The sequence below is a fragment of the Phyllostomus hastatus genome, unplaced genomic scaffold (genome assembly GCF_019186645.2).
Source record: "Phyllostomus hastatus isolate PE091 unplaced genomic scaffold, TTU_PhHast_1.1 phas_contig_29, whole genome shotgun sequence".
NCBI lineage: Eukaryota > Metazoa > Chordata > Mammalia > Chiroptera > Phyllostomidae > Phyllostomus > Phyllostomus hastatus.
In genome coordinates, this window is record NW_025333835.1 from 20,005,122 (window position 1) to 20,077,210 (window position 72,089).

The following is a 72,089-nucleotide window of genomic DNA, read 5'->3' on the forward strand; positions in this document are numbered from 1 at the left end:
GTTATATTTGTCATGATTGAAAACAAAGCAATATGAACATTCTCATGTTTATGTAACTCTAAAAATATTTAAATAAATAATTGTATCATGGATGATCAGAAAAATCTTTATTTTAAAAAATGATGAATGATTCTAATCTACCAATACTATAGATTAGCAATTGCAAGTAACAATAAGAAGGAAAATAACCTTAATAAGTAAATAAATAATCTCATTGTTTTTAAGTAATCAGTAACTTTAATTTAAAAAAATAATCAGGTCATAAACCTAGTCATACTATAGTTTGCTATATAATCTTGATTTATAATAATAGGAAGAAAGTAGAAATATAAATAATCTCAAGATATAATTGTGACATTTATGCTAACTGTATTAATGAAAATTAATATTAGTAATATTTATGTCATTTTCTAGTTTAATAAATATAATATTTATCCACCTTAATAAATGACTGTCTATGCAGGGGAACTAAGTGTTGCAGCAAAAAGGTCTACGGTAATTGTATCTCCATGATTATTTTCAACTTCAGAGCAATGATGTTGACAGATTAGAGGACTAAATTCTTATAGTAGAGTGTCAGTGTCCCAATAAAATCTAATCAACTAAGGTAAAGTGACACCCTATCTATGGAAGAAAGACAAGACACTTAAAGCAGTATTTTTATTAAAGTTAAATTACTTTCAGGATGATTTTGTGTTTATATTTTTCAGCATATTGTTGGGAACCACCCTGACTGGTATCAGAAGCTGAAACCCCCGCCTAGGCTAAGGCTAAGAGAACACCCTTGGAACCGTAAGCCAGCAAGGAGAAAAAAGCTTATCTCCCTGGCAGGAATGCTGCTTCTGCTGCTTTATTCATAACTGAACCCCAAAAAGCTTGGTCTTTTAGCCAAACACGGGTAAGATTCCCCAAGGGGGGAACGACCTAAGACAGGCACGATCACTTTGGGAGGCACCCCAAAAGAAGGACTTGGGGGAACTGCAGCAAAAGGGGGTAATGGACCCTCGCTCCTCGGCTTTGACATAACCTGAGTTCTCATCATCTGGGAGAAAATCTCTTTATCTCTTGGTTGCCTTAGTTCCCTTGCTCCACCTAAGCCTGAAACAATGACAGGGTGGTGCAGCTCTGTGCTGAAAAGGGCGGATTCCCTGGGTGATCAGGCCTAAGAAAGAATATGTAAATTACTGTGAAACCTTCTTTGTTTAGAATGCTCTCAGTTGAATGAGAGAGGTCCAAGGAGGAAGTTAGTTTGTTCCTCAAAGTCTTACAGCTCTTTGACCCCAACTCAAAATAGACCGGCAGAGTTCTTTGTTTTCTATAGTTCCTTACGTCCCCTAATGAGTACTGTACTTTACCTGAATTATTATGCAAAATGAGCCCAATAAAAGCAGGTATGGATGGTAAATCAGGGCGCTCCCCACTAGGGGGGGTAGCCATTTCGTCCCTACTTCCCCACAGAAACTGGTTTGTCTCTGTGCATGTTTTTTCTCGCTTGTTTATCATCGAGCCATCCACAGCGTTCCGTGGTCACTGCTGGCTGGTGACCCACACATCAGCATATCACTGTACTTACAGGAAATAAAACTTGTTCTCAATAATGGGGACAGAAGCCTGGGGTGATTAGTAATATTTACACCACATTTGCCTGCAAATTATGGATCTTTGAAAACATAGACTTGCAAACAATGAATTGATTTTCATGTTTTTTTTTTTTTTGCATCCTTTGGTAAATTGTGTTTTCTATTGATATGTGACTTTGTCAATTAAATTCTTCAGTTTTAAGTAATTTTTTTGAAGGAGAAGAAAATGAGCACATGCTTGAATTAAACATCAACATTGTCTGTTTCTGCAATTCTTTACTTTTGTCACAACTGGGCCCCTCCTAGTATAGCAGATAGCAAAATAATACATTCTGAACTTATAAATATAGATATAAGTGAAGGAGTTTAATTTAGAGGTATTTCTTAATTGGCTGTTAAGATATTCAGAGGAAAAAATCATCTTATAGTAGAGGTAGATAAATAGAAGATAGCTATGGATAGGGACAGATAAATATATCTAAAAAGACAATTTACAGTAGCTTAAATTATTTCAATATATTCTGCTACATATATATTTACATTTAATTGTGGGAGAATTTCAGGTTGAGAGGAGAGATGAGGCTAAATAAAAATAAGAGCAAAGATTTAAAAGCACTAAACCACTGGTCATTTGTTTTTGAAATGGGAACACAGTGAATGTGGAAGCCAGGTCAAGGTGCTCTGCCTACTTTCATCAGTGGTAGAGTTACACTGTGTAATCCTGTATGAAGAAAATGGTATGTGCATATGTTATTTTTTCCTATTAGCCATGCCAAGTAATAAATATTAGGAAAGGTTAGAGAATATTTTTTAAGTGTTTATTCTGCACTTTGTTTCTCTGCCTTTGGGAGGTAGGTCCCTTGGGGGATGAGAGTTAACAGTAAATGCCTACCAGACTTTGGCTAATTATCAGATGATTGCAGAGTTGACTACATCATCTCCATAAACCCTGGGCATTTTCTGATCCTTTGCTTTTCGGTCAATAACAATGGTTCACCCTGCTCATAAATACACTCAAGTAGTGGTTGTGTAGTAATGAGAGCACACAAGAAATCTCAAGACAGTGCTTTGGCTGGGTCAAGTGACAGTGGTTTCAAATGAGCACCTTGAAGCGCCTTCATTCCACTTCATAGTGTGTGTTCAATTCATAAGTACTTGACTTGCACGCTCTCTATGTTGTCAGCATTCTCTTCCTTTGGGAGATAAATTGATATCTTGCTTAGAAATGAGCAAATAGAGTGTCATCTGTTACAGTGAAGAGCTACTTCAAGGACAACTTTTATTGAGTATGGGTCGGAATTTTCATTGTAGTAGCAAAATTGAAAAACATTATTAGTAGGCCCAAGGAATTGCATTTTTCTCTCTAAACTTATTGTTCTTAATTTTTATAGGCTCTACCTTCAAAAATGGTTGCAAATTACATTAACACAATTTTTTGCATATTAAATTGGCATAAAATTATTGTAAAGCAAAGTAGAAGAAAGGTTATATAAACAGACACTCCCAGAAATCAAACAACTGATATTTTTACTATTAAATAATGATATTTAGGACACTTAAAATGAAGCTCTGTATGAAATTAACAGGACTTGATTTTTTTTTAATTTCCTTGTTTATCTCATTGATATTCATGCTTACATTTGGTGTTTTTGTGGCACTATCTTTACAGTGCATTATCATTTTATAAAATGCAAATATATTTTTGGAAAAAAACAAATTAAAAGATGTGCACTAATAATACTAATCTAATAAGCACTATCTTAGGGTTAAGTTTTGTTCAAACTTGCTTAAGCATTTTAAATAAATATTGTAATAACACCTTTGTATACTACATATGAAGAATCCCATATGTAACTTTACCTAATCCAAAAAGACATATGTGAAGGAGAATGATATTAGCTCTACTCAATTTCTTTAATAAGAATATGTATACCACTTTAAAATAAATAAATAAGAACAGAGGTTTTTAAATTATGTCCCAGATCCTACTTTTTCAAGACTTGTTCTGTAGGATCTTGGGTTAGAGGTTCTGGCCTAGATATTATTTGTTATATCACTATTATGATACTGCACTGAACCCAGTCTCAGGAACCACCCTATATAAAGAGTAAAAGAAAATAAACAGAATGTAAAATAAATATGAATATGTTTGATGAAATCATTGGGCATCTTTTATAATTCAGTCCTGCTTAATATAACCCAAAGCTATAATGTGATCCAAGGATATTTAGATTAGCACAGTTGTATGAGCTAAAATGTGCTTTTCTGTGAGAATTTTACTTATTTTCTTTTGCTAGGAATTACATCTTTGTCAGCATATCTTTTGTTTTACAAGGCCCATCAAGAAAGTATCCAGCCATACAATATAAAAAATAGAGACATTTATTGAAGATAAAAGGTACAAGAAACATTGTACATAGGACAATGACACCTGAGTCTCCTTCAAAGGAGGCACCTTGGGACCTCACACAGTTCTCCATGGAGAGGCGTACTCAGATGGACAACACCTTCCCAAACAAAAAACACAGTTACCATGGTCTTGATCTTGCTGAGTTGTTGTCACACCTTCTTTGGGCATGGAGAACCAACCAGGCAACTTCCATTTGGACAACTAGGCCTTCATTTCCAGATCATGGCCATAGACCCATGATTCGTCTCTAGTTATGACCCTCTTGAGGAAGTGTGGTTCATTGGTAGCAGTTTGGTTTAAGTCATTAGCAACAGCAGCAAAATATTCCTTCTGCTCTAGTAGGAGAAGCTGCAGAACAAATTTTTCTATGACAGGTTTCATGCCAAGATTGTGCATCAAAATCTTGGACACAATAGTTTTTGGAATCCCAAGATCAGCTTCCAGTTCTCACACTGTCAGTTGCTGATCTTTGCTGATTGCAGTCCATACACATTCAACATTCTCAGGTGTTGTGCTTGTTGCAGGCCTTCCAGAACATGAATCACTTTCAATAGATTCTCGACCGTCTTTGAAGTGTTTGTGCCATACTTTATTTGCACTATACTTACTGTATCATTTCCAATAGCCATCTGAATCATCCGAACAGTTTCTGTGGAGGAATATCAAAGCTTAATGCAAAATTTGATGCTGATTCATTGCTCTACTCACTTAGTTATTTTGAATGAGATGGCCACACAGTACACATCAAGGGCATGTACCACCCTCACTAGTACATGTACTACTAGTACAGTGAAGTTGTCATTGTTCATGCATGCACATTCCAGTCCACTCTCCTTGGCTGCCAGGTTACATCCATGTTGCACAAACCATTTTCGTTACACTAACAATGGCTGGACTTTTCCTGGACAGATCTTAAACATTGTGTGTTTTTACATTGAACATATCAGAAAGAAAGCAAATTTTTAATTGAAGGAAATTTATGTGCTTCATGCTAAGGGGGTAAGAAAAAAATGGAAAAGGCATTATTTCTCTTTGCAGGCAGGTTTATTTTGTTATTTTAACCCAAGAATTCAGAACAATTGATGGGTAAAGAACACAAATGATTTAAACTAAGATTTGAGAACATTTTTGAAAAAGTTTTGAGAACTTTTAGTTTTGAAGTTGAGAATTATGTCCTAAATATGATGGGGGATTTTTTTTTAAGCCAAACTAACTTTGCATTTCTGGAGGAAATGAGGAATAAGTATTCAGCGAGGTACAGGAAAACTGAAGGGAATTGACAAGGAAGTAACATGATAACCTCTGAAAGTTTGAGGCATTCCGAATGGGAAAGAAGGTGCCCAAAGACAAAACCTGTCAAAGAGAAGCACTCCTGCTGGCCATTGCAGCACATCCCAGCAGGGACACAAGTGTGGGAGAAGGCAGGCCCGCAGTGCTAATAAGCTTAAAAACAGATTGAAATAGATCCCCTTTAGGTTATCTGATGTTTTCTTATATCCTATTCTCTCCCTTGTGTTTAAGGTCACTGGGTTTTAATCAATTTACTTTAAAATGTTCTGAATCCAGATTAGAATTTAGCATGGAAACTACAGAAGGAGAGAGAAGGGGACTTTTCCGAGTAGAGTGCATTCCCAGTAACTCACCACAGTTAGGGCGATGAGGACTTCTGAAGGGCACAGGGAAGTGGGGGAAACTCATGCACTTAACAGAAGAGGAGCTGAGTAGCCAGAGTTAGTGAGAGGGAAGGTGCTTGGATAAAAGGCTGGCAACAACTCTCTCAGGAATTGCACTCTAAAGGTTTGATACAAGCTTCTTTCATTAGTCTAAGTGTTTCTGCACAAATAACTTGTCATTACAATTTGGTTTAATCTTAGGAATTGGAGGGGCAGCAGACCTGTTAGGTCATAGTGCTTGTCACTCCAGGACAAAATAGAAACATTGGCTTTCACATATAGGATTGTACAAATTGACATAAAAATGGAAAACATGGAACTATTTTTTTTTCTATAACAAGATTTAGGAGACACAATGTTTTTTTTTTAAGATTTTTTTTTAAACTGACATATTAGGACATAGGGATCTTCCATAAGGAATGAGACTGAGCTTTGGGACAAGATAGTGGGATTAGTAAATGGCATCATGGTTAAGGACCCTTGGAGAAGAGGCTAATTTGCTTACATGTAACTTTGATAATGATGCTTAATCCTCTGTCAGAGTTGCAATTTAAAATAGCAGTAGGATACTCTCTCAGATCATTGCTGTGGAGAACATCAAACTAAACTGTATTTTAAACTACTCTGTAAGTTTATTCCGTTCAGAGAAATCCAGTTTATTCTGTTCAGATGGCATAATTTATTTTCCTTCACATACAGTGAAAAACAATTGATGTAACTGATAAGAAAACATGATTGATTGATAGGTGTATTCAGATATGCTGATCCAAAAATGTTCTAATCTTACCAGAGCTTTTGTTTGTTGTTTTGCAGTCAGAGAAAAGAAAAAAAAAAAGCAAGAGTGTTAAATCACTAACAACAAAACCTCTCAGCTCCCAAACTGCATAAATATTACAGAAGAGTGAAGATATAAATTATCTGAAAATTGTTTCTATGCTTTGGATGGTAAAACAATGTAGCATTCATAAATAATTTTACCCTCAGCATTGTTCTGCCTTTGAAAATTTAAGCTATAGAATCTCTGTTCACCTCTAATTTCAGATATCATTTATTTCACTTACCTATTCATTTAGCTGACAGTGATAATATGCCTGTAAAATATCATTTTTTGATCACGTCTGTTTGACAGACGGGTTTTTGTTTCCTTTTCCCATTTCTCTAGGCTAGCTCTCTGTCTAGTGATGTACTCCTGCTGGTGATGTCAGTCATCAGGCACTCCAGCAAATGATGAAAGATCAAAGGAAGGAGGAGATGGTTTAAGTGATCAATCAATTTACTGTGTAGGTTGTTGAGGCATGGAAACATTTCAACCAACTTCAGCATTCCTGGCCAGATTTGAATGTATGTATTGCATGCGTACGAACTTAACTGGGAAATATGAGTGATGATTTATATATTACAGTGTTTTCTTTTCATGGCAGCTTAATTCAGCTACTATCCTACTGAGATTTCTGAAGGTTTCCTGTGGGAGATGTAGTGATGGTCCCATAATCTACTCTTTACATGGTCTGCTAAAGAGAATAAGAAAGCTGAAAGTTTTCATTTGTTAGTCTAGAAAATGTTTTATGGTGACAATTGTTTCCTTTTTAACAAAAAATGTATACAAATCTCAAAAGAATAGCCATTCAATACCTCAGCAAATGAATAATATGAATTTCAGAAACAAGACTACAAAGAAAACCATACAAGAAAAGTATTCACAAGACCTTATGTTACATACTCATAGAAGGGGTGCAGGTGCTGGGGGATTTTAACTTTAGAAAAATTATAACAATTGCTGAGATAAGTAAGGTAAAGCACTATAATCACAAATGGAATAAGAGTTTTTCATCAAAGTTTGAGGATAATTGTGAGTTTAAGTGATTAGGGTCTGCAAACAGCAACTCTAGTTGCATATCAAGGAACAAGTGTAAACTATGCTTAGCCTGAGATGGGCTGTTAGTAAATTATTAGGTTTCTTTTTCAATCCTCACAGATATAATGAACTCTGTCTTAAATATTATCTTTGGATTTGAATAGCTGCAAAGTATGAAATAGGTGTGTATATTTAAAATTAACCCATAACAATTGTTTAATTTAAATGATTTTTTTTGGTTGATCTCAAGCCACTTCCTTAATCTACTAAGATGTCTATCTGAAAAGATTTTTATACTTTTTTATTATTTGCATGAGGTTCTTTGTGTGGAGTGCTTTGCAGTCTCATCCAGATACTACCTGTCTTTACTTGCCTTCTCCTTTTAAGAATCACTGTGCATCAGAGCACTCACACATGAGGCTTGAGTGGACAAGTAAAGCCTTAATGCTTTCTGTGCAAAACTGTGGAATTCTCTGGATGTGCTCATGAGACATTCTGCCTTTTACAGATGAGTGAGCTTGGAGCAGCTTCAGTAGAAATTTTCTCCTCTCTACCATGTCAACAATTAATTTGAATCCAGATCGGCAGATTCACCAGATTCATTCCACATATACCATGAGATATACTTACACTAAAAATATAACACATCTAATAATTCAAACTTATCTGGGAATTTCATATTTTATCTGATAGCTGTAAGGTCAAATACAAATTACAAGTAAGAGGTTTATTTTTTTTTCTGTTAGAAATAAGGGAGAGATATTTCTTCCCTCCTTTATCTTCACATATTTTCCTTACATTTCCTTCTAATGTAAGCAGTTTTACATCTCTTTAAAATGAATATAATTTAGTTTGAAGACTACAAGGGTCCTTTCTCCACTGGTGTTTTGTTACTTTTGTGACCCTAGAATGCACTTTTCAAGAAGGCAGGAGCCTTTTCTTTGAAAAGTAAATGTCAAGGGAGCTAGGACCCTCATCCTCCAGTTTATGTAGGAAGGTAAGAGCATAACTTCGGTGGACCCCTTGCTCCACATTGTAAAACTGCATCCTGCCCTGGCTGGTGTGACTCAGTGGATTGAGTGCAAGCCTGTGAACCAAAGGATGGGTCCCTAGTTTGATTCCCAGAAAGGGCACATGCCTGGGTTATGGACCAGGTCCCCAGTAGGGGGTGCAGGAGAAGCAACCAGACATTGATGTTTTTCTCCCTTTCTTTCTCCTTCCCTTCTCATCTCCCTAAAAACAAATAAATAAAATCTTTTAGAAAAACTCGTCTTCTATCATAACGATATGAAAATTTTGTTTTTCCAGTGGATGAAGCCATTAAGTTAATACAGGTGGTCATCTCAATTGTCAGGTGAGTCTATGATGAATTATGGTATTGTCAAGTTCCCTTACTTGAGGACTAGTTAAAGGAGATACCAGGTCAAAAACTAATCTAGAACTAGAATCGCCAGATTTACCAAATTTGCCCCATATATGGCATGGTACATAATCATACTAAAATTTTATAATTTTTTTAAGAAAAAATATTTTTCCTCAGAAAATTGTAGTACTTGTTCAGAATTACATGTTGAGATTAAACTATGTACAGGTGGGTAATTGTAGTTTATTCTTTTCATTGTCAGATAGTGAAATTAATTGAATGAGTAAACCTCAATTTTTTATATCCTCTATTAATGATAAAGAGTTGAGGTGTTGGTCTAACTTATCAAATAATTTATTTATATTTTGAATATTTTAATATTAATGAAAACACATATGATGCTTATAAATAAGGTAATTATACATTATTAGGTATCAGTTCTCCTAATATTGATTCATAGATTCAATTCAACTTCAATAAAATTCCCAAAAGGATTATTGATTGTACTCAACAAACTAATTCTAAACATTCTTTGGAAGTGTTAGCATCAAAAATAATCAAGATAATCCCAGAAAAGAAATAAAATCCAGGAAACTTGTCCCTTCCTTCACATAACATGATTTGTCATAAGGTCATAAGGGCTTTATAAAATGTGCTTGCATTAATATGTGAATAATGTGAAATTAAAGTATTAATGTAGAAATATAAAAAAAGAAATAAAGCTGTTGAATAGAATAGGGTATCCAGATCAGATCCACACTCACATGAATATATGATATACAACCAATTTACTTTGCAGAACATTGGAGGAATGCCTATTCACTAAATTATGTTAGGAGAGAAATTAATGTTGGGACACAATGCTCCATGAACACTTTCACATTTCAGCACACTCTAGGCTTTATCATGGAATGACACACATGCTTTGGAAATTAGTAGTAGTCAGTTGCTCAGGAGAGATTTAAAGACTCAATTTCCTTGGATCCATTTTCACAATTTCCAAAGGTAATAGACCTAGAAATATTTCCCCCTTTCCAAAAATGATTTGTTTATATTCTCTAGCAAAGTTCTCTGTTTTTTTTTTCAGAGAAGTAAATGGACAGATCTGACAGCTGCTCTATATAAGACCTGAGCCTCATTAATTTTAAGGTTCCTCTCCTGTAGAGCAAACCCCACACGGCATGTATAGTAAGTGCGTCTGAACCTTATTACATCACCTCGTGGGGCACTTGGTGTGACAAACAAGTATTGCTAATATGCAATGTGAGTAAATAGTGTGATCTGCTTGTGTGTGTATATTTAACTGTAGAAGGATAACTGTTAATTTACAAGTAGGATAATTTCTCAGACCCTTCATAATTTGGGGCTTAATGTTTATCTTTAAGTTTAAATAATAGTAAAACTCTAGCTTATTTTGCTTACAAAAATAAATTTAAGATTAATTATGACTTAAATGTAAAAGGAAAATCTCTAATACTCTATTATATATGAGTTTTATTATCATGTCATTAAAGAATTTCCTTAAGCTATTCTACCACTGATAATACAGCAGTGAAAAAAAGTTATATTTCTGTTTTCCAGGACTTAAGTTTAATATGTAAAGATAGATAATCAATAATAAAAATTAACTATACTGAGTTGAAAGTAAAACTACAATTCTAAAATGGTCAATCAAATAATGGCATATTAGCATGTTATTTAATCTCATTGATGAAACTAGCAAGTAATTTAAAAAACACAAGGGAAAAGAGGGGACTGGGAGGAATTGGAGATACATATAACTACTTTTTATTTTGAGTATATATATAGTATTAAATTTTTAAGGAAAATAGAATAAGTGATTCAGCAAAAGGTGGCAAAAAACATTGAGAAAGATAATGAGCATAGAATAATGGAAGTAAAGGTGGAAGAATTCTTTCTAGACTAAGAAATTATTTTCTGCCTAATTCTACAAGAATAATAGCCTTCTTTGAAAAACATTCTTGCCTGTATTTATGGCTCCAAGGCATCCCTGCTGTAGGAATGCCAAGAATCGGTCAGATTACAAAGCTTTATGAATCAAAAGTATCTCTAATCTAAATTTACTTTCATATTTCCTAGGCTATAATTAATTTTTCACTTGGACTAAGTTATTTCAGTGCACCAATTTTTCTTCTTTCATAGATATAATGATTAAATATCTCATTAATTCTCTCATTTCAGGATTTTGAGTTTTGCTGTAAGGTGCATGTATACTTACTAATTCTAACAGATAAATATTATAACAACTGAAAATCACATAATACCAAATTTTAAAATGAAAATTAACATAATTTATCTGATGATAACTAATTTTGAAATCTTTGAATATTTTAGTATGAGGAGTAATTACAATATATTCAACTGTTGAATGTGAGTAAAACCATAAAAAAGTCTCCAAGACATAGATATAAATAACAATAACTCTCATTTATCAAAAGCTTACATAAATGTGCCAGGTGCTGATATAAACAATTTACATATGTAAAACTCCACTCTAAAACCCCATGAATTATTAAATAGTATCTTGATACCCAGTTTACAGATGACAATACTAAAGTATGAAAGGGTTGTTTATCTTGCAGAAGTCATAAAACTACTAAACGGAAGAACCAGGTTCTAAACCAGAGTCATCATCTTGAAACAAGAAACCACTACATAAACCATCTCTGAGGTGATTCACCCTGTAGCGTCCACCTAAAGACAGATGCTCTAGAGCTGCACTTCAAAATGTTGAATACCCATGTGAATTCCCTTGTGTCTGCGTAAAATTTTGGTTCTGAATCAGTAGGTGTGAGGTAGACCTTGAGATTTTGTTTCTAACAAGCTATCAGGGGTTACTTATGTCGCTCTTGTTGATCCTGCTCCAGCCTTTCTCTCTCAGGCTTCCTCAGGAGGATGAAAAACTGCTGAGGTGATTTTAGTGACTATTTTCTTCATTTCTGGAGAATGGCATGTAGCAAGTATCTTCCAGCTACATAGAAGTTTATTCATTATATGGGGTGGAGCAACAGTGGGTTTACAGTTCATGTGGAAAATAATACAATAAATAATAAATGATAATGTAAGAATAAATTCTGTGTTTGCATACGTACAATTGTAAAGCTATTTTTGCCCTGCCCTGTACACAATGGGGACTTTAGGGAACCATGACTGTGAGGACCTTCATTAGTAATTCTATTGCAACACAATTTTAATAGTGCTCTAAACACACAAAGTTTAAATGGTTAAATAAGAATGGAAAATGGGTTGATATAAGTGGCCTAAGATTTTGATAGTACTTAGTTATGACTGTGTGGAGGAAATGCATACCATTAACCATCTATAGGTAGGATCATGGATAAGGGAAAATTCAGCTTTGATAATTTCCTGCCTAGAAGAATTATTTATATTTGGTTTTCAAAAAAACATATAAACAAATAAAATAGTAGCTAACGTGTACAGAGCATGACATCATATGCTGATAACTATTGTAAGAGCTTTAACTATATTAATCTATAAAACCTTTTCAACCATAGGTGAGGAACATCATCTGAAATAAGAAAGATTATCAAGTACTCTTTCAGTGCAGTGCTGAAATAGACTATTTGTTGGAGTATTTTACAGCATTTCAATGGCTGTTTATCTTGATCATTTTCTTCTGGTAGAAAATCAAAGTTACGATTTCTATTCCATTTGAATATTAACCAGTTTTGCATCCAACCAAGCAATTTTACTTTTCTATATCTATAGATATAGATATAGATATCTTCTTTTCTATATCTAACTTCTCAAATGCTATTTGAAGTAGTCACAGTAAGTTATCCATTAATTTATAAATTAAAGAGTATCTTTGACACATGTTCATTCCATGTTGGTAGGAGAGTTATGTTTTTTTAAAACCTTTGAAACTTATGCTTTATAAGTTTTGGAGATCATCTGGGAGGACAAAAAAAGTAGTGCTGTAATAAATTATAAATTCCTAACTGGGCAGGTCATGGTGGATAATCACAATTCAGACCTATAACTTTTTTTTTTAAGATTTTATTTATTTATTTTTAGAGAGGAAAGGGAGGGAGATAGAGAGACAGAGAAATATCAATGTGCAGTTGCTGGGGGTCATGGCCTGCAACCCAGGTATGTACCCTGACTGGGAATGGAACCGGCGACATTTTGGTTTGCAGCCCGTGCTCAATCCACTGAGCTACGCCAGCCAGGGCGAGACCTGTAACTTTTCTTAGTGAAAGGTTCTGATGTTTTTTCTGATTTTTGAGAGAGAAACACTCAATCTGTTGTTGCACCCATTTATGCATTCATTGGGTTGCCTCTTACATGTACTCTGACCGGGGCTGGAACCTGCAGTGTTGGTGTATGTGATGATGCACTAACCAACTGAGCTACCCAGCCAGGACTTAAAATAAGCCCTCTCAATTGGCCTCCTGCTCCTAGGTTAACATAACTTTGAAATGCCTGAAATAATAATACTCCTTAAGAGAGCACATATTCTTATAATTCAGTCTCCTTGCTTTTTCCCACCCTTATGTGATCTTCCTTAAGTTCCCTCCTTGATTTCAAATGCATGAAAAACCCACAAAACTATTATTCTTCAAATTTGTATAGCTTGCTTCCTGGCAACTATAATCAGTTTAGACTCACATAAATTCTTATAAAACTTCTCTACAGGTTTGGGCATTTCTTATGCTGACATCTATGAAGATGCACAAATAGACTTAGAATTCAGAAACTGAGTAGTTAACAAATGCTGCTGTCAAGAATTGTGGAAGTGTGACATGTTACCCTACGAAGTAACAAGTTACTCAGTTTGCCTTGGTTTCATAGTTGCTGGGAGAAGATAGGAGATTCCTGGGTCAGCTGAAAGGACTTTATTACAGCACTGCATGCGGCATCAAGTTCATGTTCGCCTAGGTTCCCCTCTCATCTCCAAGGCCTTGGGACAATGCAGAGATGTAGCCAGCTGAATTTCACACACAGCATGTTTGTATCACAGCTGAGGAAACACAATTTTAGGTAATTGTAGACTGTATAGTAGCTCCTAGAAAATCTGTCTAATCTTTGTTCTGAAGAGAGGTATAACCTATCTTATTTATCCACAAGGATAAAGAACAAATCTGTTCCTTGACCTGGACTGAGGAAGACACTCTCTGCCAAGGTCATTGTTTCCACAAAAGTCCCGAAGTGTTAGTCCAGAGGACAGACTGCTGCTTTTGCTGAAGAACTTTGAGATTCACAAAGGGAATGGTTTCCCAACTCGCACCTCATGCGGCTGTTTAGTGAAGGCAGATTCGTTCATTTGTTTTTCTTTCTTGGCTCCCAGAGAGCCAGAGAGGATTTCAGAACATTTCAAGAAGAAATAAAAACAGCACTTTGCCCTGTTCTGTTCCCTGATTTTCTTGTTTGTTTGTTTTGTTTTTTGTTTTAAGTCACACTCTGTTAATAACTTACTTCTCATTGATGGTAACAATGACTGGGGTTTGGTTTTAGGATCTCATCATTTGGTGAACTCCGTAGGACAAACAATTGAGAACAATGCTTTGTTGAGTAACAGATGGCAAAGAATCCAGTTGTTAGTCTTTTTGTCTATTTATGAGATCAGATCAATTAACTATTTTTTATCCACTAGCAAAAAAACCAGCCCTTGAGATAGAGACAGTTATTGCATTTCAATGTCATCTGCAGATAATATCGTAGAACTGAAAGTGTGGACTGTGTGTCTGGGACTTTGCATGTTTGTAACTGAGAAAAGATTTGCTTTTTTGTGTGTGAAATGCTTTCCTACTTAAATGAAAGGAGCACTATTTTATGCATTTATAGATACTAATAATTGTTTAAGTAAATAAAATATTCTCGTATTCCCATAGAATAAAGAAACCAAATCTTAGTACTGTAAATATGCAGAATTTTTTTTGTGAAAAACAGTCCTTAGAGAAACTGCTAGTTTAGAAACATTTTCAGAATCTATATTCATAGTTAAGGTAAATCTTAAGACTGTTATAATAATTTTGTATGAAATTTTTTCTTCTTTTTTCTTCCAGGGGAGAGCGCAAACACAGTCCCCCACTACCACAAATTGTTCAGTTGTATTTCCCACATTTGGGGAAATTGCAGGGGTCAGCACACCCATAATGCAATGGGTGAGCCTTGCCCCAGGAAAACCACTGTCACAATTGTGCTATCTCCTCTTCCAGCTAAGCATAAAATTTTGTGTGTTTTAAAAAATACTTAATAGCTGCAGGTCTTTTTCTTGAGGCTAATTACATGTACATTTTATTTACTTACAAAAAATTGGTGTTTGTTTCAAATGAAAAGAGTAATTATAATATAATACTTTAATGTTTATAGTAAAAACTTTTATATCACCAATTTATTTGTCGGTGTAAACTATTTCCAAGATCTTTAGGTAACTTAAAATTTTGGGTTATTAAATTGAGTTAATTAATAATAATGTTGGATATTTGAATACTTCCTTAGAAAATTTGAATAATAAAACATTGATTATGAAGCATATATTTCAGTTTACATATGTCCTTATCTCATTTTTATATTCTATAGAGTGACTTTTTTAGTCATGTTAATGAGTCTGCTCATTTTTTCCATTTAAAAAAAGATGTAAGGGAGTTATGTGTGGCTATAAAAAGTTGTATTAAAGTACATTTTTAAGCTTTGCTACTCTGCTAAAATATTTGATTATGACACAATTTTGAGCTTTCTACCCCCCATTTTCTCTGTGAATTAGAAGAAGATATTTTGATTGAAAATTATTCATATAGGTATATGAATACATTCAGAGCAACAGTGACAGAAAAATAGAACCCTGCATGCAAGGTGAAGGAAATAATTTTACTTTTTTTTTCATGGTAGAATGAATAGTTCTGTCCTAAAGGGTAAACACAGGCTGTCTCAGAATATAAAAGAATGTAATGAAAGACCAACTTAAGGAAATACAGCAAATTATAAAAGGCATGACAGGAGAGTATGCCTTGAGAATATTATATGCCTTGATCCATAAGATTTATATTAAATTTTTATTACTGCTATAACAAATTATCACAAATTTAGTGGTGTAAAACACCCCAAATTGATTATTTTACAATATTGGATGTCAGAAGTCCAACCTGGGTCTCAGTGACTTAAATAAAGACGTCAGCACAACAGCATGCTTCTGGGGGTCTCCAAAGGTCTCTGGGGGAACTTGTACCTCTCAGCCTCTGAATGCTATGACCATTTTTGGCCCATGGGTTCCTTGCATCAAGTGATCATATCACTCTGACCTCTCCATCTGTAGATGTGCCTTTGCATCCTGGAGAGTTGCTTGCATCAGCCATAGCTAGAGCATTCATAGGGTTCATCCTGTTTGTTTTCCTTGCTCCAAGACCAATGCCTTGAGCTGACAGTTGAAAAAATTCTAAAACTAGTTTTGAAAATATGTTGTTTGTATAAAATTGCAGAGAACACTGGAAAGAGTGTTTCATGTGGGAGGGTAAATCCAGGTTCTCATTTTCTGTTTGTTCAGAAGTGAACCTCACAAAATACTATGGACAGTATTTTTAATGTTCTATTTTACATGGTATATGAAAAAGCTCCTTTTTATTTTAAGATAGCTCTAGTCCACAATTTAGTAGATTATACTCTTTAAAGATGAAATGAGCCATTCTGAGTTCATATCTGATTCTCACTATCCTCTCAAAAACCAAACACAAATATTTTTGCTGTTTTCTTACTTACAATGGCAATCAATTACTTGTACAGATGCAATATGACTCTGCCCTCTGTGTTACCAGGATATAATTGGGCGAAGTCAATAGTGCAATCAAGGCTAAACTTGGAGTATTACACTTGAAAAAAATGCATTCAATCAGGTATGACAAATGCATATTAAGGAATAAGGGTAAATAATATTTGGAGAAAAATTCTGTAACATCTTACCAAGAAATCTGACTTATCTGGATCATACAGTTTTAGTCTCTCAGTTTTAGAATTCAAAAAATGATTGCTAGTAATTTAGGGACCTTAACAAATCATAAAAAAATCTCAATTTAAGAGAAATTTACTCAAATATATAAATTAACAGTTAAAATCTAATAGACAATGTGTCTTGGGCTTGGATCCTCAACCTCAGAAAAAAAGAATAAATCATATAATTTTCAGAGGCAATCAATGATACCTTTGAAACTTTATACACAGAAGTTAATGATTTGACATTATTAGTTGTCAAAACTGTTCAAGCCTGACTTACAGACAAATTCAAGAAGGCTTATTGAGTTAAGTAACACTCTCATGGAATCTATATGAATAATGAGGCCAAATCTAACAAGAACAGTTTTTATCGTGATCAAGTATAATCTTTGGAGATTCTGATCACAACAGGAGAAACTGTTGTAATAAAAGTACCCACAACTCGGATATAAGTAAAAGAGATTAATGGATATTTTTAATGCAGTATTGGATTTATTTACTGATTTTAAACCCTCTAGAAGCAGAGGAAAAATTGTTGAATTTTGCCTTAAGAGATGTAAATAATATCCATCAAGTAGAGGACATAATCCTAAATATTATGGTTATGGGTTTTAAACATTAGTCAGTTTTGCATTTTACCCAGCAATCTATCAAATTTCATCTCTATCTCTATATCTATTGCCATATATATACTTAAATGTTCTCTAGACTGTTCATGACATGTTGCTGCTTCCATTAATAAATAGTGAGTTAAACATCAACTTTGACAAATGTTTATTTTATATTGGTGAGTATGAGATTCAGTCATGCTCTTTTAAACTTTTGAAAGTTATACATTAAAAATCCTATTTGAAAGTTTTTATTATTACACCAAATTTCAAGATGAATATATTGATATATTGTAGGGTTTTTTAATTTTTTAAAGATTATTTATCTATTTTTAGGCATAGGGGAAGGGAGGGAGAAGGAGAGGGAGAGAAATATCAATGTGTGGTTGCCTCCTATGCACCTCCAACTACGGACCTGGTCCACAACCTAAGCATGTGCCCTGACTGGGAATTGAACTAGTGACCCTTTGGTTTTTAGGCCAACACTCAGCCCACTGAGCGACACCAGCCAGAGCTAAGGCTTTTTAAAATATTTCAAGATCACATATTTAGGATTAGATAGAATAAAGTTTAAATACAGGATTCTGGTTTTTTAGAATATATTTATTTGTGTGTTTTTGTGTATGTGTGTTTATAAATTAGTTTTTTTCTTAATCCCTTTACCTTGTTAACCCAGTAGTTCTATAGGGAGAAAAATTCTGTATGAAAAATATCACCATAACCAATGCTCAATTCATAATACCAACTTAAGGGAAAAAATAGAATTCTAAGAAAACATGTTTAAAAAGATTTCTCCCATCCAAATGATTAGAATATTAGACTCTCAATAGAATGGGTTGAGCTTAGCTTCTAATGTGATTCTAAAAGGTATTTTCAAAAGAGATTATTAAAGTATAAATCTGATTGAACACAGTCTGGCACTTGACCTCACACGATACTCTAAGTATATTTGATTGTAAAATCCTTGTTAAAAAATATTTTGGATTAAACACATGTTTTTCTGCTACAACCAACAGGATTTGAGTATTTTTACTATTTTAGATCAACATGCATTTATGTAGATAACTCATGTTAATTATAACAAAATTTTATATTTGGCATTACATTGAGTGAGGACTCAAACTTCATTTATCAAATAAATAAACCATTCACCAACTGAAGATACATTATGCCTTAAAATTATCTTAGTGGCCCCATAAAATATATATTAATATATTTAAAATCAGACGTTATAAAATTTGTCAAAGGAAAACTCCATTAATTAATAACACATTCCCTTTAATAAAATTAATATTTATTAAGCTATTTCTATGTTGTATTTTCCATTAAATGTAGCATACAACACTGATATTTAAAAGTAAGTTCAACCCTGGCTGGTGTAGCTCAGTGGATTGAGTGTGGGCTTCAAACCAAACGGTCTCCAGTTATATCCCTGGTCAGGGCACATGCCTGGGTTGTAGGCCAGGTCCCCAGTGGGAGGTGTGTGAGAGGCAACCACACATCGATGTTTCTCTCCCTCTCTTTCTCCTTCCTTTCCCCTCTCTCTAAAAAATAAATAAATAAAATCTTTTTAAAAAATGGCAATGAAGCCCTGGCTGGCGTAGCTCAGTGGATTGAGTGCGGGCTGGGAACCAAAGTGCCCCAGGTTCGATTCCCAGCCAGGGTACATTCCTGGGTTGCAGGCCATAACCCCCAGCAACCGCACATTGATGTTTCTCTCTCTCTCTCTCTCTCTCTCTCTCTCTCTCTCTCTCTCTCTACCCCCCTTCTCTTCCCTCCCTAAAAATAAATAAATAAAATCTTTAAAAAAAAAGGCAATGAAATATTTGGAGTGTTTCTTTTAAAAATAAAAAAAATAAAAGTAAGTTCAATAACAAAGCTATATAAAATTCCAATAAATGTACTTATGCATTCTTCTCTGTTTAATATCCTATGCATGAGACTACAACTGTGAGTTCACAATTTAACGTTTATTAAAAAAAAAAAACACCTCAAACTGTCGCCTCTTCTAGATGAATTGGTGGATTTTAGGAACTCTGACAGCCCACATTGCCAGAAGAGTGAATGCATATTACACTGATTTGCTGAATATACTATGAAGTAACAGTAACTTCTGAATGGCCTCTGCAGTGTATTTTCATATTTGAAGTGAATGGGATATAGACTGTTCTTGTACTACATCACAAGAATGACTTTCTTGGGATTAGCATAATGCAATTCTCTGAATCCTCCTTTCGATTTTACTGTTTCTATGTGCCTGTTTGTTTATAAGAAAGCACTATCATTCACTCCAATTCATTAAAGAAATGCCTAAGCAGCATAGTTCTGTATAATTTTGAGCATCATTTTAAAAATTGTGCATGATAAAACTGGATTCGTGCAATTTTTTATTCAGCTTTAACACTTTCCATTGAGATATATACTAGATTTATTTCAGGCTGATTATGCCAAAATATGATCAAACTGCTATAAAAGTATGTAAAAGAAGCTACACTTTTTTTCTTTAATGGGTTCATTTTGATATGAATATTGTTTGTTATTGGCTAACAGGGAAGATGTTTTGCTATTTTTATTATGGAAAAAATTATATTCAACTGCTATGTAGCATTTCACTACAAAATATAGCTCAAAAATAGCAAAATACAGTACCAACTAGAGTGCACACCATGTCTTACCTTAATATTATGATTAATTGTCGACAATGTAGACAAAATGCAATATATTGTTTTAAATATTCAGAAGATCAGTATTCATTAGGCAATTATCTGGATTAATTTTGAATACTGTTTTATGCTGTTTACCTTTTCTTAATTTTCAATTATAATTCATATACAATATTATATTGGTTTCAGGTGTACAATATATGATTAGACATTTATATGCCTTATAAAGTGATAACACTAATGAATCTCGTACCCTTCTGGAACCATACATAGCCATTACAACACTATTGACTATATTCACTATGTTGTTCTTTACATCCTTGTGACTATTTTTATAAACAGGCAATTTGTTTAGAGTTTATCTTTGATCAAGTATTTGTCATTTAATTAGCTTTATTGTTAACTATGTTTCCTGTACCTAATATAATTTTGTAGAAAACTATCTAAATCATATCTTCAAAGAGTCCAAATGTTTGTATACTCGTGTCTGAAGCTGCACACATTTTCTGATAAAAGGCTCTTTAAATTCAGTTGATAGAGTGCCAGTGGACTCATGGTAGCTACTTCAAAGTAGTGGAGAATTTGAAAATAATATATGAAATCAGGTTCAAAATAGGATAACATTACAATGTTACTTGTTAGCCTTTTGTTCCAATAGACTATTAATTGCTAAACAAGAGTCAACTAAAGTCATCTAGCTTTAAACCAAAGATGATGACTTTTTCCCCTCCTTACCTATAGTTTTAGATAGTCTGTGTGGATTTGTTAATATTTCTTGTATGAACTTCTGCTAACCTTGTGTGACTAATTCCAACATTAGCTTACCTGTGTCACAGGTTGATTACAAGTATGTCTGCCTTCATGTTAGGCAGGCATATTTATTATATGCATTGTATGAAAAAAACCCTGCCCTTTATATAAATTGTGTTTGTGATATAAACACACAAACACAATTACAAAGAACACAACTACAACAGGTTATAATATGCTTGGTAAATTAATCTACTCCAAAAATATTAATAACTATTCTGTAGCAGGCATTGTTTTAAGAACAGGAGCTCAGAAGATAAGCAATTATGAAAACACAGTAAAGGTATTTACTCTGAGTTAGGGAAATGTATAGCGGTATTATTTGGTAACTGACATTTCAATTTATTTCAGAAAGTAGAGCAAAATTTTTCTCAGAAACTCAAATGATAAGAGCAAGGTTCTACCAAGAGGATGAAAAGATGTAGGAAAAAACGAAAAGAAAAGGTGTAGTAACCTGGATTTTCATAGATTATAGGGCTGATAAGTAAGAATTATAAATGAATGGTGCCATTATTGAAAGAACAGTGTTTTAAAAATGAGAACTAGAAAGCCAGCAGAATTTGAACCCCCCTTTCTGAACCTTTAACACATGAATAACAGAATGGAAGTTTGGGTACTAGAGAAAGATTTAACTAGAGAGAGGAAATAGAGAATTTATTTTAAGGGTTATAAATGTTAATAGTTCATGAAGGGCTAAATATTTTTTAATTTTTTAAGTTTTTGAGGGGCTAAATCAAGGAATAGACCTGGATGTTCAAAAACTGTGGAGAGCTCATGTATTTTTGAAAAAAAAATATAAATTTTCTATAAATAAGGAGGACTAAAAATTCAAAGAGAATGAAAATTATATGTTGGACACTATGAGTAAATGCAAATTAAATAATAGGATATTAGTACGTTTGTAGGGCAAGTGGAGGCAGTCTGGCTTCCTCCCCCAGGTGTCTGGGTAGCTAAGGGGAGCAGTGTTCCCATAGCCTTGGAAGGGCCTGATAACTAGTGTTCTCATAGCCTAATAAACTGTTCCCATAATGTGAAGTGGGCTCACATGCGCAGAATTGCATTATGTTATACAATGTTCTGTCAGTTTTCCGGCTTTGTTCCCCTCTAGTACTTAAACAGGCAGGGACTCCCTGCTGGGAGCGATGATGATGAGAGACACGCAAGGGGGCAGGTGCCATGATGGGTACCAAGCTGGGGAGCAAGGGCCACGACATGAGACTTGGAGATATATGCACAGCTTGCAGTGTGCGTGGCTTGCCCACCCATGAATAAAGGCTGCCAGACACCTCAACAGCTCCGTGAATATTTTTGTGTCTGCACGAATAACATGAACCTGCCTTGAAGGGTGGCAATGCAACGTTTAACATATAAGTAAATTTAGAGTGAATATTGAAATATTACTTTATCATTCAACTTTAAAAATTTGAGACAATTTGAATATATTAAAATGTAGTGAAATAATGCTCTAATGCTTCTTTTTCAGAAGGCAAATCAGAAATAAATATTTTAGGATGTTCATATTCATTAAGCTAGTTGTTCTAACTACATGAAAATAGCTTTAAAAGATAATCTAATTCAACCAAATATTTATGTACTGATTATTATTATTATTTACTTTACTAGGAAATTAGGAAACAAAAACCAAATATCCTAAATGCATTAAAATATTTACTGCAGTTAAATATGGTATAACCATATATGGAATTGTTATATAAAATAGGAAATTATACAAAAATTAAAACTATGTTTAAAATAACTTTATCATATATATGATAATACATGAGAGATAAATAGCAGGACTCAAAACTTTAAACACAGCATTATATCAAGTATATAAATATTACATATATGTGATACAGTCACATACCCATTTATTGGTAATAAGATTTTTTGTAATCTTCGCATTTTTTTAGTTTGATATACTTCCTTAATTTTCTACATGGAATATATACCATCTCTAGCGAAATGAACGAACTACCATTTTAAAGGTGAACTTAGAACAAGATGTCTGACAGCACTGTGGCAGTTGAATTTTTGTTGTTTATAGTAAGTACAGCACAATACTGGAAAGCAGACCAGGAGGAGACCAATGGAAATAGCCTCAGGTATATTAATGATTCTTCACTGTAAAGCATTATTTCACATTATCTCTCTAAAGTCTGTTTTCCAGATAACATTTAGTTTGGGCTGTGGGCATATGAGACAGCTGGGTTTATGTTTGATTGTAGATTCTTCCATGTCCTTTCTCAGTCAAGGCAGTTTGGGTGAACACATAACACAGCACAAGCTGTGATGGAAGAACATCCTGACAAGGTTGAGTTTTACTGAGCCCTTGAATCCTGGAAAACAGAGAAGGTTAAGAATATTGTATTTCAATGCTCTGCCTTCCTTTCCCTATTGCAACAAGCTCTGTTCCACTCCCCCAAAGATCCTTCTGATGGGGGACTCAAATGTTAGAAAAATGTGGGTTTCAGGCAATAGCTAATAAGCTTAGCAATCAATGTGTGTAAAAAGCTATTGTTCCAGGAACTGAAGGTATGTTCCACACCACCTCCAGGAGACCATAAGTCTTCCACCTTTGTGCCTTAGGAGGACTGCAAGTAATCAGGATGGGATCTGATCCACTGAGCTCCAGAGTGAGGTGACCACCGCCCAGGGCATGGATGAAGATCATACCCAGGGCACAGAGGAAAGAATGCTGCAGCTGTTTATCTGATTAACTTCTTCCGTGAATTCCAAACCCCTTACCTATACCTTGCTTCTCTTATAAAAAGGGTTGGTTTAAAATGTAATTTAAGACATCTGTTAGGGCAAAAATCCACCGTCTCAGATCGCTGACCAACTGAATAAAGTGCCCATAAAGACTCAATCCCTGTCTTTGCTTATTGGGTCTGGTACGTGACAGGCAGCACAAATGCTGGCTTTTCCGGCTGCACTTTCAGATAAAGTATCTCTTTATAAGTTTAGGTTTGTTTTTTGATTGGCAACATGTTAGCAAAGAAATTGTGACTCAAGGAGATAACTACCAGTTCTTATACTTCTTCTTTTTAGCTGTGTCATTTCGGTATTGATTTGTTCCAAAACATTTTTCCCCTTAGATATGCTCTACTAAAAGTTTCTTGAAATGGGTTAAAACTGTAGACAGAAAAAAGGGATTCTATGGAAAGTAACCTCACAGGGTTACTGATCATAAATTCCTGAGTGGGCAGGTGATGGTGAGTAGTCATGCCCCAGGCCTATCACTTCTTTGGTGAAAAGGTTTTAAGCAAGCCCCGTTCATTCTTGTGCATCTAGGTTAATACACCTTTGAAAAACTAGAAGTAATACCCCTTGAAGGGGGGATTAATTTTCTTGAGAGCACTTAATCTTGTTAACTATTTTGTAATTCAATCCCTGCCTTGCTCTCTCCAATCTTCCTTAAGTCTCCTCAATTTCAAATGCATAAAAGTAGTTGCAACACTGTTATTCTTGGGAGCATTTGAGTTATTGCTTCCCCACCTTGTCACCAGTTTGGCTCAAACAAAAACTCTTAACAGTTTCGAACATTTCTTACATCAACTTTTATCAGTTACTGCTTTGTAAGAAATGTCTAAACCTGTAGAGAATTTATACATTTTATAAATGTATTTGAGTCAAACAAACATCATATGCTGGGAAGCAAGATTTCAAATGCTTCCAAGAATAAAAGTTTTGTAGCTTTTGTTTTCATTTTTTATGGTATTTTCATTCATTACCATTTATCCCCCATATACCCTCTTCTCCCTCCATCCATTCTCCTCCCTGCTGCAATCACCGCACTGTTGTCTGTGTCCAAAGGTTCTTTTACTTTTTTGCTCCATCCTTCCACCCCACTCTGGAGCTGTCAGCCTGTTCTCTATGTGTCTGTCTCTATTTTGCTTGTTAGTTTACTTTGTTCATTAGATTTTATATATGAGTGAAATCATATGCTACTTGTCTTTCTCTGACTCGTTCATAAACCCGACAGCTTTTTTTATGCATTTGAAATTAAAGAGGGAATTTAAGGAAGACTATAGTTAGAAATTTATGATCGGTAATCTTATGAAGTTACTTTCCATAAATCCCCCTTTACATCCACAAAATAATTATTGCATTATATCTCCAAAATGCATAACCAATAATATTTTATATATTGGTATTGATGTAAATAGTATATATTAAATAAAATATATAAATATTAAATAGTTTTGACATATCCACATGTTTTTTAAATCAAATGGAGAAAAAAGGTGAAAAATTAATTCAAAAAATTTATTCACCTCATTTTTTATCAAAAAATTGAAATTCAAGTTAATATTTTATATATTTTACCTTTTCTATCCTGGATATATGTGATGCTAGGAAAATTTTAACCTATTTGGGCAAGCATTTGATGTAAAACTTTACCATCTAAAACTATTTCTGAAACATCATTAAACATTTAGAGATTTTTTTCACACTCATTCAATGTTTGTCCTGCATTGTGTATAAGAGGGGCAATTTATTATACAGGGAATTTGAAAATGCATGCCGCCTGACTCCTGCCTTGGAGGCGCAGATACAATGATGAGAGAGGGAAACATGCTGAAACCTGTAATTATAACACAGGGAGATCAAGCGGCTTGTAGTAGTCACTATGACAGGTTTTGAAGGTAGTAAACAGCACACTTATTTATGGAAGCTTAAGTGTTCAAGTTGGTGCACGAGTTACTATCTTGCTGAGACTAAAACTCCTCATCTGTACAATGGGGATGATAGAAAAATGGGGCACCTAATACAGTCTGGCTCCAGTTCTTACCATGTGATAAGTATACTTGGGGAACACTAAGATAATGTGCCATCGGGACACAGGAAGAAGCACTTGATTTTGCCTGAGAAGGCTTGCTGAAGACATTGTGTTGGTCTGTACCTGGAAGGTGTAGGGGAAATAGGGTTAGTCAGGCTCCTTCACCCAGGTGTCTGGGGAACTAAGATGAACAGCATTCCCATAGCCTTGAGAATGGGCCCATATGCACAGAATCATGCTTTGTTGTATTATACCTTGGCAACCTGCCAGCTTTGTGTGCATTTAGCATATAAGTGAGTTGGGACTTCTCGCGGTACTACACGCAGCTTGCAGCATACCTGGTTCGCCCCACCCTTGAATAAAAGCACATCAGACCTCCCTCAGCTCCATGAATTTTCTTCCCTCTGCCTGAACCCTGAGTGAAACTGCCTGGCCTTAAAAGACTGCAAGAAAAAGGTTTAGAAGGAAACAAAATTTTCGGGCCAGAAAAGGGAGAAAAGGGAACAACTAAACAATTTTGTAAAAGCATCTATCAGACTCAGAAAATATTCAGGTCCTTAGAGCTATGGAATGGTAGAAGCTGTGGAAAGGTGGGCTGAACCAGGATATAAAGAGTTTGTTATTCTATGATTGGGATTTATTATGTGTTGACTACAGAATTCACTAGGTATTTTAAAGCAAATTCTATGCTTTAGAAACAGAAGTTCAATAGCTTGGAGGTTGATAGATTGGTGTGAGGTAAGATCGTAATTGATATGGAAACTCCAGAGTTAAAGAGTTTAGCTTCAGTTATAGTTGATAAGCTTAAGAGATTAATGCAGGTAGAAAGCTGTTCCAGGAACTGGAATGCATGACCTATTTGACTCTAGGAGGTTGATAAGTAATTCAGCTTTGGTTCCTCAGAGAGTCTGCAAGGGTTTGAGATAGTATCTGAGCCACTGTGTCCCAGGGAGGGAACATCAGTGACTCAGATAAAGAATTGTTGATCAGCAAATAAAGAAATACTAGGAAAATTACCAGACTACAACTCTTATCTGATTAACCTTTTCCAAAATACTTTGCCTGCCCTTTCCTTCTTCCTATATAAAGGTTAAGATGAGCTGTGCAGATCCACACAATCTGAATAAAATGCCCATAAAGACTCAATCCTTGTCTCTACTTATTCGTTCTAGTAGTGACAAGTAGCAGCAACACTGACTTTTCTGGTTTCAGAATCAGCTACACTAGTAAGAGGTTTATTACAATCGTCCATGCAAGAGATAGTTAAAACCTACACTCAGTACAAAGAAAAATCAAGAAATGGGAGCAGTTAGAACTTAGCAATTAAACATAAGTAAAAAAAAATTCTAGTATAGATGTAAAGAATTTAGCTATTTATTTTGAGATGCTTTTGAAATATCCAGATGGCTATATCTTATTTGTAGTTTGTGGTAAGTGAAAACCTGACCTGCTGGCTGCTAAAGTGTTAGGAGAGAACTGAGAATTGAAAAATAAACTGCAACTTGTACAATATACCATGACTCTCAAAGTAATTAACCAATCCAGTCAAAAACATAATGTTCTTCAGAAAACATCTATATTTATTTTTTAAACACCAGTTCACTGACAATCACATGGACCATGACAATCAGAGACAAACTGATCTAAAATTTACTCTGCACATGTTCTTGTGCTTGGAGGGATGAATGCGTAAAGGCACAGTGGAGCTCTAACCACACACAGCTTCTGCAGCAACCGGACCAGAACAGTCAATGGGGTTCATTTTTCCTGTTTTTGTCCTACTTCCAACTCAGTACCATCTAGAAAAAGTCAAATATATTCCCAAACCAACCCACAGAAAACTCGCTTCTAGTCATTCTGCTTTACCTTCCCCCGTGCAAACAAACTCCAGTCACTATATCTGAAACATCCCTTTTTTCCCACCACAAAAATGTTTTCTCATTCTTCTGTCAAACTCAAGCCAAGTTTTAATAATTTATTTTTATAAAAGACATGAACAAATATAAATTCTAATGAAATTAATAGCATTATTTCAACTTAAAACCTATAATGTATAAAGATTGATAGAGTATGACTCCCTGAGATTGAAACCTTTTTTTTTATAACATCTAAGGGATCATTTCTTTTTGAGATTGTTATCTTAGCACAAAGATATCTGCTTCAAGTTTTCTTTTCCTTCTTTTTTGAATTAGAAAAGAGTTTGGGCTATCATCTTTTTGACATTTCAATATCCCTTGTCTTCATTGAAAAAAAATTATTGAATATCTAGGATGCTCAAGATTTAAGAAATGCTAATACGAATCTGAAAAGGAAAATCACCTATAAAAAACAACAAGGAAATTTTTCCTTTTTTTTTCATTGCCCAAACCTGAATCTGTTTATACATTCATTGTGAGTATTTAGTGTGGTAAAGTAAAAAGAGTTTACTGGTGATTCAGAGTTTCCCCTCTCATCTTATTGATTGTAAGGGAAAATTAAAACGACTATTAGGCTGCCAAAAAACTTTATCGTTAATGATAATTTGTTAACATAATAAACAATATGGCAAGCTCTAATTTCCAGAATAAGCATAAAAAGAAAAAAGGCAACTAAATTGAAAAACACACCACCTTGATCATTACAGGAAACACAGTACTTGAAATGTATTCAATTCAGAACAAGAATAAGAATCTTATAAATTTACACTATTTCGGTTTCAAGTGGATAGATTTTAACGGAACATTGTATATCACAAAACAACCTTGAGATGTACTCCTTATGTCGTTCTAAAGTGCCTGAGCATGCTTTAGTCAAAATAACAACGATACATAGATACTGCCACAGATCATTTACCCTGTTAAAAGGCTTGATCTCCTTCAAGAGTTTCAAATATCATTCTTACTAATACCTATTTTATTTTGTCAATCTTTTTGTGTCTAATCAGAGCACAAAGTATATGGGTGGAAAGAATGTAACAATAAGCATCAATAATAAAACTTATTTTATATTAGTTGACCAAGCTGAAATAACAAATACAGTGTAACCACTGTCCCAAGCATTTTTAACCAAAATAAGCAAGCATCACCCTTGTTGCCAGATTTAGTATATGGTTTTATAAAATGTATTCTTCTCTATGTTTGCTCTCTATTTCAAATGCTACCATAATTTTTTCAAGTAAATTTCAGCTTTATAGATGATGATGAGGATGATTTTGATATTAGTACCATATTCGAAAGTAGAATAAAAACACACTTGTTTCAGTGATAAATCTCATATTAGCTCTAAAAATGCTTGGTGATCAAATTGCATTTGAATTTTAAATTTTAGAGTCCTTCTCTGCACCGCCCTTATTATACACCACTTTTTGGTAGTGACATATACATAGGTCAACAATACATAATCTATTCAAGGATGGTTATCCCTGAACTATAAACTTCTATGAAAACATATAATTTTTATATTCTTTTTTTACTACAGTTTATATCTCTAGAAAATATTTCATTGTACTTCCACATAAAGACTATTCCTAAAATACGAAATTCACAAAGTCAGGGAATTTTTTGCATGCTCTTTCCACAGTTGATTTTTATTAAAGTCTGCATTTAAAAAGAGATTTAGAGCAGAAAGTGTAGCTATAAAACCTTTGGGGAAGTACATCAAGATTCCTTATACATTAGTAATCCTAGAAATAATCAATGCAATACATAAACTTATTTTTGTAACTCAGAACAGAAAACTTTAGTAATTTTTTCAAACAGAAACAGCTAACAGGTGAAAAAGACAGGATCTAAGAGCAGAACAAATTCTTCTTAGTCATTTTATGTGGTTTTAGTATTCTGAAACCAAAGTATTTAGTATTAGTTATTTTTAACTTTTAGTATTCTGAAACCAAACTACTGTTTCATGAGAAAATATGCTTTGAACTCTGAACAATCAATATAGAAACACATCTTGGTTATAATCCATAATTATGACATGGCATATGATTTGATTAAAAGATGGATCTCATATAAAATGCTTAATATGGGAAATCAAATGACCCTGAAAATTACATTATTTGAAGGTGAGTCATCAGCAGGTGAGTTCCAAGGGAATGGATTTTAAGCCTTTGAGCTATGGCTTGTTTTGTGGCGAGTTGTTAATACTGTAAGCACATCAGAAACAATAGGAGGGTATTACAAATAAAACCCTGGAGGAGCCACAGCACTCACATTTCCTGTTCTGAAGCCATTCAGGAAGGTGTTTTTCTTTAATGTGTATTAAAGGAAAAGAAGACATCAGAGACGTGTAAACAGAAAGTAAAAAAAGGTTAAAATGGTTGCTGAGATAGGAAAAATCTAAAGTAGTCTATTTTGAAAAAAATATCTTTTGATTACAATGTTCAATTTTACCTAAGATAAATTAAATTTGTTCTTACAGTTTAGTTTGGTTAGAATTATATCTCATATCCCACAAAAAATAGCATAAATATAAGTTTAATACAGATACTTGATTTTTAAAACATGTTTTATTTAGGTTTTCCAAGACAAAAATATATAAAACATTTTATTTCTCATTAAATTATTTAAATTTTATTTGGATAAATTTTTCTCAATATTTCTATGTGCATTCCAATTATTTCTAGAAGCAAAATTAAAATTTAAAAACCTGATTTATTATCATTGATAAAATATAAATTATAGTTTAGATTGTCTAAAAATAATAGCTAAAACTAGAAAATATTCAGTATTCATTCTCTTTGTCACACACACATACAGACAAAATACATCTTCATATATCTGTTCCCTAAAATCTGAACATATTTTTTTATATTTTAACTTTTAGAATTAGGGACAAACATAATACATTTAATTGATATCCAAACAATATACTCAACATACATGCATTGAAGCCATTGATTAACATTTTAAAATACTAAAATTAATGTCATGAATCAGTGATGTTTCAGGGTTAATTTTAAAATATATACTGGAAAATAGGTATAATAACAAGAGTAATTAGGAGTCTAATTGTCACAGGCGTGCACAGGTAACAAGGTTCTTAGTGATCGAGGACAAAAAATTGAACCAAACACACAAAGTTTATAACATAAAGACAGAGAAAAGATTTATTAAGTGATAGTACATTCCACAGGGCATGGGAGTGGGCCAACTCTGAGCAGAGAAGGGACACGTGGGCTGGAAGGATTCTATTTTTATAGGGGCAGAAGCTTCCTGGCTAGTCTTTGGAGGGCTTTTCCTGCGCAGGTACAAGGAGATGGATTTCAAAGCTACTGGGCATGTGTGGTTTCCCGTGATTTTCTTGATTGGCTACAGGAGAAGGAAGTCCCACAATGTTAAGTCATTATAATGTTATTATAATGAATCAGGGGTAGTGCGCAGGCACATTCCATGATTCAGAGTTATCCCAGAAAACAGGAACAACCAGTCTTAGGGGGTCTTTGTCATGTATGTATGTTTTTCATCTCAGCCCTGCAGTGCCTCTGGAGTTTCCTTCCTGACTATCTCCTGCCTCATAATTAAATAAAACTGTTCAATTGGTAATTGAAATTTTACATAAGATTAACTAAATTCATCATTACAGAAGAACACAATTTTTGAAATCTTGTTAAGGAAATTCCCTATTTCCATAGATGTCTTGAATTAATGTGTTATCATTACAAATATCTTCAACTGCTTAGTGTTAATGTATTTAACACTAAGTGTAATTAAATACACTTAGTGTATTTAAGCTTTAGGAAGAAATACACTGTTCGATGCTCACAAAAAATGCCAAAATAATATATTGATAAAATGAGAATATATGAATTTACTTTCTCCCCAGGTTTATTGAATTATAATTGATATATAACATTGTATAAGTTGAAGGTATACACCTAATGATTTGAAATATATATAAAATTCAGGACTGTTCAGAAGAAGTCTAGCTTTGTTAATATAATGAGAACAGTTTGCTCAACATTGACATAACCTGGTAGCAAAAGAGAGTGGATTGGAATTCACATGTGTGAACAATGGTGACTTCAGTGTACTAGTCAGTGGAGGTAATAAATGCCATTGAATAAGTTTGTGTACTGTGTGACTGTCACATTCAAAATGCAAAGAGCATTTGAATGACTGAGAAGAGCAATGAATCTGCATCATATCTTATGTTAAGTTTGAACATTTCTCTGCAGAAACTGTTCAAATGATTCAGAAGGCCACAGCTATGGGCAACTGGTGATAGGCTGCTTTATCATGATAATGCACCTGCTCATGCATCTTGTCTCCTCCAGTCTTCTGGTAAAACATCAAATCCCCCAGGTGACTCAGCTTTGCTAAAGTCCAGATTTGGCACCCTGTGACTTCTGGCTTTACCCAAACCTAAAATCATCTTTGAAAACAGAGAGATTTCAGATCTTTGATGAAATTCAGTAAAATACGATAGGGCAGCTAATGGCAATCAGAGAACTGGGTGAGGTCCCAAGGTGCTTATTTTGAAGGGGGCCCGAGGTATCACTGTCCTATGTACAATGTTTCTTGTATGTTCTTCAATAAATATCTCTTTTTCATACTACATGGCTAGATATATTCTGGACAGGCCTCATATATTGTGAAATAATTACTGCAATAAGGGCTATTAAGAATCTGTCATCTCATGTAAAGTATTTTCACTTCACTTCAAAAATATTTTTACAATTGTAATCATAATAGCTCCTGATAAGTGTTGGAACACCTATAGGCATATAGAAGGAAATAATTATCTCAATTTCACAAAATCAAACCCTTTCTGTCCCCATACAGTAAGAATTTAAATAACACACACACATATTTATTCTTCTTGATATTTTTCTATATGTTTAGTTTTTGTTTGTATTTTTTGTTCATAAGCTTTAAAAACATAAGTAAAATTATGCATGCTGTTAGGTAAGTGTTTTTTAAACAAAATCCCTTATGATTGTCTTTCATGTTCTCACACACACACACACACACACACACACTTCACTCATTTTGACCATGGTATAGCATTCTACATCATAATTATAATGTATTTTCTTCTATTACAAACAGTGTTGCAACTAACACCATTAAACGTATATTCAGGTTTGTTTACAGAATAGATCTGTAGATGGATACTGTCTGGAATCAAAGCCACATGCATTTAAATTTCAATAGCTGCACCCAATATGACTGACTACACATCTTTCTTTGGCTTTACTGCCTACAGCAGCATCATTTGTGTATCAGCAGCACTTGATAGAGCCAATTTTCAAAACAACAGCAGGCTAAGGGAGAATCAACTAATTGGCTTGTAAGTTTTGCCAATAGGGTGGAAGCAAAACTATTGTTTGAACAACAACAATTAGTATTTTAAATACTCTGGTATTAAGGATGTGAATTGCAATGCATTTTGAGGCTCATATGTCATACATATTTGTCATCTTTGAACTGCATTTTTGTCAGATTTTCATACATATCTATCATCCTTGAACTGTATTTTTATCAGATTTGCTCATGTTTCTATTAAGTTGTTTTACTTATTTTATTAGAAGATTTTTCAAATATTGCATTTCAAAGATTTCAAATATTTACTTATTTCAAATTTCAAGGTTCTTAGGAATAGATAAATCCTTTACTCTTTAGTGTTTTTCATGTATATATTGGGTCATAAACACATAAAGGGAATATCTGTGTCCATGCTGCTTGTCTTATTAAGCACCAGATATAAATATTAAATATGAATTGAACCCAAAGTATAAGACATTTAACTTAAATCCTATCTATGATCATATACATTTTTATTAATGAAATAGTAATGTTTCAAGAAAAACTTACTTATTATTTATTTAAAACTATACCACTATATCATTTCCTTCTTACAAAAATTTACATATTAAACCACTTACTGCAAACCAAGGTGGATATATGCTGTAAAGAGACAGGCAGAGTGCTGGGCATGAGAGAAACTCATATGAATATATCTTTGGCTTCTGGGAATATAAAAAATAAAGTTTTGATTGTTAGTACAAGAAAGTCATAGCATAGGAGAGGAGAAAGATGCTGTACATCTCTAAAAACTGCACTTGAAAAATAAGAATTATGTGTCTTTTTTTAAGAGAGAGTGGAGAAAGAAGGAAGACACAGGGAGAGAAACATCAGTGTGTGAGAGAAACACTGATTGGTTGTACACTCCCAACTGGGGACCTGGCCCGAAACCCAGGCATGTACCCTGACCAGGAATCTAACTGGCAACCATTTGGTTCCCAGTCCAGTGCTCAACCCACTGAGCCACACCTGCCAGAGCAATGTGACCTTCTTTATCTAGGACTTATTTTCTCTATCACATTATCTCTATTAGTCCATAAATGCACATAAAATAATATGAATTGTCAAGGAATTTATGAACTTGTACATAATTGCATTTAACTTCCTACATTTCAAATCCCAAAATAAGATGATGTTTGCATTCACAAATGGGCTTAGGAAGAAATAATCCTGTTAATTGTACAGGTTTTTAATTGGATAAAAGAAAAAAAAGTAATTTTCTGTGTTTTCTTACATGAAAACCTGACTTTGATATGTGTACTATTCTATGAATTCTTATGTTCCCAGAGTAATAGGAATATATTCCAGGGAAGAACAGTACTAATTATAGATGTAAGACACATATCTCATGTTCCAGAATTGGGAAAAATGTTAATTGTATTACAAGTATTTAAAAATATGAAATGAAGAATATTCATACTGTGCTGAATTGGCTATTGAGTGTCTGACCAGAACTAGCCAGGAAGTTATGAATTTCAGAAGAGTGACAATAGATATATATAATCAGTGATACATTTTTTTTTATTTTTGCATTTTTAAAACTGATTGTCATAGCACATGAATTCCCAACTGGGACAATATCACCCCAAAAGAAAAAATAGGGGGGATTAGGTTTTTATTGGAGTTTATGGCGTCCTAGAAGGTGACAATATATAAACAGATAAACAGTGTATGTGATATTAAAATTTTATGGTAGTAGACAGTTAAGAAAAAACTATATAAAATGAGAGCAATACTTAAAAATAAGTTTGGGAAACACTGTGATAACACAATCCAGACAAAACTCCAGGGGTAGTTATTTTGAAAAATATTATGCTTTTTTACACACATTAAAATTATTTCTTCTATGATTTAATTCAAAATTTATTTAATAACTCCATTTAATGGAGTGCTTGTAGGTCTGTCTTTGGCTTGAAGTTTTGATGTATTAAAGATTGCTTCAAAAAGTGTTCTAACGCTTGAAAACACATGGGTAATAAACTGAATTCTCATAATAATTTTTACTAAATGTAGTAAGAACTGTTTCTCCTTTTAGGACAATTCTATGAACTAAAAATTACAAAATTCTGCCATCATAAATATTAAATAAAAAAATATTTGTTCATTTTTTATTGCTTTATTTTATTCTAATTTAATATTATGTAAAACATAATATTTTATTCTTTCTTAAACATTTTTGCTTTTGAATAAATATGCATGTTTTCTCACTTTAAGATTCCATACTGTTCTCCTAGCACACACCTGATTCGTGACAGTTGCTGGTACTAAATTCCTGCTCTGTGCGTGCTTAATGCTCCGAGATTGTGTTAGCTGGAGCTATAGAAATGATTGTTGTTCATTTTCCCAAATGTAAATTGCATTACATTGTTGAATATAACTTTTTGTCTAAACTATTTAATCCTGGGTGAAGATTTCAATTCTTTCCTGGACGTGCTAGTTATAGAATCATAATGGAAAATTGGGACATTGATCTGCACGTTGTCACCGTGGTTTGTAATGAGCCACTTAATCTTCATGAGTCTTAATCATCTCAAAAATAAAACAAAACTTAGTCATTACTCTGTTTGGTGTCTTGGAAAACTATTTTCAGGAAACATATATAAATTAATATTGTTTAAAATAATTTTAAGTATCAAGTTTCCAAAATATTAGGCTAGCAGTTGTTATATCTGCACTATAAGAAGCAGTGACTTGTAGTGGCAATTTGCACTTTTCCCCTAATTCATAGGAGTAGCATTCCACCATCAAGTAGTCTAAAATCACACAGTTAAAATTTCAATACATATTTTAAATATAAATAGTACTATTTTTACTTTGTATCCTTATGATCAGGGAAACATTCATTTGTTTCCTAGAAACTATACTATAGAAGGTATTTAGTAAATACTTGCTGACTTCAACAGATCACTCCACTTCAGTTTTATAATAATTTGCAAATATATGGGACATACTACATAAAACACTGACAATATTCTTCAAGTTTATGGTTATAGAAATTTAACATCAATGTAGTATTATTTGGTTAGCCTGATAGCTGGAATTTTGATGACAAAAGTTGAATAATTATTTGATACCTTCCAAAGTTGATCTTTTCACACACAAAACCAGCATTATGATTCATAGTATTTATACATCCTTTAAATATGGGTCATTAGGTTTGCAATTTACAATTAGGAGATAATAATTTTGTACCATTTAAAATGGCTTATATGCAACATTGATAAAGTGCTCAAAAAGTTAGCGTGCTTATGACATCTTACAGCTATCTCAGCAACTCAGGGCCTGACACCTTGAATTTCATCTCATCTCAGAGTAGGCTAAGGATCATTAGTTAGTCATTGGTCTACCAAATGGTAATCAAGCAAACTGGCTATTTTAGGAAAAGTAGACAAAATATTTAAATAATTTTAATAATAGATATTTTTAAAAAATTGCCACAAAGATAATTGGTATCTTTTTTTTCCAGGTAACAATTGTATTCTAGTCTACAGTACAAAATTTTACTTACATTTTAGTGGTTTTGACGGTGTTACTTTAGATTAAACTTTAAATAAATCCACAAAAGTCCATATATTAAAATGAAATAAGCCCTAGCTAGTGTATTGAACTCTGGCTTGCGGACCAAAGTGTCTGTTGATGGTATGATTCCCAGTCAGGGTGCGTGCATATGTTGCAGGCCAGGTCCCCAGTAGCGGGTGCAAGGGAGGCAGCTGCACATTGATGTTTCTTTCCCTCTCTCCCTCCCTTCTCCTCTCTCTAAAAATAAATAAATTAAATCTTTAAAAAAATAAATATACACAATAAAACAACAGGCATCCAGATGTTGAGGATCATACAGGTAGGTGTGATCTGCTCTGTGGCATTACAGAGTATTTCACTTATTTAAGATTTCATGAGTGAATATCAATTCACCTGTTCCTCATTTCTATATAAGTCACCAAAATCAGAGCATTCTAAACCTACACACACACAATAAACCCCCTTTTAAAAGGTGTATCAATACAAAACTTTGATGAATAAGCCTAAATGTATCTGTTGGGAACCGCCCTGACTGGTATCAGAAAACTGAAACCCCCGCCTAGGCTAGGCTAAGGGAACGCCCTTGGAACCGTGAGCCGGCAAGGAGACAAAAGCTTATCTTCCTGGCAGGAATGCTGTTTCTGCTGCTTTGTTCATAACTGAACCCCCAAAAAGCTTGGTCGGTTAGCCAAAGACGGGTAAGATTCCCCACGGGGGGAACAACCCAAGCCAGGCACGATCACTTTGGGAGGCCCCCCAAAAGAAGGACTTGGGGGGCTGCAGCAAAAGGGGGTGATGGACCCTCACTCCTCGGCTCTGACAAAGTCTGAGCATCCGGAAGAAAATCTCCTTATCTCTCGGTGGCTTTAGTTCCCGCGCTCCACCTAAGCCTGAAACAATGACGGGGAAGTACAGCTCGGTACTGGGAAGTGCGGATTTCCCGGGGTGATCAGGCCTAAGAAAGAACATGTAAATTACTGTGAAACCTTCTTTGTTTAAGAACGCTCTCAGTTGAATGAGGAGGGTCTTAGGAGGAAGCTAGTTTGTTCCTCAGCCTTACAGCTCTTTGACCCCCAACTCAATAGACCGGCAGAGTTCTTTGTTTCCTATATTCCTTACTTCCCCTAATGAGTATTGTACGTTACCTGAGTTAGTATGCAAAATGAGCCTAATAAAAGCAGGTATGGACGGTAAATCAGCGTGCTCCCCACTAGGGGGGGTGGCCATTCTGTCCCTACTTCCCCACAGAAACTGGTTTGTCTCTGTGTATGTGTGTTTTTTCTCGCGTATTGTCGAGCCATCCACAGTGTGCCGTGGTCACTGCTGGCCGGTGACCCACGCGCAACATGTATCATCAAACCAACAACTCCATCGATCAAACCTGTTGTTAGAAAACAGTCAATATCGGCATTTGATCTGAAGGCAAGGTTGTCTCTTTCAATAGAATACCACCAGGAGGTTAATCAGCAGAACAACTAATATGTTAGTCTTAATATAGGACACTGAGGGAAAACCAAAAATAATTTATTAAATACCACTTTCCTGAGATAGGATATAACCCATAGACTACAGACCCATGAGTTTCTATTTGTCAAATAATGCTTTAAGTATACTTTTTTTAATCTAAAAGGAAGTATATTGGGAAATGCAGGAGTAAGGTAGATATATGAATTTATGCATCTACTTCCACTGTTCAAAAGTGAATAGCAAACTGATAATACAGAGCTAAGTGACAGTGACTTACTTAACCTTTGGGCACAGAAGAGGCAACACCACTATTCCTTGTAATTAATAATGCTCTTCAGGAGTTTGCAGCAGATGGCCACCCAATGATACCACAATACAGACTGAGCACTCATTCACTGTTGACAAAGACCCTAAAAAATGGCAAAGGTGCACAAAATGGCAAAGAAGTTGAATTTTCTGAAAAATTGATATCAATATGCTTTTCCATCACTAGTAAATCAAACAAGGTCAAGTATAAAGCCCAAAGCAGCACAGAATTCAGAGTCAGAGGTTGGCAGAAAGAAGTCTGGAAAACTGAAGTCTTTTTAAAAAAAATCATCAATTTCTCCATGGTTAATAAAACTATCGGAAGAGGTACAACATTTGTATAATGCTGACAGCTTGCTGCAAAAATTCACATGGATGAGGAACCATGGAATGTATGTCAATGGGGCATTTTTAAAAATTTACAAAAAGTTAAAGTTACTATTTAAAAACTAACCATGTTATGCCAAGATGAACCATGGTAAAAGTAGTGTCCATGATTCTTTACACAGCTGATGGGAACATGATAGAAACAATTTTCTCTTAAAAAGGAAGCTTTGCTATTTCACTGACTTTGACAACCTGACCTAGTAATTTAGAAAAATCATGTACTAAAATATGTAAAATTAAAATATGAAATTCTGGTTTGTAAACATCAGTTGGCCAAGTCTCTCCAGAGTCCTGCATGATAGTAGAATAGAATAAATAATTAATTCACTAACTTATTTATTTGTTTTGGGAAATTCCAGAACACAGAGTTTATACTTTCACACTTAACTATGTTTAAACTATATAAAGAAAGTCAGTGTAGTTGTCTTCTTCTTCTTTTTCCTTCCTGTTCAATATTCAGCTCTTACTCCACTCCCAAGTGCCATAATTGAAATAATACTGATTTGGAGACCTAGTCCAGATTGGTCATAAATGTCCCATAAAGTCTGCAGGACTCAGTAAAGATATTTCCAAATGGCATGGTAATTCACTGCAGCTGCCGTGGTCACAAATAGGTGCCAGATGGTGTGGGCAAATGGAATGATGCCATAGGCTCTTGAAGAGCATGACTCATAGGCAATAAATTAAACCCCTACAAGCAAGTTCCTGAAGTCCATTAGTGTATTCATTGTGTTACCATCAAGGCTGGAAAGAAACCCATTGTGAGATTGAAAAAGAGCTCAACCACATTATACTTTTCATGGTAGAGAAATACATAAATGGTTTCCCTGCTGGTATGAGCCAGAAAAACCAACACACATGAGGTGCCAGGGGTCCAAATTCACAGAGATTTACTCTTGGTGCATGATGTGACAATGAAGAAATCGATAACCATGCTGTCAGACAGGTGGAAACAATGATCCTTTGTCCTTAAGTTCTTCTTTTTCCGTGATACAATGTGAAACGCTGTGGAAAAATTGCAGAGGGCACAGAGACCCATTCCATAAAGACATGCTGTTACTTTCTCCTAGCAGTCATCCATTGATAGCGAGGGCTATGCCCACTGTGACCTAAAGGATGAGGAATGCATGTGTACAACATGCAGCATGTTCATAACAAGTTAATTTGTAGTGGCCTTTGGCTGAGCCACGTGGTGGTTCGTGAACCACTGGAATTGATTCTTGAACAAAATGTATCTTTCTCATCTCTTCGCATGCAGGGAGCTCCATCTTACCAATGCTGGTGGTTGGGCATGCAGCCCCAGTGGATTTGTGCTACCCCAAAGGCAGCCTTGGGCTTGGGCTTCTCCAGAGGCCACCTGAGTAGGCCAGACCACTGATTGGGACAGTGTTGGGGCCAGATCAGGTGCCTTGGGGAGGAGAGAGGATGCTTCAAGAGCCCTAGTGCCTCCTAACTCCTACTTTCGTTTCCAGGGTTAGTGATGGGTATAATCTTAAAGGCTGATAAAAGAGTGTGTATGTTAATATTAACAGGATGCAGTTCATTTCAGCTAAGCCATTTCTACATCAAAATTGCACATATTGAATATGTTTGATAAGTTTTTTTTCCAGTTTTCTATAATGTTGCTTTACTTCCTCAATTTATGGAAATGGATCAATGGTTTAAGATTTGCCCACAGAAGCATGAAAATATGTATGCAAATAACAAAATAAATAGAACAACTTATAAATGCAAATTATAAACAGAATCTTTCTGTGAATTTTTACTTACTGAGACAAAAATTCTGTATAATTTTATCACCCCAATAAAAATGAGAAAAAGTAAAGGATCACCCCAATAAAAGATGAGAAAAAGTAAAGTTGTAATTAGAAAATATGATAAAATGTTATGTATTTATATCTGCTCGCTAATTGATAATCTATTAAGAAACTATGCCACATGTGCTCATAAAACCAGCAAAGATTTCACATAACTTTCAAAGAAAACAAATTGAATTTACTGGTAAAAAAATATACTATAGACTTTTGGAATTAACTTTAAAATGATATTTTCCAATATAAAACTAATTTTATCTTTTAATGTGGAAACAAGGTTAAAGCTACTATAGCATCTTTTGCATTATAGCAATCCCCACTATTATTAAAGTTTCCTAACCATAATGGTGCTGACAGTCACATACATGGAGGATAGCAGAACATCGTTATAGTGTGTTATATAATAAACAAGTACATATCAGATGTCATTAAGTTACTACCATGCACATTTACTAAGGTGGAGTTCACATTTCAGTTTATAAGAACACAAGTGTATGTGCCACACATGTGCCTTGATATATGCCTAAATCAGCTATTGTGATTTTTTTCCAAACCTGAGAATATAATGAATAATTCTTGATTTTATTAATTATAATATTATTTATTTTTGGCACACTGTTTGTTGATTCAATTTTGTACACTTCTATTAACTGATTAAAAATGTCATGCATAGTCAAAATGTGTTAGTTCCTATAATATTTTTGACCGGCCTATTATTTTCAAAAATAATTTCTTTTCATTTTCATACAGGAAATGAAGGCAAAGAAGATGTCCTTGAGTGATGTGGTTCCACTCAATATAATCCAGAAATGAGATAGCATCAAAGGTTACATCATGAGATAGCATCAAAGGTTAGTTGGTTGAAAGTCCTACTTAATTTGGGATTTGCAGATATAATACTGCTGGACAAAAGGTGATTATTTAGTATCAGAAAATTTAGGTTTTATAAGATTTTCATTCATTTCAGAGGCTATATTTGCATTAGCAATCACTTATATTTTTATAAGCAGTATCTTGGTTTGAATTAATTTGACCTACCTATAAAAATTATAAAATTATAAAATTCCCATCTAGAATTTCCACTAATGTTTCCTGACTACACACAGGGCATCTATATTTCTCACTTTGTATATTTGAAAATAGCAACTGAAACCCTTCTAAAATTGATTTTTCCCAAAAAATAAGAAACTCACAATTTATACAATTTGTGATATGTGTAAGTTCCAGTTACCAAGGTTTAGATAAATAGCACTGGCCCCCAACAACAAGATTCAACTTTCAGCTACAATGATAAAATAACTATGAGAAATCACACAAAGTACCAACTTTGCTGGTAGTTCTGCAGTCCACATATCATCATATAAGCCACAGATGCCCACCAGGATGTACCAGTCACATTTTTTATGTCGGGCTGTTCGTGATTGGTCACTGTGCATCTGCTATTTGGTACATGCACAGACAGCAGAACATGCAGTTTTGTTGCCTTCTTGTAACCTATGATAAGCTGAGGTGGCATTTCACAAAAATGAATAATCAACAGGGGGAACTGGCCAAGGAAGATGAAAGTGCAGCAATGAAACAAAATGTCAGAATGCTGAATATAACATTTGAATCAAGTGTAAATGGAGTTGTAGAAGAAATCAATGACCATGCAAATGTTGACACTGCTGCTATTTCAGAGACTAAATTTGTAGCCAGAGAAATTTAATGAAGGCAAAGTTATCAATGTAACTGAAAAAAAGTGGTTGTAGAAAAAAGGATGAAGATTCACCAGAGGCAAAAATTTTGCATTAAAGGAAACCCTGTAGACAGTTCACAACATTGAAAGTGCAAAAGATAAATGTTGAAAGATATACCAAAATTATGTTTGACAAGAAGGCAAACATTTTTCAAATTGTATACACTACTCATCTTTGTTTTTAAAGATTTTATTTATTTATTTTTAGAGAAAGGTAAAAAGAGGGAGAAAAAGAGGGAGAGAAACATCAATGTGTGGTTGCCTCTCATGTGCCCCCAAATGGGGGCCTGGCCTGCAGCCCAGGCATGTGTCCTGGTTAGGAATTGAACTAATGACCCTGTGGTTCACAGGCTGGCACTCAACCCACTGAGCCACACTAGCCAGCATATACACTACTCATCTTTTTTTTTTTTTTACAAAGAAATATGATGCTTTAATTTCTATGTCACTAATGATTTAGTATACCAAATAAATATTCATTTGGATGCATGATTTTTAAACTTTTCAATAATTAAGGGCTGACAGTATGAGGATTAATGTTGGACAAAAATTTTTACTTATTACATTTTATTTTATTATTATTTAACATGTTAGGGTGACAATGGTTAATCAAATTACACAATTCTGTAACACATCATCTGTGTATTGTATTGTGTGTTCAGCACCAAAAGTCAGTTCCCTTGTCACCATTGACCAGTTCTACCTCTCCCAAACTTTCCCTCTGGCAATCACTACACTGTTGTATGTGCCTCTGAGTTTGTACTGTTTTTGTTTAATTTCTTTATCCTTTTTACCGAGCCCCACAATACCCTTCCTTCTGATAACTATCGGTCTGTTCTCTGTTCAAGAGGTATATAGGAGTCTGTTTCTGTTTTGTTTGTTGGTTTATTTGTTCATTAAATTCTCAATGTAAGTGGAATAATATGGTATTTGTCTTTCTCTGACTGGCTTACTTCACTTAGCATAATGCTCTCCAGGTCTATTCATGCTGTCACAAAAGGTATGATTTCCTCTATTTTTATGGCAGAATATCCTATTGTGTAAATATATCACACCATTGTTTATATGAGATTAAATGTAAAGTTAGATTGTTCATATGAGATTTTTCTAGTTTCTTGAGATAGACCAGTAGCACTCTGTGTTTCTCTCCCAGGACTGCTCTCACTGTGTCCCTTAGATTTTGGACTGTTGTGTTCTCATTTTCTTTTATTTTAAGGCATCTTTTGATTTCTTCCTTGATCTCATTGTTGACCAATTCATTGTTTAGTAACATGTTATTTAACATCCATGTCTTGTGTGTTTTTCAATTGTTTTCTTATGATCATTTTCTAGTTTCATGCCATTATATTCAGAAAAGTTGTTTGATAAAAGGAAAGAAAATGTTTGATATGCTTTCAATCTCCTTAAATTTATTGAGACTTATTTTGTGTCCTAGCATGTGTTCTATCCTAGAAAATGTTCCATGTGCATGTAAAAAGAATGTATATTTTGCTTCTCTGGGATAAAATGCTCTGAAAATTTCAATTAAATCCATCTGGTCTAATGTGTCATTTAAAGCTACTGTTCCCTTGGTGATTTTTTGTCTGGAAGATCTATCCATTGAAGTCAATGGGATGTTAAAGTCCCCTACTATGACTGTATTTCTGTTGATCTCCCCTTTATGTACATTGGGATTTGCTTTACATACTTAGGTGATCCTATGTTGTGTGAATCAATGTATACTAGGGTTATATAATACCTTTTAAGAGCTACAGAGTGATCCACATTTTGTGGTTGTCTTTGCTGGGCCTGGGTATGTGTGGAAAGGACCAAGTTGTGCACCAAGGCCACCAGCACTGAGCCTGTGGCCAGGTCAGCAAAAAGCCCAAGGTATCACAAGATCTGCCTTTGCTTCCATCTGTCTGCACCTGCATCCACCTGCCTGTTAGGCTCAGTCACTAAAAGAACCTCTGGTGGTTCTCAAGTTGCATGAGGTACATTCTCAGTGAGTCACTAGGTAGGGGCAAGTTGTTTACCAGATTGATACAGGTTCAAACTCGGTGCCCTTGCTGGGTCTGAGTCTGCTCAGCAAATGTCCCAGAGTGTACCAAGTCTAGTAGTTCTTTGCCAGGTGCCCTCAGAACTTTGAGGTGGGACAGAGTCAAGATGAGGCCCTCAGAGTGTATCAGGCTCAAACAAACAAAGATTAGGTCATACATTGGGAAAGCTTTGCACTGGCTAGGTATACATGGTAAATATGGCCCCGGTGCTAGAGCATACACACAACTCGGTGTGTCCCAGATTCTACCAAGAGCTTGAGCTCAGCAAGGGGGGTCATGAGGACTTGAGAGGGTAGGGCTAGTAAATCTTCCATGAGAGGGAGGTGCTAGTCATGTTTAGGTTAATGGGGGCAGTGATCTCTGCCTAGAGCCACACAACTCAGTCTGTCTCAGATTCTGTCCAGAACTCCCAGGGAGCTAGTGCTCAGCAGGGTGGGGTCACCAGGATTTGGGATGGTGGGGCCACCAGAGACCAGGACAAAGAGGATAATGCATCTCCCAAGAGTGGAACGTGCTAGTCGGGTTCACACAAATTGGAGGGAATGGTCCCTGCCCCAAAGCCACACAACTCAGTTACTGATATTCCTGTGGTCTGCAAGGTGGGGTGACAGGGAATCCAGAAGTTGGGGCTATTGCACTCTCCTAGGCTGATATCCTGAGGAGGGGAGTGTTCCACCCAAGAAAGATGGTGTCTTCAGTGTGGGAGGGGCACTCAGCACAGGGGTCCTGGCTGATGTCCTTTCAGCTCTCTCCTTGGAGCTGCAGAACCCAGTTCCTCCTCACATGACTTTAGTCCACTTCACTCTTCCTCTGCCATAGCTTAGGGTGAGTGGCTGTGAACAAGATTTTCTGTATTGGCTTCTTAAAAGGGCGACCATGTCTCTAGCCAACTTCTATCTCTTCTTCTTAGACAGAATTTCTGCTGGTTTTCACAACCAGACATTATGTGGATACTTCATCCTGGCTCTGGTGTTGTGTGCTGGGCAGCCTGGTGTGGGGTTGAGGCCCACACTCTTCAGGGAGAAAATTTGCAGCTCAGATGTGCATTCAAATTTTTAATCGCCACACTGTGGATGTGGGTCCTGCCTGTTTTGTCTCTCCATCCCTGCTGTCTATCTCAATGTGGTTTCCTCTGTAAATCTTTGATCATAAGACTTCTTTCAGACTAGTCTTCAGGTGGTATGCAGGTTGTTTGTTTTACATTTTAGTTGTATTTCCAATTGAGTCCTGAGAGGAGGTGAGTGTAACTTCCACTTACTCCACCACCATCTTGGATTGTTCCAGCAATTTTAAAACTCAAGAGACAACCGTAAGTTTTCCTAATGTTTATTAAGATTGCTTTGTACAGTTTGAGGTTGCAGGGCAGTTTTTCCAGTATGACACTACAGTACCAATCAGAGGCTTACTGCAATTATGCACACTTAAAATACTGTCCTTGCAGCCCCAAACACATTGCATCATCATATCTTGTTGCCTCAGTCTTCAAATACACCCAGAATCTCACCACTTTGGACCATTTTTCTTCCTATTAATAGTGGTGATAATTAATCATTACATCTTGATTTTTTATTCTAATACACTTGTAACTAATGTTTCTATTAGACTGTTTACGTCAGAGCAGCCAGATTGGTCTTGTTAAAACTGAAAGTCGACCATGTTATTCTCCTATTTATAACCCTCCTATTGCTCCAATCAACCTCACAATAACAGTCAAAGTTTTGAAAATGGCCTGCGAGGATGTACCCAAACTGCTTTCATAGGCTCTTATCTCAAGGGTCTCATCTACTTTCTCCATCAGTGACTTCCTCCTCACTGTCCTTGTTCTGTTTCCTCAGTGGCTGCTAACAGATTGTAGTCTTATACGATTTTTAATTGTTGGTGCTCCTCCCTGTCTGGAAAGCAGTACAAGTATCCAAACATAACTTCCTCTTGATCTATCATTGCCATCAGTTTTTTACTTAAATGTCACCATTTTTGCAAGGTATTCCCTGATCACTTTTTAACATTATCACCTTTCTCCTAACATATAATATTCCTCATCATTGCTTTACTTTTCTTCAATGCACTTATCTTTACAATGTGCAAAGAATCTGAACTTTACACACCAAAAGCACATATGTTATTTGTTGTGTTATATTGCCTTTTGCTATGTTATATCACACTATTTTATTTTTCTTTCAGCAAAATGAAAGGGTCATTTACATAGTTCTCAGTCAAACTTTATTTGTCGAATATGTGAATAAAAAGAATGGGAAAATGGATCGTCACAGGTGATTTCTCACAGGACATTGTTCAAAAGCTCTGATCACTCTGATCTTCTATCGTGAAGGCGTTCTAAGATGAGGTTTGTAAAACATGACAGTTCATGAGGGCATCCCCAGCTATGGTCAGAGCCATCTGCTTGGTTTGTTCACAGTATCCACTACCTACTTCTTGTTATTCATTTATGTAGCCAAAGATTGGACCTAGTTTTTGTTTTTTCTCTTAATACGATGTTACATCTTTAGATCACAGTGAGCTTGCTGTTGACTCGCTCCCAAGGTTTCTGCATGTCTGTGTATTTTTAAATGAAACATTTATTAAGGGTGTAAAATCAAAGCTTGAAATAACTAATTCTGTAAAGGAAAGCTGAACTAACTAGGAATGATTCAAAAACACTTAGGTGACTCTGTGTAACAGGTCATCCAGATGTACTGGAAAATTTGCTTGTATTCTAACTTTAGTTCTACTCTCTAAAAACCAAAACACTAACTTCGGATTTCTTTAATTCATATAAATATATACAAAGAGTCACATGCATGCATATATGTGTGTGCATATGTACACATGTAAAATTAGTAATAAAAGTTTTTGAATTATTTGGCTGAAGGTTAGTTCTTTTTCTGAAGGAACCTGTGCTGACAGTAATTAGAATAATTTGTGGCAATTTTTGATATTTTACTATAAATCAGACTTGAGTGCAGAATGGAGGGGGTAATAATTTACCAGGGTAGTATGGGAAAAGAAGCCCAGGAATAAACATGTCAGGAATAGTGGGAATTTTCAGAGGGAGCCCTAACAGATATCAGTTTCCCTTGACACCTAAGAGGTGTGGAATCAAGGGAATTTTTCCATCACTATCAGGGTATGTGCCAATTTTATCTTTCTGTAGAGAAATTCACCAATGAGATGTGCTTTAAAGTTAAGTTGGTCCAGTTTTAAAAGAAAGTGACAAGAGTTAGAAACTACCAAAATTATTTTAAAAAGATGAAAGATACCCTCAATAAGATGGAATCATTTTAAATATTTCAAATGCAATGATAAGTTCAGGACACCTTTGTGTAACCCAAGATTTTTGATACATAAGAAAAAATAGCAGGAAAAATATTTTACTGAGGCTAAAAAACAAACACATTTTAAGAAATAGTAAATTCAGATTTTCTGAGAAGTAATAATTTAAGACAAAAGAAAACATGGAACATAAAACATTCACGGAACCTGAATTGTGAAAAAAAAATCCCAATTTGATCAGGTAGACAAGACTTCCTCACTGTCTCTGCTAAGAGCAAGAAGATGTTACCTGTGGGAGGTCAGGAGTAACTGGAAGGCATGCTGTCTTCCTGGGGAAGTACCAAGGCCAAGTGGTGATTAAGAGTCTGAGGCTAAGAAAGGAGGGGTTTTGGGGACTGGGTGAAAAAGATGAGAAGATTAGGTACAGACTGGTAATTACAAAACAGTCATCAGGATGTAAAATACAGGACAGAAAACATAATAAATAATGTTTTAATAACTATGCATGGTGTCAGGTACTGGAAATATCTGAGGGAACACTGTAAAATATAGAGGATAGGGAAAATAGGTTTACAGTTTTGAGAAGGTAAAACAGAGTTTATTCTTGTGTTATTATTTATTAATTATTAAAATTATTATAATTAATGTAAGCCTATGTTTGTCCCATCCTGTATGATTGTCTAACCAATATACATCCCATTATAGCTGATATTTTTGACTTATGATGGGATGAAGATTTCTGCCTCATGAAATCTATAATATAAATTTATTTAAAAAGTTTTCTGGTTGCATAACTAAAAACATTTGAGAATTTACGTGTGTGTGTGTGTGTGTGTGTAATTTTTTATTTTAAAAAAGTAAGGTTACACTGAGGTAATTAAAACCTAACTGACTAGATGTTGTTTAAAAGGTGGTTTGATTCTTTGCCCTGTTTGGTGTAGCTCAGTGGATTGAGCACAGGCCTCTGAACCAAAAGGGCACAGGTTCCATTCCCAGTCAGAGCACACTCCTAGGTTGTAGGCCAGGTCCCCAGTAGGGGGTGCATGAGAAGCAACCACACAGTGATGTTTCTCTCCCTCTCTTTCTCCTTCCCTTCTTCTCTCTATTAAAATACATAAATAAAACCTTTTTTTAAAAAGTGGTTTGATTTTTATAAAAACAAAATTAGATTCTAAGAGATATGGTGGGGAAAAATTGCAAATATGACTGATGTTTGCCCATGTGCATCTGAAGGTGTAGGTCAATGGTAACGATAATTCTCCCTTTCTCTACTATGTAACCAATAGATAACTTTCTCAGAAAATTTTCAGCTAATTATTTCAGGGATATCTAGAAAATATCTCACAATTACTGGCTATTTAGCTATAATGTAATATCTACTATTTTTCTTCTATCTCTTTGTTTTGATATCTAATCCAGAAGCCTTAAATGCATACAAAGACAGATTACTGTTCCATGTTTATGCAATTGTCTATAGTTTGTTTTCCTTCCCAAAAGTTCACTCTATTGACCTTTCAGCAATGCTACCACTCTGAGAGAAGGTTTTAATTCTGCCAACTAATACCACTTATGTAGCTAATCAGTTGACATTATCACCTAGGTCATACAGTAGTCCCCCCATATTCACAGGATGTATGATCCAAGACCCCCAGTGGATGCCTGAAACCATAGATAGTACCAATCTTTATATATAGTAAGTTTTTACTTATACATACATAACTATGATGAAGTTTAATTAATAAATTAGGCATGGTAAGAGATGAACAACAATAAATAATAATTAAATAAAATAATTATAGTGATATACTGTAATAAAAATTCTATGAATGAGGTCTTTATATCAAAATATCTTATTGTACTGTACTCACCTTTCTTTTTCTTGTGATGATGTGAGATGATAAAGCATCTACATGATAAAATGAAGTGAGATGAATAACACAAGCACAGTGATGTGATGTTAGGCTACTATTGACCTTCTGAGGATGAGTCAGGAGGAGAATTAACTGCTTTGGGAGATTCTGGATCATTGAGTCACGATGATGCTGATGGTTGAATGTCAGGAGCAGATCATATTTCTGGTGAGGAATCCTCCGTATTTGAAGGGTCTTTTGCTGAAAACTTTCGAAAGAACATTGTAATTGGAAGTTGTTGTCTCATTCTCTTTCTTTTTAACTCACACAAATATTGCCCCAAAGGTTGCAACGCAAACTTCAGTGATCATCCAGATGACTTTCAGTGCTGTAAAGACTGTATTTTTATATTTCTAGTTTAAACCTATTTCTCAATCTGTATAACCATCCTGTACATGCAGTAAATGGCTTGGTGTCACTCATTTCCAGGAGGGTGGGTTGCAGAGGATCCCTTGCTGGAGTCTCCACATGCTTTCTGACACAATATGATGCTGTCAATTAGAAAACATTTTATATCTATGTCTTTCACCCACAAATTGAATGCTTTTTCCATTTTGACTAAGCAGTTACTGCATACTGTGTCCATAATTTTTGTAGTTTGAGGTTAGACAGCAAAACTAACACAAATTTATTTATTTTTCTTCACAATTTTAAAGCTAGAAGTTTGGTTTTTACTTTAGATCTTGGCAACCTCAATGTATTCTTTTGTTGTTGTTGTTGTTTGGTTTCTTTTTAAATAGAGAACTTTCCTTTTTTCTTAATGGAAGAACTTTATGGTTTCTCTTTGGCATATTTATATTGTCAGCATCACTACTCTTGCACTTTGGAGCCATTACTTGAGGACAAGCAAAGTGTACTATGGGAGTCAGTCTCATAACAAATAGAGTCACTAAGAGACCAGTGGACAGGTAATATATACAGTGTGAATACATTGGATGAAGGGATGATTCTGGTACCAGGTGGGACTGGGCAAAAAGGTGCTAGATTTTGTCATGCTACTCAAAACAGAGAGCAATTTAAAACTTAAAACGTGTTTATTTCTAGAATTTTCCATTTAATATTTTCAGACTGCCATTGACCATGTGTAAGTGAAACTGTGGAAAGAGAAAATATAGATTAGGGGGAACTAATGTACTATTTTCTCCATATAAATGCAGATGGCTCTTAAGCATGGTTTAGAATCTTACAGAATTGTTGGCAAACCAGTTTTTAAATTTTTTTTTGTACATCTGTTTCTTTAGTACTCAAATAAGGGGTGACAGTGGCTGACTCTGAGGTGAGTCTGAGTCACATCATCAGGTACTCAAAATAGTCCCTGCTTGTCATACCTTGAACATTGCTATAGCAATCATATTCTTTCCTTTTCTCTCTCTTCCTTTTATATAATATTTTCAAAGAGGCAACTCAAGTTGTGGAACAAGTATTTTCCAAACAAACACACACAACCAGTCCTTTAGATGCCCGTACATGTTGGTGTCCTAGGAAAATCTCTGGTTAAGCTTGAACTTGAAATCTACATTAAAGGTTGCATTACTTAGTTTTGACCTCTCAAAATTGAATCAGGCAATGTTAAACAAGCAAAAAGACTTTGTTCAAGAAAACTACGAAAGAGGAGAGAAATTTACCTTTTTTAAAACAAAAAACAGGAAAGTTTTTACATTTTTGGTATGAGCTCATGTAAAAGTAGTAGAGAACATTAGAGAGAAATTTGACCAATAAGATTAGGACTTTTCTGTTTTCTAATTTTCCTCTTTGAAGTTTGGTTTCTACATTCCCACAGGGACTGAAAGATAGAAGAACTACATTTCTTGATAATTACATTTTAAACACATGGCTCCCAGGTCCTTGAAAAAGACCTTCTTAAATTGTGAAAACCAACAAGATTTTGGCAGGATATTTATATCTCAAAGGGGCAGAAACATAATTTATAGTCACAAGTTTTGAGACCAAATGCCCTAAGCAAAGGACAGACACATGGGCAGAAATAAACCTGTCGAAAGTTTCGTCATGCTGAGAGGAATATTAAAGCTTTCTCAGTTATAGGTAGGATCCTGAATCTCCAAATTTCATCATGTCATAGCAACTTAAGAAACATCTGAAGACATATTAAAAATAATAATAATAATAATGATAATAATGATGACAGAAAAGTTGCTTTAATGGTTTATTTCTATGTATCAAGCAAGCACTATGGCAAGATCTTTATACACTTTAATTATTTAAAATAAAGCATTGAGGCAGTGACTATGGTAATTCTTATTTTCCAGTAAAGATACTATGTTTTAATAACTTACCCAAGTTTGTACTAATAATAGGAAGTGGAGCTAAAATTCAAACTCAGTTATTTTTCTGTGAAAGGTTAAAAAATTGTTATGTCAGCCATACATACCTAATCCTGAAAAATAAAGCTAAATCAAATGAAGTTGCAAGGATTCAAGAATTCTCAATTAAAGTTTACCTATTCTAAGTCACTTGTGTCCTAACTTCACAAGTTTTGTCATATCAACTTTGAAGTTTCTAGTGTGTTATCAACTTTAGTTTGTTAATGTTTTATGAGGGAGAAACTGACAAAAACACAATCATAGCTGGGGATCTAAATACTTTATTGACAGCTATAGATAGAGCAAACAAACAGAAAACCAGTAAAGAAATATTATCCTTAAATGATGCAGATCAAATGGACATAACTGACATTTAAAGAACATTACATTTCAAAACATCAGATTACAATTCTTCTCCAGTGCACATGGAATATGAAGTCTGTCTGGAATTAGTCTAGCCATCATTAAAATAACAAGAATTGTTTGTACAATGTAACCTGGCAGCTAAGGAGAGTGGACTGGAATGTGCATGCATGAACAGTGAGAACTTCACTGTACTAGTCACTGTCACAGGGGGTGTGCTAGGGGGCAGTAGATGCCATTGAGTGAAGATGTACACTGTATATAGCCATCACATTCAAAATGACTGAGTGAGTAGAGCAACAAATCCACATCAAATTTTGCATTAAGCTTGAGCATTCCTCTGTGGAAAATACTTGGATGATTCAGAAGGCTGCAGCCATGGGTAACTGGTGATTGGCTGCTTCATCCTGGCAATGAGCCTGCTTATGCATCACATCTCTTGCAGAGTGTTTTGGTGAAACATCAAATCCCCCAGGTGACTCAGATCCCCTACAGACCAGATTTGGCGACCTGTGGCTTCTGGCTCTTCCCAGAACTAAAATCGCTTTTGAAAAGGAAGAGAATTCAGACCATTGATGAGATTCAGTAAAATATGACAGAGCAGCTGATGGTGACTGGGAGAACTGTGTGAGGTCCCAAGGTGCCTACTTTGAAAGGGACTGAGGTATCATTGTCTTATGTACAATTGTTCTTGTATATTGTATCTTCTTCAAAAAAATTTTTAATTTTTCATATTACATGGTTGGATCCATTCTAGATAGACCTTGTATTCTCTAGAATAGAGCATGTGTTTGGTCATGACCTTAGCCTCAACTATAGGAGACTGTTCTGTGTGGTGTGGGCCCAGCTCCCACTCGGAGATGCACGGGACCCACACCCACAGATAGGTTCTCCCATGGAGAATCAGGCCTGCAATGTGCCTAGGCCACTTTGAGTCTTGCTTTTGCTAAAAACTCCCTCACTCTGATTAGCAGCAAACATTTATTGCAAAATAACTTCCTAAAATCCATGCTAAACCTTCCAAGGACAAGTGTAACCAGCTCAACTACTTTTCCCTTTTCATTTGCAAATATCCTTCTTCTGTGATGTGATTAGCAGCAGCATCTCCTTTGTTGTCTGTAAAAGGTAACCAACTAAAGCCAAATGGTGCATAGTAAATGAGGACCATCATGCAATATGGCCAGAAAAAGAAATAAAGGCCTGTCATGGTGGAGGCTGTGGCTTTTGCTCCCCTTGAGAGTGAAGCTGCTCACTCTTTTCCTCTACAGGACTTCGTAGTCCTCGTGAATGTCTCTCCCCCATCCACAATGTTGTGGGCCCCATGAGCCGGGTCCACATCATTTAACTAATTTAAAATTATGCCAAGTGTATTCTTTGACTTCAATGCTCTGATGTTAGATCATTGCAAAAAGAATGTAAACAAATCCAAAAACATGTGGAGATTAAAAAACATACAACTAAAATATGACTGCTTTTAAGAAGAAATAAAAAGTGAGATCAAAAGACACATAGAGACAAATGAGGACAATGCAACAAAACAAATCACCTGGGATGCAGTGAACTAAGTAATAAAAGGGAAGATTATTCTATTACAGACCTATCTTAAGAAACAAGAAAAATTCCAAGCAAAAAACTAACATTACATCTTCATTAAGAAAATAGAAGAGAAACTCAGAAGAAAAACAATTTTTAAAAATCAGAGCAGAATTGAATGAAATAGAAAACAAAATGACTATAGAACAAATTAATACACGAAAAGTTGGTTCTTAGAGAAGAATAAAATTGACAAGATTTTATTGTCAATTGCTAGACTCACACACACACACACACACACACACACACAAAGAGAAAGAAATCACATGAACAAAATCAAAAGTGAAAAATATAAAGTTACCATAGACATTTTAGCAATTTGAAGAGTCATACTAGGTACTATGAAAGACTATATAACACCAAATTCAATACCCTAGAAGACATGGTTAAATATTGAAAAATATATAACCATCCTACACTGCATCATAAAGAATTAGGAAATCTAAATAGATGAATCAACAGATCAATCAACAGAGGAAATTGAAATAATTGTCAAAAAAACTCAAAATTAAAAGACCAGGATCACATGGTTCAACTAGTGAATTCTACTAAACATTAAAAAATATGTAATACTTATACTTCTTAAATTCTTCCTAAAAATTGAAGATGAGTGAGTACTTCCTAACACATTTTATGAGACTAACATAACCCAGATATCAAAACTTGGCAGCAATAACACAAAAAGAAAATTACAGGCTTATATCTCTGATGAATACAGATGCAAAAATTTTAACACAAAATTCTAGCAAGTCAGAAAAAACAGTACATTAAAAATAACACATCACAATCAATGGGATTCATCACATGGGCACAAAAATGAGTCGACATATGCAAATTGATTAATGATTATAATATACATCATTAACAAAAGAAAGGACAAAAATCACATATCTTATCAAATGGATGCAGAAAAAAGCATTTTATAAGATAAAAAACCCATTTATGATCAAAACACTTTATAAAATAGGTATAGAGGGAAATGCTCCTCAACATAATAAAGGTCATATATAGCACACTCTCAGCTAATATCATACTCAAAGGTGAAAACTAAAAGCTTTTCCTCTGAATTGAGGAATAAGACAAAGATGGCAACTCTCACCACTCTTATTCAACACAGTTCTAGGAGTCCTAGCAAGAATAATTAGGCAAGGGGAAGTAAAAAGAAAAATGAAAGCATCCAAATTGGAAAGAAAAAAGTACAAGTGTCACTTTTTCAGATAACATGATTCAATACATAAAAACCCTAAATATATTACAAAAAAACTATTAGAAAGAATAAAGGAATACAGTATAGTTGCAGAGTCTAATATTAATGTAACAAAATTCACTGCATTCCTATACACTAACAATGAAATTCCGGGGGGGGGGGGGCAATTCCTTTTGCTATTGCAACAAAAATAATAAAACACCTAGGAATAAACTTAAACTTTGTGAAGGACCTATATACTGATATTAAAAGAGATTGATAAAGACACAGTAAAATTGAGATATTATGTGTTCATGAATTGAAACAACATAGTTAAAACGGCCATACTATCCAAAGTAATATACAGATGTAATGCAATCCCCATCAAAATCTCAATCTTATTTTTAAAGAAACAAAACAAAAAAATCATCAGATTCATATGAACTACAGAGACTACTAATAGTCAAGGCAATCCTGTGAAAAAGAACAAAGCTGAAGGTATAACACAGCCTGACTTCAAATTATACTACAGAGCTATGATAATCAAAACAGCTGATATTGATAGAAAAACACACACAGACCCATGGAATAATAGATTTGAGAGCCTGGAAGTAAAACCACAAGTGTATGGTCAAATAAGTAGTGACAGATGAGCCAACAACACACAATCACAATGGAGGAAACAAAGCCTCTTCAATAAATGGTGCTGGGAAAACTGGAAAGCAACATTCAAAAGAAAGAAACTAGATTACAGTTTGTGTCTATGTATGAAAGTTAATTCAAAATAAATCAAAGACTAAATATAAGTTCTGAAACAATAAATTACACTGAAGAAAATACAGGTATGAAACTTATGTACATTGGTCATAGGGAACAATTTGTGAAATAGACCCCAAAGGCAAGGCAAGTAAAGGCAAAAATAAATGAATGGGACCATATCAAACCACAAAGCTTCTACATAGCAAAGGAAAGTGACAACAAACCAAAAAAGCAGCCAACCAAGTGGGAGAAGATATTTGCAAATAACAGCTCTGACAAGGGTTTAATATCTAAAATATATAAAGAACTGATACAACTCATTACCAAACAAACAACCCAATTAAAAAATGGACAGAGGACCTGAACAGACACTTCTCCCAAGAAAACATATAAATGGCTAACAAATATGTGAAAAGATGCTCAAATTTACTAGCTATTGGGGAATGCAAATTAAAACTACATTGATATATCATCTGACACCTATTAGAATGGTTATTATCAATAAAACAGGTAATAACAAATGTTGGGAGGTCGTGGAAAAAAAGAAATCTTCATTTAGTGCTGGTGAAAATGTAACCTGGTACAGCTACCAGAGAAAACAGCATGGCAGTTCCTCACTAAATCATGAATAAAGTTATCATACGACCCAGCAATTCCTCTACTTGATATCTATCTGAAAAAAATTGAAAATATCTAAATATTTGCAAAGATATTTGCACCCCCGTGTTCACTACAGCATTACTCAGAGTGGCCAAGACATGGAAACAACCAAAGTGTCCTTCGATAGATGATTGGATAAAGAACATGTAGTATATATGAGGGATATGATGGGATACTACTCAGCCATAAGAAATGATGAAATACTACCACTTGTGACACCATGGATAGACCTCAAGAATATTGTGCTAAGCAGAACAAATCAGATGGAAAAAGTTAAAAAAAATTGATTTCACTTGTATGTGGAATATAAAACTGAAACTCACAGACATAGACAACAGTTTGGTGGTTACCAGAGGGGAGAGGGGTAAGGGTGTAGAAAAAGGGAAAAGAGGCCAAATATATGGTGAGAGATGATTTGTCTTTGCTTGTGAGGCCCACAATTTAATATAGATAATGAATCAAAGAAATGACTTAAAACCTTTGATATTTTATTAACCAATGTTATCCTAATAAATACAATTAAAAATAATTTTAGACTAAGTAGGAAAAATAAAATAAAGAGTTTTATTATAAAAAATAAAAACATTTCACTACATTCAAAGTTTGTCAAAATTGGAGACTTTTACCTAACTTGTTTCCTGTTTATGCCATTAATATCTTTTGCACACAAATAAGCATATAAGTATATGAGGTCTGCCTAAGAAGTATCCATCCATGTAATATGAAAAATAGAGACATTTATTGAAGAAGGTACAAGACACAAGCACATTGTACATAGGACAATGATACCTCAGTCCCTTTCAAAGTAGGTACCTTGGGACCTCACACAGTTCTAATCACTATCAGCTGCCCCATCGTATTTTCCTGAGTATCATTGATAGTCTGAAATCTATTCTCTTTCAGAAGTGATTTTAATTTTGGGAAAAGCCAGAAGTTACAAAGGGCTAAATCTAGGCTTTAGGGGGTGAGTCACCTGAATGATTTGATATTTCACCAAAAATCTCTGCATGAGACATGATGCATTAGTTAGTGCATTGTCATGATGAAGTGGCAATTACCAGTTGCCCAAAACTGAGGCTGTTTTCATCGCATTGCATCTCTCAACTGACAGAGAAGATTGAGGTAGGATTCCTTGTTAATTATTTGGCCTGGAGGAACATACTCACAATGGACAACGCCTTCCTCAAAAAACACAGTTATCGTGGTCTTGATCTTGCCGTGACTTTGCCACACCTTCTTAGAGTGTGGAGAACCAGATGCCTTCCATTGGGATGATTGGGCTCTCATTTTCAGATCATAGCCACAGACCCATGATTCATCTCTGCTTATGAACTTCTTGAGGAAATCTGTTTCATTGCTGCTGGAGTGAATCAAGTCATTGGCAACTGTGGTGCGATGTGCCTTCCGCTCTGATAGAAGAAGCCATGAAACAGATTTTGCCATGACAGGTTTCAGGGCAAGGTTCTACATGAAAATCTCAGACACAGTAGTTTTTGGAACCCCCAGACCAGCTTCTAGTTCTCACACTGTCAGTTGCCACACTTTGTTGATTACCACCTGTATACGTTCAACATTCTCAGGTGTTCTGTTTTTTGCAGACCTTCCAAAACATGGATCACTTTCAACAGATTGTCGACCATCTTTTAAGTGTTTTATTTGCACTACACTCATTGCATCATCCCCAAAAATCTTTTGAATCATCTGAACAGTTTCCATGGAGGAATGTTCCAGCTTAATGCAAGATTTGATGCAGACTCATTGTTTTACTTCCTCAGTCACTTTGAATGTGACAGCCATGCAGTACACATGCTCACTCAGTTGTGTCTAGCACCCCCACTGACTAGTACAGTGAACTTGTCATTGTTCATGTATGTACACTCCAGTTCACTCTCCTTGGCTGCTGGGTTACATTAGTATTACAGAAACTGTTCTCATTATACTAACAATGGCTGGATTTCTTCTGGACAGACCTCATATATTGAATGGAAGAAAAAATCAATGAATGACTAGCTGATGAAAAATGTATGAGATTTGATTAAACAGTTGTCTAGAGTATGTCTATAAGAATGAAAAAGGATAACAGGATTTTTTGTCAGTTTTCTCATACTCACGTACTAATTCCAATGATCTAGATTTCAATAATTTGATACTGAGAAAATTTGAAAATACAAGGAAAATTGAGGATGATAAAAAGTGTATTCTATAAGCACTAACAGTAAGAATTTTATTAGGCTAATAGCTAAATATAGATGTGATTTAATATCAAAATATTTCTTCAACCTTAGGATGTATAATCATATAGTAATGTTGAAAATAAAACAAAATAAATGCAGATTTGAGGGAAGGAGTGGGAAGCATTATATACCTATCTTTAAATGTTTAAAAAGATGTCATATAAAAGCAACTACATTTACGTGATGAATCTAAAATGTCAGAAACAAGATTAAATATATAAACTGAAGAATATCTGATACCTACCAAAACCAAAGTTTTTACTTCAAAAAATACTTCATTGTCTACAGTAGTAGAAATAATTGCCCTGAGCCCTGGCCAGACAGCTCAGTTGGTTGGAGTGTTATCCCATACACTAAAAGGTCGTGGGTTTATCCCTGGTCAGGGTATGTATGGGAGGCAGCCAATGGATGTTTCCCTCTCACATAGATTATCTCTTTCTCTCCCTCCCTCTCTCTCTAAAATCAATAAACATATTGCCAGGTGAGGATTAAAAAAAGAAAGAATTGTCTTGAGAGTCAAGACAATTGACTTCTCCATTATTAAAAGTATTCATGAGAGCATATAACTAGAAAGACTATAGGATAGGATGAAGAATAGAATAGATAATAATATAATATGCACTTTTAGATTTATGATTTTTTGATTCTATACTATCTCATTTTAGTATCCAAAAACTATTGGCATATTTTATTCTCTCCCAGAAGATATCAACCAAGTCAACATTGAATAATTCTAATTATTACACTGCAACCAGGATAACATTGGGCTTAGGAATGAGAGAAAAAATAAAATGTTGTAGGCACTAGAGACATTTAATTGAATTAGAAGAGTTTAGAATATGATATCAATTACAATATAAAAAAAGAAAAAAAACTAAAGAAGTAAAAATAAAAGGGACCTAATTTTATTTCAATTCAGCTTTAAAAAGGAAGTCTATAATTAGAAGATTTGTTTAGGTTTATTTTTGAAAGAATGAGATTATATGTGAAATATCAATTTACTCATCTATGGAAAATTTTAAGGAAAGAATGAGCAGGATTTTATAACATAGTTCTGCAATTTGGTAGAATATTGACCTGGAAAACATATGCTTGCTCTATTATTAGGAATCAAATTTTATGGTCTTTTATATTATACAAATAGATATGTTCCAGACATTCTTTATACCAGATAAGAGACTTCCCATGTGTAATGATTTTCAAAACACCATCTGCCTTGAGATTCTACTACTGTGTATCCAATGATATATTGACATGGATATTAGTATGCCACCTGGCTTATATAGTGTTTAAATGAACTCTCCGGTACTTTATTATAAGAAAAATACAATGGTCTAGTTGTGTTAGACAACTACAGTCCATTATATTATTAAATATGATATGGCTCTTAAACCTCCTGCTTTTATTCAACAGAAAAAAAACACAACAGATATGATTCTCATTAGTTCACTAGATCAATAAAGTGAAAAGATCACTTGTAGACTCCAGTACCATTACCCTATCATGTTTCTCCTTTCAGTGTTTTAAGTTATGCAAGATATTGAGTGAAGTGGATCTAATACTCTTTTTGACTTTATATAGTCTGATAAATTAATGATTATTATTTAATGTCCCACTATTACATTTATTAATTATAACTTATTAAAATATTTATTTTTCATATAATAAAACTAAATTTAAAAAATTTAAAAGTACTTTAAATTTGTAATATAGGTAAGATAGTAGTGATATACTTTATAATAAGTTTTAAGAATAAATCATATGGCAATGCTCTTAGAAAATTAATATGCTCACATATGTATTCTTTTCTTAAGGTAACATAGTCATATGTCTTTTTATAATGACAGAAAAAATATACACATCTTGCAAATGTGAAGACACTGTGACTTGAAATGTTATATTTTAGTGGAAATATCTCTGTTGCATCTTAAATTTATGCTTTTGACACTTTGTCACTGTAGAGAAGATATGCAAATATAAAAAATAAGAAAAATTTAATGTAGATTATTAACAGTGATAAAATTGCCCTTTTGAGGCCATTTGAAAGTCACAATAGCCATATTAACTGTTTGAATTGTATCCTTAACAACTTTGCATAGGAATGGAGTAGTCATGATTATTATGACTATCTTTTATTAAGGAGTTATTTTGTGACACTCCCCGTAGTCAGCACCTTACATATATGATCAAATTTTAGGAGTACATTTAGAAACAAATCATATTCTTTATCCTTTACTCTTTTCCCAGTCCCTTCTTTACTGATGTAAAGAATATCAAGGTTAAATCAAGTAAACAGAATTATTTTGCTATTAGACAGTAACATTAATTGCAAATAATTTCAGCACAAAGTGAAAGGCATTTATATATGGAAGGATGGCAATTAACATAAAGTGAGCAAGATGGGGAGAGGTAGGTCAGATAATTAGGTGCTTGCATACCATGGTAAATTGTGCGACATCATTCTGTAGATAATCTAGAACTATTTCAGTACTGAAAAATGGAGTTGCAGGGTTAGATTTTAATGAGCATGGCAGATTAAGTCCTGCAATATTACAAAGTGATAAGTGCTATGAAGAAAATAAAGCAGGTAATAGGACAGAGTGACAAATGGTGATGACATTAGGGGACTTAATTTGGATATTGCAGTCAAGAAAGAATCCTTTATGCAAGTGATATTTGAGCTGAGACCTTAATAGTAGGAGATATTAAAGAGTAAACCTGAATGCTGAGAATAAGTAAGTTAACAGAAAATCTTGTGGAATGATGTTCTAAGGAGAGGTGACAAGAAGATCAAATATCCTGAGACCTGAGACTGAGAACAGTCTGCTGTATGTTTTAAGGATGAGCAGATGCCCAGTGTGAACATGAAACGTAATGAAAGAAAAGGAACATGGTAGAAGATGTCTGAGATGAAGGACCGTACCATGCATGTGTGCTTGTAGAAACCATGGTAAGTAGTCTAAATTATATTCTAATAGCAGCGAGAATGAAAACCCTTGAGATGATAGTTTCCCAATTGATTACCTAACACGAGCCATTATGTACATGGCAGACCTATCACTCAGAAAAAGTTACACAGGAAAAAGAACAGATGTGAACCTGAGCAGGAGTGTAACAGAGAAAATGCTTTCAGCATTGAATGTATTGAGATTTAAGTACCATTGGGGTGATTAACTGGAGACTTCCCCAAAAATCGCATACTCTGTAGGTCTGTAACACAAGGAATGAAGGTTGGGATCTTGGAAATAGATTAGCTTAAACCAGCAAACAAATATAAAAAGAATGAGGTCTAAAGATGAAACTCTCAGGGACAGAATTTTAATGGGTGTCAAGAGAAATGGAGAGTTTATAGTCAAAGAGTTTGGAAGAGGAACTGGAATGTTTAGAGCAAAGGAATACAAAGGAGAAGTAAATTTCAAGAAGAGAACAAACGACATCAAAACTAAAGACATTTCAAATCAGATAAGATCTAAATATCTTTTTTTTTGTTTGCCTTTTTAGTAATAGAGGGTTAGAAACATGGTGAACTTTGGTATCTTAGGATGGTACCAGGCGTTAATAATGTTCATAAGACACCATCTATTTAGAAAACTTTCAGAACATTTCAAAGCTTATGGAAAATCCGGAGAATGTCTGACCCTGTTTATCTAGAGCAGAGAGTAGGAGCGGGGCTGGTGAGAGCTGTCATCTGCACCTGGAAATGTTGTGGGCCGGCTCATGCATGATGACACGGAGATCATGAAAACTGAAAAGTTGTCAGTTTATGATTTAAATATACTTAATCAATCACTCTTCTATTTTTGCTTTGCTGGCCTAAACTATAATCTAATCATTCCTCTTGCCTTTTCCTCAACTCTTTCTTAGTTCTATGCTTTTCAACTTCTATTGTCAGTATAAATACCTGCTACAAATTATTATATTGTGTCCCCGCAAAATCCATGTGTTCATGTCCTAACACTCAGTCCTCAGACTGTGACTGTATTTGGAGAGAGAGCCTTTAAAGGGGTGAGTAACTGGAAATCATCTAGAGGCCATTAGGCTGGGTCCTCCTCAAATCAAACTGCTTCATGAGGAGAGGAAATTCAGACATAGAGACACCAAAAATGTGCAAGAATGAAGGAAAGATTATGTGAAGAAGCAGCAGGAGTGTGTCCATTTGCAGACAGCCTGGAATGTTAGCATTTCAGATGTTAACTATGTTGGCAACTTCACATTGGATTTCCAGCCTCCAGACTGGGAAAAATAAATTTCAGTTGTTTAAGGGACCCAGTCTGTGATCTGTGGTTATGGGAACTCCAGCAAATAACACAGCATTCTTCAGACCAACATTTTGGGTCTCAACCCATTTTTTTCCTCACTTGCCTTCCTTCCTCTTTTGGATTTTCTATTCTGCATTTTTTTCTTAATCTTGATAGTCCTAAATAGTATACTGATGTTTTCAACAATGTAGATTTCAAGATTCCTTTGTCATCCTATAGCAATTACTCATAAACATTATATATAATATATTGTTTAGTAATATAAGATGAAAGTAATAATACCAGTATGGTAAAACCTGCTTGTGTTTGTAACGAGATGTAGTGATACAGTGATTATGGTGCATGACTGAAGGAGCATCCAAGAAAAGGTCTGGGAAGAAGCCAAATCCAGTGAGGGAAATTAAACACAGATGAATGTGAAACATTGAATTAAATCTAAAAACTAAATTTACCATTATAAAGTGGAGATAACAGGGCTAAAAACACAGCAAGAAATGTCCCTGTCCTCCTCCCAAATCTTAGCTATTTTAATTTACTGTTACTAAAATATTTATAAGCGCTGTTAAGTTTGTAAAAATTGGTGATGCAAATTTAGATGCAAGGGAATCAATTATCTCTCTTTTTCTAGGCTGTTCATACTGTACTTAACATATAATTCTAACTGGCAGAATTAAAAGAGATATTAACCAAACTGATTAGGTCAGAAGACAGGAGTCAGAATGCTGACTAGACACAGTACCATTGTCTTCAAGGAGAGACCTGGAGAGATGTTGTATTTAACATAACATTTTAAAAACATTTACAGAATCTTCATAATAGATATCTCAAAATATTTAAGGGCTTATGTTATTTTATTTCAAAGTGCTCACAAAACAAACACCCAGATCAATGGAGAAAAAATATTGTCATAGAATGGCATATTTAAGAATTTACTATATAATAAATTTGCTTAAATAATAAATTGGTCTAAAGAAAAAAGAAAAAAGCAATTGAGAAAATAACAAATTGACCTAATTAGTTAAGTTCTGTCTTGAGAGGACTCAAATTTTGACTGAGCAAATATTGCTGATAATATTGTAGGGACTAGTAAAGCATCTATTGGAGCTTTTGAAAGTAGGCTCCATGATGTTTGGGTAATTTAATAGAATTGCTTAATAAACCACATATCACAGTAAGGGCAAGAAAACAGAGACTAAGAAGTTGCAGTTCTATAATTCTGTCTTACTTCAACACGAAGGTTTGCTTTTATATGCATTGCATACCAGCCTTCTAATCATTATTATTTCACACCTTCTTTCCTCAGACTTCCTTCACTAATGTATCTGACAGAATTCAAATAATAAAACAGAAGCTATCACTCTAGATATTTCAAGGAGTAAAGGGACATTGTATAGGAACTTAGGTTGCAAGATTATTGGAAGGACTAAAATATTTTGAGAGAGAGTAGTATCCAGAAGTCAATAACTTCAGAAAAATGCTACCACCCTTGAAGAAGCAGATGCTTGTCTGATGCTGTTTTCATAGAAACTTATGCTTTGTCTCTTCAAAAGTCATGCTGTTTGCTGATCTTCTCACCAGCACTGGGGACTTCCCATTGGCAACACATTTCAAAACTGTGATGGCCAGGAAGCCTGCAAATGTAATTTCTGGGGTGATAGCATCTGTCATATAGGAGAGATCATTACAGAGGGCAGAAAGTGTGCTGAAAAGCCAAAAAACAAAACAAAGCAAAACAAAACAAAACAAAAAAACTCAGCTGATGATGCAATCCCTTTTATTATGGTAAGAGTTAAAGTAAGCACACAGGAGCATATGGCCATCCCAAATACATCAACATATGAACATTTTTATTCACATCTTCCCTTTCTTTCCTTTTGCAATGTAACAACCACATTAGCTTAAGCCAACTCCTCCTCTGTTGCTATAGCCACACACTTCCTTCTTCTTTTGAAGAATATTTCTCCCTCACTTATCCTCATTATCCCCAATATTTGAATACATCTCTACTGCATTATTATTACTTTAGAGTTTCTTACATTAACACTATCCCTTTGTTATTGGAGGTGAAGGTAGATTTATTTGTAAATAGATTTTTGTGATGTCTTGGAAAAGCATTCAAGGACACTTGTGAAGGAGGATTTGAGCAGTAGTGATATAATTTATTAGTGCACAAATGTATTTCCCAGGAGAAAAAAAGGGCATTCAGGGCACAGATGCCCTTTAAGAGGCTGCTGCACTTGGTAAGGTGTTTCTCTGGCTGGGCCATCTTCAGTAGCTGGTTGATGCTGTCTGTCTGCCCTCAGATACACCATGCTTGATGCCTCATCTATGACCAGGTGGTTCAGCCTGGTCTTACTCAGTGGATAAAAAGTCTAGCTTCTAGGCCCACAGGCCCACACCCTTGCCCATCAGGCCTGTGTTCTTTTCTGTCTTTTCCCAGGGCTGTGTTGGTGTCCTCCCCTTATCCAATCTCTTTCTTGGATTTTCCAGGGTCTTGTGCCCTTCTCCAATCTGATTCGTCTTCCCAGACTTTCTGAAGCTAGATCCCTCCCTTTTGTGGTCATCATTCTGTCTCCTATTGAACCTGCCTCATAGCTCTGCTTCATTATTTGGCTTCTACTGTGCATACACTCAGCAAAAGGAATCACTCTTCATGTTTTCTCCCTCCCCCTGAGTTAATCCAGCAGAATGAAACTGGTTGCTTGCTGGGGTGACTAAAAAGTATTTTCTCTGCTTACTCAGATGCCTGGAATGACTGTACAACAAACTGTCCTTGCCTAGTTAATCAGGATTAATCAGATGGCTGGCTCCCTTTTCTCCCTCCCCTTTGGTTACTGACTGACAGCTTACTGGAACATTCCCATTTCAAGAACTTTAGGCCCTTGTAATCTTACAAGGGTAAATGGGCGGAGCTCCCATTTACTGTAGCTTCTATAGCTATCAAGGGACTTAGATCTACCTATCCCTGGGCCCAAAAATTTTTGCTGTCTGCCCCAAAAAGAAGGGATCCAAGAGAGGATGGGGGTCTTTATTCAGGGGAGAAGGATTTGTACAGTCAGGGTTAGTCTGTTGCTATCCTTGGAAGGAAACATATGTGGTGTCTAGAAGATGGCACTACAAAACAGGTTGGTATTCTGGAGGTGACAAATTTGATGAGAAGGTTAAAAAGGCATGATCCAAACTGAGAAACAGAATTACAGCAACTGATGTTCTGGTGAGAGGAAAAATCGAGCTGATAGAGGAAGGGACCAACTTTATAGTATCCCAGATTAAGTTAGAGTACAGGCTTCCCTGGAGGAAGGTATGTCCTCTGCCTGAATCCCTCTTGTTTCCCAGGTTTAATTCGAATTAGGCTTAGGGGCACATTCTAAAGTATCCTTCCTGAAGCAGTTTCTTTCTTTTTTTTTTCTGTTTGAATCTGTTGAGCAGGAAAGTGTGGAGGGTCAAAAGCTTCCTTTTGAGTCTTATTTTCTAATAAACAGATCCCAAAGATCTAATTCAAGGTGGCAGAACTTTGATCCCTTTAGACTCTCATTTTAAATAATTAAATTTTACATTTCAGAAGCGAAGTCAATAGACCACTCCACGCTTCACTGACCCAACCATCTAGTCCTGACTACAAGTCAGTTCAGTTCAGTTGAGCCACTGAGTCTCATTTCAAGAGTCAGCGATGCAAATAGGCTTCCAAAGGGAGGTCTGTGTTGTGTAAACAAGCAATCAAATATTTAATAAGGGGCATGCCTATGAAAACAGAAGGAAAAACAAGGTTAACAATTAGAGCAAATTATAAACCAGTTTCTACTTCTATAAGGCTCTAAGTTGAGAAGATTTTTGGATGTAAGACTTATGCTGGAATGAAATCAAGCAGTGACAATCTGATATATTCTTCATGTCTGTTGTTTAAATATCCCTGGTGATGTCTTCAGGTGCCCAGTTAATTTTGCATCATGGTTACAGCCTTAGAAATAAGTTTGTTTTCCAGCTGTTGGAGAGGATGTGGAGAAAAGGGAAACAGTGCACTGTTGGTGGGAATGCAGACTGGTGCAGCCACTATGGAAAAAAGTATGGAATTTCCTCAGAAAAATAAAAATGAAACTGCCTTTTGACCCAGCAATTCCACTGCTGGGATTATACCCTAACAGCCCTGAAACACCAATCCAAAAGAACCTATGCACCCCAATGTTCATAGCAGCATAATTTACAATAGCCAAGGGCTAAAAGCAACCTAAGTGCCCATCAGCAAATGAGTGGATCATAAACCTATGGTACATTTACACAATGGAATTCTACGCAGCAGAGAGAAAGAAGGAGCTTATACCCTTTGCAACAGCGTGGATGAACTGGAGAACATTATGCTAAGTGAAATAAGCCAGGTGGCAAAAGACAAATACCATATGATTTCACCTTTAATTGGAACACAATCAGCAAAAGAAAAAAGCAAACAAAATATGAACAGAGACATTGAAATTAAGAACAATCTAACATAGCCAGAGGGGAAGAGGAAGGGGAATGTAAGGAGAAGGGTTTTCAGGAACTATTATAAAGGACACATGAACAAAACTAAAGGGGAGGGTGGAAGCAAGGGACAGAGGTGTGTTTCGATGGGGTCAGGGGAGAGGTGGGGAGAAAATGCAGACAACTGTAATTGAACAACAATAAAGTAATTTATGAAACAAACAAACAAAAAAGAAAATGTTTAGGTTTTCAATAATTCCAAGTCAAAGGATGGAAGAAAAAAGGAAAATTATTGTGGATGGTTGTAAACCAAATATTTAAGAAAACTAAAAATTCACAATTTAGTTCAATTTATAGGTGAAAATAAAACTTTGAAGACAATTAACTGAACTAGAGTCCAATACCTACAACTGGGCATTATGATGTATATTGAAACACAGTTTCTCCCCCTAAAATAACCTTAATTTTTAGCAAAGAGCCAAATTAAGACCCATTTATTTCCTGCATTAAGTTTAGTTTCAATTCAGCTAGATTATTTGTATGAACACAAGAATAGAAATTGATCATGCAGGCCTTTTTAAATCTGCTTTGCTGGAACTTCATAAGGGATCTTCAAATTGAAATTTAATTAGCCTTTTGGGGCAAAGGTATCAAACCACATATTTGTCATAAGTTGTTAAATTTGCCTGCTATACCCATAGGTCAGGGTAAATTTCTAAAGTTCTTGAGGTCCCCCAAATGCTTTGAGGTTCCTTATCTGCCATCTCCCAGGCACACAACCTGTACTTCTTACCTGGAAAGACTGCCATGAGCCATATAAATAAGGAAGGTACCAGGCTGTTTCTTCAAGGATCCTTTATTAGTGTTTAAAGTTAATCTTAATTCTGGAAAGCTTTTTGGTGATATCCAGAGTCCAGGTATGTCTCTCTCAGACATTACATTCTGGTCAAAAGACTCGGTTAAGAAAACCACAACTGGTTTTGTGTCCTCTTGTAAGGAGAAGAGATGATTATTGGATCTGTGCAAATATACATATTGCCATGACTCAGTCACTCATTAAGAGTTGTAAAATTCTGGAGGAATCAGGTAGGGAGGAGAATATAAAGCAAATGGAAAAGACTTTTCTTTTTAACATAACAAAAAGAACCAAACTCCAACTGTGTATTAGACAACTAAAAAGTAAGCAAATAGCACTTCTTAGATTTGCAAACACATTTCATAACATCTAGAAAAACAAGTTCTTCTATTGGCAGACATACTTATACTTTTAAGAAATATAGGTTGCCACCTCAAAATTGGCAAAGGACTGACACATTTATTTACCCATTTTTGAAAATATTTCTTTCCATCTGGGCACATTTTTCTAGTTTACAAGCAGTACATAGTTTACAGTCATGTCTGAGAGCTATAAAGGTTTGAATATATGGAACCTTCATTCCTTTCTCTGGGACAGGCAATGCAGGTCCTGCTGCAAAGATACTATTTAAATTAAGTGTGCCATTAATTGGCCAAACCTGTCCATTGTATATCGGTGCCAGGCCATGTGCAAAAGATTAGGGACTCAAGGTCACATTTGTCCTAGTTAGTGACTATGCACTCCAAAAGTGGTCTCTTGAGGCACTATGGATGGAATTTTGTCCATTGCTTTCAGGGAAAGAGATTTCCTTCCTGGTAGAAAATGAAGTAATTTTGTAGCTAAGAGAGATATGAGCATCCTCAGTGCTCCCCAGTTCTGTCATGCATCCAAAACCCAGGACAGTGTGTGAGCCCTCTGTTGGCTTGGTGTCCCGAGGTCCATGCCTTCCTACCACTGTTCCAGTGTGGGTGAAGTTTTCCTAAAGACTACCGTGTAGTTTATGTCCAGGTGTGGACTGTTGCTTCATCTTCTGAGGTCAGCCTGTCGAACACCACAGTGGTGATCAGACACTGTTAGATGGCTCTTATTCTGCTCAGTGTTGGCCTCAACTCCACATGGGCAATAAGCATTGTGTGCTTTCTCAAGTGAGGCTTCCCTGTTTGATGCCTCCAGCCTTACTTAGCCTTACCAGGTGTAGTTAGGCTTACCTACTACATCTGCCACCTTGGGTGGAAAACTTGTGCTGTAACTTTGGGCTTCATTAGTCAGGTAAAAATCTGTTGCCCTTCCTTTAATGTTCCCAGCAGCCCTGGTCCTTTAAGAGGCCCAGCAGGAAGGGGCAGCCTCCCCTAGAAAGGAAAAGAGGATACTTATTAATCTAGTCCCTGAAGATCTCACGGAAAAGATGTTTTAAAAGAAAGGGAACACAAGAGGGATCAGAGAAGATCGTCAGTGATCTATGCATATTAATCAGGCCGGCCAAACAAAGACTGCCCCCTGGGTCCTGCGGGTAAATTCTATTGGCCTTCTCTAGAATGATCATGAATTGCTCCGTGCCTCTGTGTATGAGAAGGTACAGGAGTTGTGGGACAAAGTAACAAACATTTTGTCAGTCTCAAGATTAATTTTCTATTGTGGAAGTTCTTTTAAAATCATTATTTTTCCAAGAATACAAATCTTCCCATTGCTGTAAGTACTTGCAAATAAAGGCATTCTCTTTATTATATACCTGCAGGAGTGTTAATGGGGCTGGAGGCTAGGTGTTTTGGGCCTTGAAGATGTGATTTCCCATATTAACTGCACAGCTGGGGGAACTCGGGGCCCAGAGGGACAGCAGAGGCTGTCATAGGAATAGGAAGCAAGGTGGGTGGCTGGCAGGTATGAGCCCCAGGTAAACACTCTTTCTGGTGGCCCCTATTGTGCCTGGCCCAGTCTGTGCAGCAGGCATTGGGCTAGAAGTTTGCAGCTGCCAGAGGTGGAAATACTATGTGGCCTCAGCCACTGTGCAGTGGTTTTGTGGGGAGGGTGTGAAAGGGCCCATAAGGAATGTAGGGTCGAGAAGATGGAGCCAGAGATGGCAGGCAATAGAGAAGAAGGCAGGTGAGGCAGTGCGAGTGGGGAAGGGAAAAGAGCCAGAGGAGCAAGCACAGGCAGCCACAGAAGCTGAGCAGTGAGAGAAAGAAATCATTAAAGAAAGGTTAGAGTGTCCTATATTTCCAGCTAATTCTGTCAGGGAACTGCCATGCAGATTGGGTGTGTCTTTCTCAAACTAGTGTGCCTCAGTCAGAAGACTTTTTGCAGCTGGTGGGCTGCTTAGAGCCTCAGGCCCCATCATGACCAGATTATCCTGGCATGGGTGACCCCTTTTTTTCATGGAAGCAATCACCCTAAAGGCTCTTCTATGGTCTATACATGCCCACCATTAGTGCAGCCTGAAGCACCTGGGAGAGAAGGCCGAATAAGAGAAAGACAAGTGAAGAAAGGAACTCCATACACAAAAGAGGCAAGGGGCCAGTTTCTTGCCACAAACTGTGGCTACCTTGGGCCCACCAGTGTTGCCAAAACCTTGACACTGTCTCTTCCCTCTGCCTATTGTCACACCCCTGTCTTCCCACTGTATTAAAACAGGTTTTTAGAAAGTATCCATGTCATTAATTCACATCCTCTTCTCAATCCACTGTAATTAGTTTTCTGTTCCTTCAACTCCATCAAAATCAATGAACTCTGTTTCCAAATTCAAAGCTTCATTCTCTGTTTTTATTCTTTGTCTACTAAAAACATTAGAAAGAGTGCCTCTTTTCTTTCTGTCCTTATTTTCCTGATTTCCTTCACACTAAATTCACCATATTGTGTTCCAGCTCCATTACATTCCTGCTCTTATTTTTTTGTTGTTTTAATAAAAAGAACTTTTATTAAGAGGAAAGATTTTGAAGAGGAAAAGATTACATGTAAGAAAGGAAGTCCCAATATTATTTTCACTTCCTTGGGACTGGGACCACTTTGATATGATGACAGAAGAGCTGGAAACCAAAGGAAATACCTGGATCTCTGCGATTCCTTTGAAATCTTTCTTTTTTTCTAAATATATTTTATTGATTATGCTATTACAATTGTTCCATTTTCTCCCTTCACTCCCCTCCACCCTGCCCACCCCCTCCCACCCACATTCCCCCGCTTTAGTTCATGTCCATGTGTCATAAGTTCTTTAGCTTCTACATTTCCCATACTAGTCTTGCCGTCCCTGTCTATGTTCTACCTATTGTCTATGCTACCTATTCTCTATATCTTTTCCCCCTCTCTCCTTCTCCCACTTCCCTATTGCTAACCCTCCATGTGATTTCCATTTCTGTGGTTCTGTTCCTGTTCTATTTGTTTGCTTAGTTTGCTTTTGTTTTAGGTATGGTTGTTACTAACTGTCAGTTTGATGTCTTTTTTCACTGTTCATATTTTTTACCTTCTTTTTCTTAGATAAGTCCCTTTAACATTTCATATAATAAGGGCTTGGTGATGATGAACGCCTTTAACTTGGCCTTATCTGAGAAGCACTTTATCTCCCCTTCCATTCTAAATGAAAGCTTTGCTGGATAGAGCAATCTTGGCTGTAGGTCCTTTCACGACTTTGAATACTTCTTTCCAACCCCTTCTTGCCTGCAAGGTCTCTTTTGAGAAATCAGCTGACATTCTGATGGGAACTCCTGTGTAGGTAACTGTCCCCTTATCTCTTGCTGTTTCTAGAATTCTCTCCTTCATTTTTACCTTGGGTAATGTAATTATGATGTGCCTTGGCGTGTTCCTCCTTGGGCCCAAACTCTTTGGGACTCTCTGAGCTTCCTGGACTTTCTGGAAATCTATTTCCCTTGCCAGATTGGGGAAGTTCTCCTTTATTATTTGTTCAAATAACTTTTCCACTTGTTGTTTTTCCTCTTCCCCTTCTGGTACCCCTATAATTCAGAT

At 35.3% G+C, this 72,089-nt stretch overlaps 1 non-coding gene and 1 pseudogene across 1 annotated transcript; both read right to left on the reverse strand.

Moving 5' to 3' along the window:
- Nucleotides 1-14,928: 14,928 nt before the first annotated feature.
- LOC123818963 lies at nucleotides 14,929-15,092 on the reverse strand. Its single transcript, XR_006785739.1, has one exon. It is a non-coding gene; the product is annotated as a U1 spliceosomal RNA (small nuclear RNA).
- Nucleotides 15,093-39,203: 24,111 nt separating this feature from the next.
- Nucleotides 39,204-41,928, reverse strand: LOC123818708 (annotated as a pseudogene).
- Nucleotides 41,929-72,089: the final 30,161 nt, after the last annotated feature.